This window comes from Tachypleus tridentatus, chromosome 8 (genome assembly GCF_004210375.1).
Source record: "Tachypleus tridentatus isolate NWPU-2018 chromosome 8, ASM421037v1, whole genome shotgun sequence".
NCBI classification, from domain to species: Eukaryota; Metazoa; Arthropoda; class Merostomata; order Xiphosura; family Limulidae; genus Tachypleus; species Tachypleus tridentatus.
In genome coordinates, this window is record NC_134832.1 from 140,755,587 (window position 1) to 140,827,675 (window position 72,089).

The 72,089-nt window shown below is 34.4% G+C and overlaps 1 protein-coding gene across 3 annotated transcripts; it reads right to left on the minus strand.

The window, feature by feature from the left end:
• Nucleotides 1–7,073: 7,073 nt before the first annotated feature.
• LOC143223622 (uncharacterized) lies at nucleotides 7,074–54,556 on the minus strand. Of its 3 annotated transcripts, XR_013012986.1 has the most exons (5): nucleotides 54,368–54,556; nucleotides 42,031–42,236; nucleotides 23,313–23,448; nucleotides 23,033–23,108; nucleotides 22,135–22,330 (listed from the first exon to the last, which is right to left on the minus strand). XR_013012986.1 is itself a non-coding variant. In XM_076451790.1 (4 exons), exons 1-4 carry the CDS (start codon nucleotides 54,414–54,416, stop codon nucleotides 8,568–8,570), a joined length of 489 nt encoding a protein of 162 aa, XP_076307905.1. In that variant the 5' UTR covers nucleotides 54,417–54,555; the 3' UTR covers nucleotides 7,074–8,567. The 3 variants fall into 3 exon arrangements, 2 of the variants coding, with proteins under 2 accessions (XP_076307905.1, XP_076307906.1); XM_076451790.1 differs by lacking the exons at nucleotides 22,135–22,330; nucleotides 23,033–23,108 and adding an exon at nucleotides 7,074–8,665 and having other exon boundaries at nucleotides 54,368–54,555; XM_076451791.1 differs by lacking the exon at nucleotides 23,033–23,108.
• Between the last annotated feature and the right edge of the window lie 17,533 nt (nucleotides 54,557–72,089).

Below are 72,089 nucleotides of genomic sequence, written 5' to 3' on the forward strand. Positions count from 1 at the left end.
ACAGAGAAGAAACAAACGAAAATGCTAACCCTAATTACGAGACTAATTCAGTTTTACTGTGTGATTAGATTTTTAGGGTGGTCAACGTATCAGATGCTAAAAAAGATGCGAGTATAAGCGAATTAATCAAAACAGAAAGATAGGTTAAAGCCTCCCCACCGATGCAGCGGTAAGCCTACAGACTTATACCACTAGAAACTGGATATCGATATCAGTGGTGAGCACGGCACAGATAGTCCATTGTGTAGCTTTGTATTTAACTGTAAACAAAAACAAAGGTTAAGGATTTTTAATGACCAATAGATGGCACCCAGGGGCTTGCGGTGATCTGGCCTGATGGGGAAACAAAAACATAAAAAGGTGGATTACAAGACAAAAAAAATATGTACACGATGGCCAATAAAGATAAAATTAATTACTCCTAATATTTAATCGTATTTAAGATCACGTTCTTCCAATTAAAGATAAAAACAAGAGATATTCGGCTACTTACTTTATTTGTATGTTACTTACATTCTCCCTTCTTTTTGATTGGATAAATTTATTACATCTACATAGAAACCATCAAGCTGTATTTCTTCAGGAAGCTTTTTCTCAATTACGATTAACGCTAAACATGCAAGTCTTTCTTGTCGTTATGCATTTCTGGTGTAGCTGTGTAGTCTTTTTAAACGAGAGAAGGAATGCTCAGCTGTGGCACTGGTGGCTGGAAGAGCCATGGTTAATAAACACGCTAAAACTTTTCATATAATATATTCATAAATTATTATATTTTTTCTATTATATTAGGTTTGTTTATTGTACGAAACGCTAACTTATTTATAAATTATTATATTTTTTTCTATATATTAGGTTTGTTTATTGTACGAAACGCTAACTTATTTATAAATTATTATATATTTTCTATATATTAGGTTTGTTTATTGTACGAAACGCTAACTTATTTATAAATTATTTATTTTGCATAATTTTTTTAGTGATTTAAATAATTTAATATATAAACTATAAATTGTCAATAAGTTCCAGTTTTGCGTGTATTTTGAAGTAAGATAAACTGGTAATTGCTTCCTTTATGCCACAGAAGAAGCCAATATAACATTCAATATATATTGTTTTCTTTTTAAATAATTACGAATGTGAAAGTTTTTATTCAGAAAATTATTTATGTAAGAAATATTTTATAGCTCGAAGAATATATTATGTAATAAAATGTTTTTAGTTAGAAATAAAGCCTTTTATAGTAAGAAAAAAAGCGAAAATTAATTCGAAAAATGAAGCATTTTACGAGTTGTTATCCAGATTCTTCCCAACAGTGCCTTTTCCCATATAAGGTAATAACTGATTACGTACAGTATAGTGAAGTGCTTACGTATGAATTAATTACAAGTTCATAACGTCCTATTTTCCTGATACTTAATAATTAATTCTTTTTTAAGCTTATTTTGGTGAAGCACTGTTTTACTTGCTTCCATGGACCACACGCCTTTGATGGCACTAAAAGCCACAGTGAAACAAAATGGCCGACCAGAAAAAAATCAACACGAAGCAAGATAACTCAAGAATATAGCTAGATATTACTAGATGCTCAATTTACCAATCCGAATAACAGAAGACTCTAATAATCACCTTGAAACTTAGAGCGACGCCCGGCATGGACAAGTGTGTTAAGGCGTTCGACGCGTAATCCGAGGGTAGCGGGTTCGAATCCCGGTCGCACCCAACATGCTCGCCCTTTCAGCGGTGGGAACGTTATAATGTAACGGTCAATCCCACTATTCTTTGGTAAAAGAGTAGCCCAAGAGTTGGCGGTGGGTGGTGATGACTAGCTGCCTTCCCTCTAGTCTTACACTACTAAATTAGGGACGGCTAGCGTAGATAGCCCTAGTGTAGCTTTGCGCGAAATTCAAAAACAAAACAGATACTTTGAATATTTCTGTTGTAACTGAGCGTGGCTTAAAAGACATGCTGTGTTATTGCTATGTTTCATCTACCCTTGTACCTTAAAAAGGTGGGGTTTGTGTAGCTCTGAATATCATCGAAAGTGGTATGTCGTATAATGCTCTAATAAATAGCTTTTCCACTGAGGTGTTGGTGTTGTAAACCCGGCTGTTTTATACGATATTGCATTCTGAGGAGCTACCCAATTTAATCGATTTGTTCCGAGTCAGGTGATGTTTCCGATAAGAAACGAAGCATAGCTTTATGGTCGAAAGACGAACGTTTTTAACAGAAATACACTTAGAAGTATTAACGTACCGAAAGTCATTTTCAGTAACAGTTAGACATCGTGTGATACGTATGTACTATAACTAGGAACGTAAAGAAAAAACTCGTGATTTGCAACATTGTCTCATAGCTCTCATATCTTTCTCTGTTTTTTTATAAGCAGTGATGATTTTGTGATAAGAGCAAGTGCCTGTGTTAAGTTATTTCTATTCATAGAGATCCAACCATACTATGACATACCAGAGGGACATCAAGTACTGTTGTTGTGGTTAATGTTACATGTTACGCGCACAACGAGGCCCGGCATGGCCAGGTGGGTTAAGGCATTCGACTCGTATTCCGAGGGTCGCGGGTTCGAATCCCGGTTGCACCAAACATGCTCGCCATTTCAGCCGTGGGGGCGTTATAATGTTACGGTCAATCCCACTATTCGTTGGTAATAGAGTAGCCCAAGAGTTGGCGGTGGGTGGTGATGACTAACTGCTTTCCCTATAGTCTTATACTGCTAAATTAGGGACGGCTAGCGCAGATAGCCCTCGAGTAGCTTTGCGCAAAATTAAAAAAAAAATACACGCACAAGGTACGTCACATGCTAGCTCAAGTATACAGAGTGACAAGTGGCTATTTTTGTTGTCAGATAACCACGGATTCAATTAAAAACACACAGGAAACAAACTGTGACAACATTAAGAAACGTTGGAAGATCAGTTATTTTCAAGCACAAACCCGCATAATGAACTATTTGTGCTGTACCCACGATATGGATCGAACATCAAAATAAGTTTTCAAACTTACCGCTGAACCCCAGGTGTACATGGGAACAAATACTTTGGAAGTGTAGAGGGGGCGGGGACTGAGTAACCATAATGCTCTCAAATTTTTATTAAATTAAAACTTAATAACTACAGGTGTGAGATAATTGGTCATCTCTCAGCATGCAAAGTATCCTATTGCTCGGGGGGACATGTCCCCTAGAAAAAAAAGTGTATCGAAAGTGTTATTAAAAACATAGCTTCTGTATAAATTTAAAAATGGAAATAACCTTGGGGAGCAAAACATCCCTTGATCCCTCATATTTGCCCTTGTGTTGAGCCCCTGAGAATAAGAAGTGATCAGAGTCAAATACAAGATAACCTTAGAAATGAAACTGGTAAAAGAGAAATGATTAAAGTTTAACGGTAAAACAAATATTTGTCAGGAAAATATTGAAAAAATTGAAACAAAACTTACAGTGAGTAATTTGGTGTGCAAAATTGTCTGTAGAGATCGATATAGTGGAATTGACTATTACATTATAACGCTAATTTCCACGACTAAAAGTGCGAACATGTTTGGTGGCGGGATTCGACCCTGCGGCCTGCAGACTGCAAGTCAAGCACGACAACCACAAGGCCAAATAATAAAATAAATTTAATGTGTGTTTTTTTACAGCAAAGCCACATCAGGTTATCTGCTGAGCCCACCGAGGGGAATCGAACCCCTGATTTTAGCGTTGTAAATCCGAAGACGTACGGCTGTACTAGCGGGAAACGATAGAAAGTTAAAAGTTCGTACATATATAAATTAATGTCAAAAAAATCATTGAGACTGAATCATTGTAGATAAAAAAATATGAACGGTTACAAAAAAGAACTCGCTCTTTCAGCCGTAGGGGCGTTAAAATGTGATGGTCAATCTCACTATTCGTTGGTAAACAGAGTAGCCCAAGAGTTGGCGGTGGGTAGTGATGATCAGCTGCCTTCCCTCTAGTCTTACACTACTAAATTAGGGACGGTTAGCGCAGAGAGCCCTCGTGTAGCTTTGCGCGAAATTAAAAACAAACAAACAAACCAAATATAAAATCGAGGTAGAAGATGATCAGAAATGTTATTTACTTGACGGACAACCTTCCTAAAAATCTATCGTCAGTGGAGATTACATTCGATTACAACATTCTTCAAAATCAATCGAACAATACTGCTATGAAAACGTGTGATGCGTATGTGAGAGGTAAATACGTCATAGGCAAAAACAAACAAACAAAAATTTAGCATTTTCTTTTTTTCAATAATTCTTATTCAACCATAAGAATTTTGAAATAACGACACGTTTTTGTAATAAGTGCACTCTATTCGTGATGGCGAGAAACGAGTGCACTTTATGATAATCAATCGGGCGACAGTGGCGAAACAAGTTCTCAGAAACCTCGTGGTATGCTGTTCACGCCGTGCCTGGGCAGTTCGCTCCAGTTATTGACAATTGCCAACCCCTCCCCCCTTCCCTAGTGGCACAGAAGCACGAAGAACCTGCAAGGCTTCTCCATTCGATATAAATGTTGTTTACTGGTATTGGTAACACGAATTTTGGGTTTTTTAAAGATATCAATAAACTATGTAATGATCGTATAACTGAAACGCACTATAAATATTATGACATGGTGTTTCATCTAATGTGGGAATGTGCTTTGGTTATATCCACAGTTATGGATTTTTCGGTAAAGTCGTGACTGTATCACGGTAAATCGGATATTTAGGAATTGTACCACGATAACTGAAACACTGACAAAGTTGTTCTGGTTAAGAATTGTATCATGATAACTAGGACAGTGATGAATTGGTTCTGGTTAGGAATTATGATAACTAGAAAAACCGATTAATTGGTTCTGGTTAAGAACTGTGACACAATAACTAGAACACTGATGAATTGGTTCTGGTTCGGAATTGTATCACGATAACTAGGACAGTGATGAATTGGTTTTGGTTAGGAATTGTATCACGATAACTAGGACAGTGATGAATTGTTTGTGGTTAGGAATTGTGACACGATAACTAGGACACTGATCAATTGGTACTGGTTAGGAAGGACAGTGGTGAATTGGTTCTGGTTAGGAATTGTATCACGATAACTAGGACAGTGATGAATTGTTTGTGGTTAGGAATTGTGACACGATAACTAGGACACTGATCAATTGGTACTGGTTAGGAATTGTATCACGATAACTAGGACAGTGGTGAATTCGTTCTGGTTAGGAATTGTATCACGATAACTAAGACAGTGATGAATTGGTTGTGGTTAAGAATCGTATTGACAACAAACATATCAGGTCTCGTTGAAAAAATACATCAATGACAACATTGTGAGTGAAAATTCTAGTTTTGTTTAGGAACTGTACATGTAAAGCCAACAGTTGTAAAAGTCCTGAAACAAACCGAGAGACACTGCACGGTCCAGTTTGTCATAGGCGAAATGTTTAATCATAAATAAAAAGGTTGAATAACATTGTACATTATCACTGTGTTAATGACCTTTATAAATAGATAACAGATCATATAATATTTCCGAAAACTGACGCTGAACTTTAGAACTGAAATAAGACATCACATTCTAATTATTTATCTTCTTTTCTTATTCGGTTTTTCGATTTTAAGTTTGTTTTCTAAGTCGTGGGATAAATCATTTTAGAAATTAACATAACCATCATTATTATTAAGCAAAGTTATGTTGTAGATGTAGAGTTCTATTACTTATACATTTCTCTACCTTTCTCTATTGAGGGGCGACACTTTACTTGTAACCTAAAATTCAAACTTAGTTTAAACGTTTCTCTTCAAAGGGTTTGTTTGTTTGACTTGAATTTCGCACACAGCTACACAAGACCTATCTGCGCTAGTTGTCTCTAATTTAGCAGTGTAAGACTAGAGGGAAGACAGCTCGCCAACACCATCCACCACCGACTCTTTAGCTACCCTTTTAGCAACGAAAAGTGGGATTTATCGGAACATTATAACGCTCCCAAGGCTGAAAAGTTGAGCACGTTTGGCGTGACTGAAATTAGAACCCGCAACCCTTAGATTACGAGTCGAACGCCCTAACCGCCTGGCTAGCCGGGTCTTCCCTCTACAAATGGTTTTACTATGAACGGTTTGATTTCTACTTAGTTTAACTGTTTCCCTGCAAGATGTTTTGCTGCAGAGGGTTTTCCTGTTGATTTAGAAATAGCGGCTGATGATTGTTTGTTTGGCGAAATACCATTTTCTTGAAATGTACGTTAAACGCGGCCTTTTTTTTTATAAAAATAGTTTGTAAATTACTCCAAACAAGAAAAGCTAGCTTAGATGGTTTACAAAACTTGGTGTATTATGACCGTTTTTCATGCCTGTCTTTATAAATGTAAATATATGATTTTTAATTTAACTTTACAATTGTGATTTCTATATCGGACTCCTGCCGAATTTTTAGTTTTTCATGAATGCACTTCAACTGTTTTGGAACAAACCCCCACAGAATCCCAGTATATTAACAGGCCATTTGAAGGTGTAGTGGTTTGGGGAAAATTAATGTAAGTGTTGAAATATTGAAACACAGTCATAATTAGACAAATTTTAACCAGATTAACCGGCAACTGCTTTCAACTTTCTATTTTTATTATATAGCTACTTCCACTTGCATTTGATTACGAAATACTCGTAAAAGTGTGCGTGCGTGCGCGCACGCGCGTGCGTGTTTACTTATAGTAAAGCCACATCGGGCTCTCTGCTGAGTCTACCGAGGGGAATCGAACTTCTAACTTTAGCGTTGTAAGTCCGTGAATTTACTGCTGTACTAGCGGGGGACGCTCGTTAAAGTAAACAAGCACAGAGGACAGATTTGAGGGCGACTCTGTCGACGAAACTGCTTCTTAAACGTTTCTGGTAAGTTGTAGATTATGTAACTGGAGTTCAATCTGCCCATTTCCATTACGTGATCCCAGATTTAATGCGACGTGTCTTCTATATCGGTATCGTGGGTAATTTAAAATCCTTTTATAAAATATATCATGTTTACTGGATAGTATCGTGTAAAAACAATATGAAAAAATAATCCATTTGTAATAAACAGTTGATCACAGGAACCTTTAATGTTCAAAACTGCAGGTTTTCTTTTGAGAAAACTGTATTACATACACACTCACGAGAAGACAAAGATGCATTATTGATAAAGATAACCATGCTTTTAAACGCAATTGACAAATTGGGCTGCACTGTAATATATATATATATACATGTATCTTTAGTCTGATGTAGATTCTTGTATTTACGTTGACGAGACACAACAAATGTAACCATTATATTACTTTTATTTATTTTCTACGCTTTCTCATTTTTGTTTTCTCTTTTGAAATATAGAGTTTAGATTTAATCGTGGCCGTTAGGAAAAGCGGTAAAATGTTTGAAGAAGAAAACGCCCTCTCAGAAACAGGTAATTAAAACCCCATTATTAATTCAAACTCTCTCTCAAAAAAAGAAAAGACAACAATGTTATCATTCAGTTTTTTTTGTATTCATTATTGTAAACTTATTCCTATTTCGAAGTCTTAGAGGATGAAAATATTTTCGGCATTTGAAAATTGTCTTTGTTAAGATTCACGTTTTTATTTTTTTAAAGTTCCTTATGCTTTGCATTAACATCAAATCACCAGTAAAAATTAAAAAAATTCTTTCGTGAGAAGGAATAGTCGTTCGAATTGAAAATTATATCAGAAATGAGAAATTTTCCATTAGAATGAAAGCACATTTAAAAAAAAAAAAAGACCTTTGTTCAGACATTCACCGGTTAAACATGAAGGTCAAAGTTGCTTTGTTCCAGTTATATTCTCTTTAGCCTGAATATACAGGACTTAAACAAACCAAAGTTCGCTACTCACAATCTGATAGCTAGTCATTCAGTGTTCAGATGATAAAATAAATAAATGTTAGTCATCATTTTTGTGTTGTTTATATAAAGGAAAGATTGTAAATGCTTAAGGACAATATCTTAAGGTCATTCTGTTGTATACCTCTCATGTTCTCATGTTCCACCAGGAGAAAGTGACCAATCTAGACGTTACATTTTTTTATGTATGTAGCATTGAGAAGGAAAGTCCGCCATTTCAAAATAATTTATAAAACAATTCTAGACAGTCTTTATAAAGACAGGGGGCACCACTTTCAACTTGCAAACAGGGTTCTATCCTAATGGGGGAAAAAAAACTACACAAAGCGCGAGCATATATACATGTGACATAAACCACAGAAATTTTAAACATCGTATATAGTAGATAAATACTTCAAAAGCTATATTATTACTTTCGTACTGAGTTTTGTTTTTCTTGTTTCTTTCAAGTCTGATTCTCAACACAGGTTAAACCTCAGTGTACAGTTTGAAGGTTACATGTGCCACGTGAGGGTCATGCTGGGTCATCTTCCAAATAAGGAAGAAGCTTTTATTATTCATGGTATAGATTCATTATCAACTTCTTTTCTTCTCCTTTTCAGCTCTCTATAGCCTGTTTTCACACATACATACAAAAGTTCATCCTAATTTTTGTCCTTATACAGTTTTCGTTAGCGAATTTCAAGCAACCTTCTCCCTAAGAGGAACAGGATAATCGCGCCCGCAGCTCCTCCTGGTGTCCTGTAGTTCAGCGCCGTCGCCGAATTCACTATACAAACAGAAATAAATAAGTGATTTTTCAGAATGAAAAAAACATGAAATATTTTAGTTAGGAGTTAATAATAATCAATAATTACGACATGAAAATAAATGTAAGAAATCTGTAACTTGAGAAAATTAAGAAACATAATTACGAAAGTTGCACGTTAAACAATACGAGTACATTAATTATCAGTGAAATTATTAAAATCCTATTACAGGAAAGGAATAGAAATATGATATTTGAACTGATTTCCTTTAAAATAAGGGTTACGTTTAGGACTGTTTTCCTTATGGGAGATTTTAATTGACTTTGTCAATTTGTATGAATCTTCTGAAAACGATACTAAGAAATTCTAATATGACGTAAGCTGAGTGTGACCTAGTTAATAGCATGCCGGACTGAAAATTAGAGGTCCGTAGGTGCAAAAAAAAAAAAAAAATCGCGTTAAGTACTTTAGAGCTGGAGTGCGTTATAATAGTGTCAGTCAAAACCACTTATTCGATTAAGTAGTCGAGGAACTGAAAATTAGGAACGTATAGTGCAGATAGCTCCTGCGAAGGTTTGCAAAAGTATCCGAAACAAAGTAAATCTAAATGCTGCCCTCAAACAAGCTCCAAACTATTTTTTTTTTATTTTGCGCAAAGCTACACGAGGGATATCTGCGCTAGCCGTCCCTAATATAGGACTGTAAGACTAGAGGGAAGGCAGTTAGTCATCATCACCCACAGCCAACTTTTTGACTACTCTTTTACCAACGAATAGTGGAATTGACCGTCACATTATAACGCATGCACAACTGCAAGGTGGCAAGCATGTTTGGTGTGACGGAAATTTGAACCTTCGATCTTCAGATTACAAGTGTATTAAATCCATTAAAACCTGTCAGATCAACTTAACATATTTTTAATATGTTAGAAAGAAAATAGGGTTATAATAATTAAAATTATAAATTTCTCCATTGAAACCTGTAAATGCATGATCATAAATATTATAAAGGTGTTGATTCCATCGTAAAAAAAATAAAAAAATTGGGATTTCTCCAAATTTCTCTCAGCTTTTCGTCAGGGTAATTCAGCATTTAATACTTTAGAAAACAGAGTTAAGAAATAAACTTTAAATATTTATAACACAACTGTTTTAATGTATGAAACATAATATTTAGTTTAAAATGCCTAAAACATGAAATGTGAAATTTAGTTAGAAAAATTATCTATAGGTGGCCTAACTGAGGTAAAATTAAAATGTTTGTATTTTTAAAGCAAAGTTACACAATAGTCTCTGTATCAAAGCGGCACGTTTGTGGACTTACAATGCTGACGGGAAAAGCACATCTTGCCCATTGTGTAGCCTTATGCTTAATTTCAAACAAACAGAAGGCACACAATAACATATCATCGTTTTATCCATTATAGGAAATCGAATCTTCTGATATTAACGTTGTAAGATTGTAAAGTTATTCCTAACTCATTGCAGAACGTAAAAGAAAAGTGAAATGAAATGCGGAAAAAACTAACATTCTAGAATTCAAGTTTCAGTGCGTATTTTGATTTCACATACTTTTACGACGTACATTACTATAAGCGGCATAATATTGTTAATAAACTTGATATTTTAAATAACGTAAAATATTTTACTTTATTTTGCTAAGTTTATCTGTATTAATATTTCTGTTTTACTGTTAATTTATCTGTTTTTTTCTGCCTATCTATCTGCTGCATCCTTCGGATAAACAGTGGAGCAAAATTTACATAAGATCTGTTTTAGACTACAAGGAACGTTCAGGGGTAACATTCAATTTGGGTTTGAATCCCCGTCGCACCAAACATGTTCGCCCTTTTAGCCGTAGGGGCGTTATAAAGTGACGATCAATCCCACTATTCGTTGGTAAAAGAGCAGCCCAATAGTTTGCGGTGGGTGGTGATGACTAGCTGTTTTCCCTCTAGTCTTACACTGCTAAATCAGGGACGGCTAGGGCTAAAAGCCCTAGTGTAGCTTTGCGAAAATTTTAAAAACAAAGAAACAAACATTCAATTTCTAACCGACAAGTTTAAAACTGTGTGTTTCATCCAATTCATGATCGTATGTTTGCTTTATTAACCTTAATATCCAGAATCGATCGTACAAAAACTAATACTTATTTTGGTCATTACAATATCCTAAAACCAACGAAACGCGCAAAAACTGCCAAATATACCTTAGCATTATAACTTTAAAACAATAAAACTTCTGTGTTCATCTGCTTACCTAATGCAGAGAAGTGGAGTTCATTGGAAGATTCAATGTTTTTACATCCATCGGTATCAAAGCCAGTGAAAACCTGTTTTCAGCGTTAAACTAGCCAATGTGTATTGCAAAATATCTGAAAGTCACGTTTACCCTAATATCACTTGCAAGTACAAATTTACAACGTGTGATGTTTACATGAAACGCAATAGCTGTAGATGCAGTCATAATGAGATTCCTATTACAGTCTATGAACTTTAAACACTAAAAATAGGGTTTCGATACCCGTGGTAGGCAGATCACAGATAGCTCATTGTGTAGCTTTGTGACTGAATTCGGTTAAACAAAAAATCTGTTCCAGCTATAGCGACCAGGAAGAGAGTTGGTCAAAAACATTGTGGTCCAATCAAAAGAGGACAAGGACGCTGCGATTCTCATTATACCGACATCATGAGAAGTAGTTATTAAAAATGTATCACCTTTAATAATCCTCTTATCGTGTTTATTAAACGCATAGTTTGTCCTAATTGACGAAAATGTTGAAAAGTAACATTTCTATGCTAGAAATAAAGGCTAAAATAGAATGACCACGAACAAAAATCGTATTTCTTCGGCAATAATTTTCGAAAATACTAAAACATTTTGAATTGTTATTATTATTGTATGTTTTAAAGCAAAAGATGGAACGTCAAACTTATGTAAATGTTATGTAAGAAAGTGAACTAACATACTTCCTCACGTTAAAATTTTTTTCCACAAAAATTAAGACAATTTTTGTACTATGAACTCTCGATTCCAGGGATTCAAAGAATAGAAACAACCAATAACACGCTTTTATACGGAGTAGGTTTCGGTTATGTCAGAAAGCAACAACGTAAACATACCCACACACAGCAATTTAAACGATTAACTATAACCTGCTGAATTAAGTTAGAAATTATTTAATGGTTTAAAGTAAGGGTGTGTCAATAGGGGCCTAATATGCCCCATATGAGGAATATTTAAGCATTTCCACAAATATATTGGTAGTTGTAACAGATCACTTATGACGTCTTGGATAATAATTTTCAAGATGGTGACCCCTGACGTGTACAGACGTCCACGTCAACCACTTTTCATTTTTTTGTGTTAATTACTTTTTAGTTTTCACTGAAAAATATCATTACTTATTAACTAATTAGTAAAATATTAGCTCATGTGTTAAAGTACACTGAGTACAAAATATGTTTATGGTAATGACTTGTACTGTATATAGAATGTGCAAATATTAATAATATCTGGATATACATTTTGAACAAACCTTAACTTTAAAAACATTACAAACGAGCATGCAACATGTAATTATTAAAACGGGGCGCGGTCCTAAAAGTCTCTTCATTTTTGGGTGAATTTTTATGCAGTCATCATCATAAGTGAACGTTAAAGTCAGATACTAACTTATATGAATTTACGTCATTTTCAGTTTACATAGTCTTACTTTAAACTGTTAGCACCATCTTCGCCATGCATGGCCAGGTGGTTAGAGCACTCGACTCGCAGTCTGAGGGTCGCGGGTTCGAATCCCGATCGCACCAAACATGCTCACCCTTTCAACCGTGGTGGCGTTATAATTTTACGGTCAATCCCACTATTCGTAGATAGAAGAGTAGCCCAAGAATTGGCGGTGGGTGGTGATGACTAGCTGTGTTTCCTCTAGCCTTACACTATTGAATTAGGGACGGCTAGCGCAGATAGACCTCGTGTAGCTTCGCGCGAAATTCAAAACACAATAAACAAACAAACAGCGCCATCTTGACTTCGAACACAACCCTTCCTGAAGAGCTTACACAACTAATTTCAAATATTTCATTTCGTCCAAACTTCCTTATTTGAAAATACTTTTGTTTTTCTCACACTTTTACCGATTCTCTATTATTTAGTTCTCACTTAAATTCAACCTTATTCAAAAGTCTATAACATGAGATGTATTTTCCACATGTTCTGCTGAAGGCAATTCATTCACTCTTGCATCTGTCTACTGCATTTTTACGTTCCTTAATTTCAAATTTCAGGTTTTCTCGCCGAACAGGTTCACTCTTTCAGCCCTGGAAGCGTTGTAATATGACTACTAATCCCATTTTTTGTTGGCAGAAGATTAGCCCGAAAGTTGGCGGTGGATGGTGATAAATAGCTGCCTTCTAGTTTTACACTGCTAAATTAGGGACGACAAGCTTTGAACAAAATTTAAATGAGAATAGAATTTCAAGTTTCTACACTCTTAACCCGTATAGACTTGACAACGGACATAAGGAATTTTATAACTGCTAATCCATCAACTTGTCTTATTTTATCTTTTACGCCCTTGAGATAATTATTTAATTTTCAACGTGGGAAGAAAGTTCTGTTGTAATCTGTATCTCTTTTCATTATGGTACCAACACTCGATAAAATACTCTTGTTGTTAACTTCCTTGTTGTTAACATGGCCAGGTCGTGAGGGAGCTTCACGCGTAATTCCAGGGTCACGGGTTCAAATCCCCGTCGCACCAAACATACTCACCCTTTCAGCCGCGGGAACATTATAATGTTACAGTCAATCCCACTATTCGTTAGTAAAAAAGTAGCCCAAGAGCTGGTGGTGGGTGGTGATGACAAGCTGCATTCCCTCTAGTCTTACACTGCTAAATTAGGGACGATTAGCGCAGATAGCCCTCGAGTAGCTTTGCGCGAAATTCACAAACAAGCAAACGTCAATTCTACCATTTATTTTTTCTAATTTGTGGTTATCTTTCTTTTTTATAACTTATTAATACTCTCGGAACCATAATCTCCCCCTAGCTACGTGTTTTAAGAACACTTAACTTGTGTTCATACACAATTACAATTGCAAATTTTAAAGCTTTTCAAATACAAACGTTAGGAAGATGGTCAGGAGAAGAAACGATCTATAATGTGGCGGAATGACAAAGAAAAACGATTTTCTATAATGTTACTGGGCCTGGCGTGGCCAGATGGTTAGGCGCTTTACTCTTAATCTGTGGGTCCTGGGTTCGAATCCCTGTCACACCAAACATACTCGCCTTTTCAACCGTGGGGGCGTTATAATGTAACGGTCAATCCCACTATTTTTTGGCAAAAGAATAGCCCAAGAGTTGGCGGTGGGTTGTGATGACTAACTGCCTTCCCTCTAACCTTGTACTGTTAAATTAGAGACGTGTATCTTTGCGCGAAATTAAAAAAAAATCAAACAAACCAAACCTTCTAGTCTTACAATGCTAAATTAGGGACAGCTAGCGCACATAACAGACGTTATTAGAAATCCATCATCGAGGTCATTTATTAGATTTTCTTTTTCCATTTCCAAATCAAACTTGATAGTAGGACTAACAGAACTGAATGGTCATTCGAAGTACCTTAATGTATCGTTGCCTTTCTGCCAAACAAAGAACGTATCATCTGTACACATTAATCACACCAAACTCTGGAACTATTTAATGCACTCATTCCAAATTATAAAAGCAAAAGAGCAATAAGAGAGGTTACATACTCTCGTTCTACTGCTAATTTGCGAGACTGCATGCGTTTATATTGGATAACATCAAATTTCCACCTTCGAAAACTCAGAAAATCCTTCTCAGATCCAAAAATGATAAACGATTCAGATCATGTTTAGTAGTGTGTTGAAGAGTCACAACCTTAATCTGTCCATGAAATTTGAAACAAATCCAATCACACTTTATATATGGAGTTTTTAACAAAATTTCCTATCTCCTCAGTATAAAAAATGAACAAAGTGATCCAGAATCCTTTACCGGCTTTGGATATGGACATACTGAAATCCCATGTACACTATTCGTTCGCCGTCTTCGTATTTGTCGGGATTCAGCATATGTTTTGGACCAGGAAGGGTGAGGTTCAGTGTAGAACTTATCCTTTCTCTCTCTGCTGAAACAATGGTAAAATCTGGGGTTTGATCCCCCGAAGTGGATACACTAGATATCCCACTGTGGCTTTCCTCTAAAAAACAACCGACTAGTCATACTTTCTTGCTCCTCCTGTGGCTCAGCGATATGCCTGGGATTTACAACGCTAAAAACCGGGTTTCGATACCCGTGGTAGAGAGAGAACAGATATCTCATTGTGTAGCTCTGTGCTTAATTCAAAACAACAACTCTCTCCTAGAAATTGTTATTTTATTTGCAGTTACTGAATCCCAGGTAATAACCCATTTTACTTTACTGCATTACTCTTCCCGTCGCGCCAAACATGCTCGCCTTCTCAGCCGTGGGGGCATTATAATGTGACGGTCAATCCCACTATTCGTTGTAAAAAGAGTAGCCCAAGAGTTGGCGGTGGGTGGTGATGATTAGCTGCCTTCTCTCTAGTCTTACACTGTTAAATTAGGGACGGCTAGCGCAGATAACCCTTGTGTAGCTTTGCGTGAAATTCAAAACAAACAAACAATACCGCATCACTCACAGTGTCTTACATTTTGTCCATTGTCCGTGTTATGTCCAATTCTTGGCGTAATATTAACTCGCATATTTTTACTAACTTCATTTACATATGATCATACTATTTTTACATACAAAATCCTTATAAAATAGGCCTACGTTTGTGTCTATGATTCAGTTAACCTGGTACTGTTTGATCTGTAAGATTCTAATTTATAATGTTCAGAGGGAAGAGGTACTTAGGACTTGATTCTTCATGTTTTATGTAACTCTGTAGTTTGTTCATTAATTCATTTTATCATTGTTTTTTTTTCTTTTTCTAATTTTGAAGGGAGTTAGCCAGGAGTCTGTCTGGTAGTGCTGGCATGTTTGAATTGTTGTGTACAATTGTTGAGTTTGTTTGTTGATCATGGAACTCCATAAGTTTTCGTTAAAATGCAATTTTGTATTTGCAGTAGTTTGGTGATGTGTGTTTTTGATATATTTATCTATGTTTTGCAGGCATATTCTACGACTGGTGTTATCTCTGTTCTGTACATTTTTAATGTGTTTTCTGGCTAAGTTCCTTGTTTGTTGTCAGTCAGACTCCTAAAGTAACTCGCTCTTTTCAAATTCTGGTTTTTATTAGTATGTGGTATCCAGTTTCATTTTAAGCCTAATGTAATTCCTAAGAATTTTGCTGATGTCGTTTCCTGTTAGCGAGTCACGTCTAGACATAACATTAATTTATTTGTTTTGTACGATTTTGCAGAAAACATGACGTGTTCTATACGTATTAATTTTAGTTCTCTACTTACTGTAATACAATTCTACCTCGTTTAGTAGTGATTGTATATCGTGTGTTGTTGTTGTTGGGTTTCAGACACACTTCCAGGTTGTTACATCACCTGCAAACTGTGAGCTAAAAGTGTGGTCAGAGTCGTCGAGAGGCATGTCGTTAAGATACATGATAAACAGTGTAGGGCCAAGTACTCTTCCTTGAGGGACACTCACCGCCGGAGTGCACCACTTAGAGGAAGTGCCCTCAACATTTACTCTGATGTCCCTATCCTCCAGGGAGTTAGAAACCCAGGGAATCATTTCTGTGGGAAGTCCCAATTTGGATAGTTTGTATCTGAGTTCGTTGTGCCTTACTTTAAAGAATGCCTTTTTCAACATCCAGGAATCATGTTTTTTTTTTTTTTTTTTATGAAAATCATGTATTATTCCTTCCGTTAATCTTATAAAATGATCTGTTGTTGGTCTTGCTTTTCGAAACCCATTTTGTATTTCCATGAGTACTGAGAGAGCTTCTGGGTAATTTATCAGTCTATTATTTATAATTTGTTTTCAAGTAGTTTTCCTAGATTGCTTGTTACACTTATAGGCCTATAGTTTTCAGGGTAGTTCTGATTTTTCTTTTCTTCTGGAACATAAAAATATCGACTTGTTTCCAAGCAGTTGGGTATATCCTATATTTAGAGATAACTTCTATAAAGATGTCAGATGCTCTAGTTCCCCGCTGGTACAGCGGTAATTCTGCTGATTTACAACGCTAAAATCAAGAATTCGATTCCCATCGGTGGACTCAGCAGATAGCCCGATGTGGCTTTGTTATAAGAAAACACACACAGATGCTCTGATAATCTCAGAGGGTCTTTCTTGAGTAACATAGTTTGAACGTTATCTTGTCCTGATATTTCATTTTTCAAACAATTTACTTCTGTTACAGTCTTGGGTCTGATAAGTTGTTTTGTTGTGTTGAGTGTCCTCAGTGAAGTGTTGCGCATACATACGTTATTAATTATTTATTATGATCATTAAGTGATTGTTCATGTTTAAGTCGTTTGGTGTTTTGAACGTTTTCTGGAGTCGTTCCTCGAACACTTGTACTTTCTATTTATTCATGTTTGTTAGTTTATTATCATATTTAAGTGTAGATAGGTGGCGATAGTTGTTTTGATTGACCTTGTAGTTTTATTTATATACGGTGAGAAATGTTTGGGTTCTATTTTTCAGTTTACTTGGGTGCAGAAGGTGACCCATTTTTGTGATTTTTAGTAGCTTATTTTGTTTATTATTTTGTTTCTGAGCGCGTTCATTTACGTTTTTATTTGTGGAGGTCTCCGGTTGTTATATATTATTTCTTTACTGTTCTTCTCTCCTTTATTTGGTTGATTAAGTCAATATTTGGTTGCCACTTGGTTAGGGTATTGTTTATTGATACTTTTGGTATACATTTGGCTACTGTTTTTATTAGGATTTCTGATATTCCTGTACAGTACCTGTGGTTGTTGTGATGGGTTCATGTTGGAGAATCTCTGTTAATATATCCTTATATTTCTTTGATTTTTTTTGCAGCCAATTTTTTTGTTGTTTTATTAATTCTGGTATGGTAAGAGATCAAAGACACTCTATATCCGTAAATGGTCGCTTGTGTTTGTTTTGTTTTTGAAATTCGCGCAAAGCTACTCGAGGGCCATCTGCGCTAGCCGTCCCTAATTTTGCAGTGTAAGACAAGAGGGAAGGCAGCTAGTCATCACCACCCACCGCCAACTCTTGGGCTACTCTTTTACCAACAAATAGTGGGATTGACCGTGACATTATAACGCCCCCACGGCTGAAATGGCGAGCATGTTTGGCGCGACGGGGATGTGAACCTGCGACCCTCAGATTACGACTCGCACGCCTTAACCCACTTGACCATGCCGGGCCAGTCGCTTATGTCTGAATCTTCTCTTACGTTGAATGTTAGAAACTTGCATATTAATGTTGATAACACATACTGACGTCTAGTATATCACTGGAGTGATATATGTTGTGTTATATCATTTAGTAGGTACGTATCTAAATCTTATTAACGTTGGTGAACACCTACACAGGTTTAGTATACTACTGGAGTGATATGTGTCACTGGTAGGGGCTGTGTTATATCACTTCGTAGGTAGGCATCTAAATCTCACTAACGTTGGTTGACACATACATAAGTTTAGTATATCTCTGGAGTGATATATGTCACTATAGGTGTTATATCGTTTAGTATGTAGGTGTGTGAACATTATTAATGTTGGTGAGCACATACACAGACCTAGTATATCTCTATTGTGACATGTATCACTGGTAGGTGTTGGTGTTGTATCGTTTGATTGCTATGTATATGAATCTTAAATAAATGATAGTAGATGTATTCTATGGCATCTCTGGTTCTACAACCAAACAATTGTGTTTTTGCTATTGGGGTCGCTTATAACAACATATTTGTTGTTGTTTAGTAGTGTAGTATCTTACTTGTTTTTGGTGAGCAGTTCATACCTGCTGTTGTGATTGTTTGGTCATTCATTAGAACCATCTATTGTAGTACTTTTATTGTTTGACGGTAAAGGTCTCTATCTATAGATAGATCTGTTTCTGTATAGGACTAATGAGTCCTGATTTGAGGATTCCTTGTTTGGTTTGTCTCTTCTTTCTACTTGACATTCCTAACATTTCGATGGTTGTTAAACACAAAGAGCAATCTGTCTGTGCTCTGCCCACCATGGGCATCAAAACCCGGTTTCTAGCAGCATAAGTCCGCTGACATACTGATATGTCTCTTGTGGGGGGGGGGAGGCACATTTTGAAAAAAAAAATGTTAGTGGTAGTACATTGTTTCGGTGATAAATATAATACTTGCCTACGTGCTTGTGGCAACGTGTTATGCTGCTTAGAAGTATTCGTTTGGTTTGTTTTGAATTTTCGCGTTAGCTGACCCTAATTTAGCAGTGTAAGACTAGAGGGAAGGCAGCTAGTAATCACCACCCACCGCCAACTCTTGGGCTACTCTTTTATCAACGAATAGTGGGATTGACCGTCACATTATAATGCCTTCACGGTTGAAAAGGCGAGCATATTTAGTGTAACGGGGATTCGAACCCTCGACCCTCGGATTACGAGTCGAATGGCTTAACCACCTAGCCATCCTGGGCCTCTTGGAGATAAGGCCGCCTTGGATTATATGTAATACACTGAGAGTATTCATTGCGATATGAAACTAATTATAAGCTTGTGTATTACAAGTGGTATTACGAGGTCTGTTCAAAAAATATGCAAACTGTTTGAATTGCGCGGCTCCAGTTGGTTCCAGGGGAATCCGCTTGGTGTCTTAAGGTTCGCACAGATCAGCTGATTACGACGCCATTTCCCGATTGCAAATATCTTCATTTGTGTATTAGCTACGCGGTTTTAAGTGAAGTGCGATTTTTTCGTTTGGCGGATTTCAGAATGAATGACCTGAAGGAGTAACGACTTGCTGTGAAATTTTGTGTTAAACTTGGAAAACCTGCGACTGAAACTTTTGCTATGCTTAACACGGCTTACGGTGATGTTGCTATGAAGCGTACGGCATGTTTCAAGTGGCATGAACGTTTTAAGGATGGTCGACAGTCCATTGAAGATGATGAGCGTCCTGGACGTCCTTCCACGTCAACTGACGACACACACGTCGACAAAATCAACACCCTGGTGCGGGCAAATCGACGTCTGACTGTCAAGGAGCTTGCTGAAGACTGTGGGATATCAGTTGGATCTTGTTACGAGATTTTGACAGAAAAATTGAAGATGCACCGCGTTGCTGCGAAATTTGTGCCTCAGAACTCGTGCGTTTTTGGCCAACACTAAATCACTGTTCTTCCCCACCCCCCCTACTCACCTGACCTTGCTCCTTGCGATTTTTTCTTGTTCCCCAAACTCAAAAGACCCTTGAAAGGGAGAAGATTTGAGACGATTCCCGAGATTAAGGCAAATGAAACGAAGGAGCTGGAGGACATTACAAAAGAAGCGTACCAGGACTGTTTCAACAAGTGGAAACACCGTTGGGATAAGTGTGTGCGTTGGGGAGGAGAGTACTTTGAAGGGGTCCCAGACCTGTAACTTCTAAATAAAGTACATTTTGTTTTATGACGTCAGTTCGCGTATTTTTTGAACAGCCCTCGTATATGTTGTAGGTATTTTATGAAGACATTGGTAATCAGTGATATAATGTCCGTGTAGGTAATTGGTTTACTATTTATAATGTGGAATAAATTCGGTGATTGTGTTTGTAATTATTGTTGCTATTTCTCTGTTACCTTCATTTTTAGTGTTTGTAATTTGTGCGTCGGGGTTATTTGTTGGTTGCTGGTGTTCTTTTCTGATTGTGTTTGTTTATTTTGTCTTTCTTGTCGTGTTACCACTGAGTGTTTTCTGCTTTATGTTGTAATTGCGTTGGTTTTCTGTGTTGGTGGTGTTTATGGTAGTGGAGTTTGTTGTTGGGTGTTGTGATTTGTTTGTAGTCTTTGTTCTGTTGTTGTCATGTTTGTAATGTTTATATATAATAGTCTTTGTTTTATGACTTATGCCTCTTACATTCTTTATAACTGACAATTACAGTTGCAGCATTTTGCTATTTCATGTGGAACATTCAGATGAACTATGGTTTACACCACATCTAACACATTGTATGGTATATTTAAAGGTAGCTGTCATATGTCCATATCTTCGTCAGTTAAAACACTACATTACTACAAGTGCTGGTACTTTAGGGTTTTTATTTTTCCACTATGTGTATTTGAAACCACATTATTAATCCGTTTTGGATGTATTCTCGTATATTTTTTGTGTTATCTGTTGTTACTTTTATTAAATTTCTGGGTATTTTTTGCTCAGATTGTTCTTTAAATTTTCATGTGGTTTATTTTTCAAGTCTGATATTTCCTCTTTGAGTTCTTTTAGACCTATTGACGCGTGAATGCTTCTTACAACAAAGACCTTTTGCTGTAGGGTAGGCCTCTTTATTGTATATTAATATTCATTCTTCCATACTGAAAGGCGTGTTGAGATCATTCTTTTGGTAGTGCGTTCAGGTTACGAGGCTCTTGACCTCTTACAATGATTTAGGCTTTGGCTAGTGTTTTTTATTTGTAAGATTTTTGTCCGTGATTTGCATCTTTTTTACCTCTGCTGCAAGTTTGGGGTTCTTTGTTTTGTTTTGTATTTGAATTTCGCGCAAAGCTACACGAGGGCTATCTGCGCTAGCTGTCCCTACTTTAGCAAAGACTAGAGGGAAGGCAGCTAGTCATCATCACCCACCGTCAACTCTTGGGCTATTCTTTTACCAAAGACGGCTATTCTTTTACCAAAGAATAGTCACATCATAAAGCCACCACGGTTGAAATGGCGAGCATGCTTGGTGCGACCGGGATTCGAACCCGTGACCCTCAGATGACGAGTCGAACGCCTTAACCTACCTGGCCATGCCGAGCCTCTCTGTTTTGTGTTGCTATGCCTTCAATGATGATGGTTAGGGCGCTCGACTCGCATCCTGAGAGCCGCGGGTTCGAATTCCCGTCACTCTAAACGTGCTCGCCTATTCAGCCGTGGGAGCGTTATAATTCTACGTTTAAACCTACTATTGAAACACTTCTATCTATTTGTTTGTTACTGTTTAATTATGTTAATTTACACTCGCAAATCAGCACCATAAATTCTCTCGCTTCTAACAGGAGAAATTTCTTGCTCACTAGTAATCATTTTCAAGACGATCAAACACCTCTTCTAGCTATACATTCGTGAACGGACACAGTATTTAAGGAGTCAAGTTTATTAAGAGATTTCAAATTTATATCATTAGTTTATTAAAAAAAATCAGATGATATTTTTTTTACTCTGAACTTAAAAGCACTTCCCTTAATGTGAATATGTTGAATCTCGCACCATATCATCCGTTTCCAAATTCGCTTACAACGCTAGAAACCGCGTTTTGATTATTTTGAGGGTCAGAGCACAAACAAGCACATTTTGTAGTTTTCAAGCAAATGAAACCAGGTCTTTTAAAACATTTTTATTGGATAATATAAGTAGCTTATTCGCAAGTTCCACGTACATCCGTCATGGTAAGTTTAACTCAAGAGACATTTACTTTGCCACTCGCTAGTACAGCGGTATGTCTACGGATTTACAACGCTAAAATGAGGGGGTCGATTCCCCTCGGTGGGCTCAGCAGATAGCCCGATGTGGCTTTGCTATAAGAAAAAACAAAAACAAGTTTAACTTTACATTTTTTTTTTTTTTTTACATTTATAAATGTCTAAACTGTCAGGCCTGGCTGGTCTGTCACTTCAAAATTTGGGATAATTGGCGCAGATAGCATTCAAGTAGCTTTGCGAGAAATCCAATTAATGAACTAAACTCTCAAGGTTAATCATTTTATGTCAGAATATATGAGGAAGTAAGTACTAGCGTGATAATATTACAATATATCTTTTATATATTTGTTGTTATTTTAGCACAAAGCTACATAATGGTCTATTTGCTCTCTGACCCATAGAAGGATATTTTAAATATAAATAATTAAACATTTTGCTCTAACGTATTTTTTTGTGAACAGAATGTAGTTGAATATTTTGTATTTTGGTTCTAATGTCACAATGTATTTAAACTTTAGGGTCTAAAAGTGTAAATACTATTTATATCTTTTAGTGTGAAAGAGTTAAACACTACTTTACGTATCTTAACTCTCACGGAAAAGAATCAGGAACTTCTTAATGGTGAGTTTAACTTATGATGTTTGACGTTGAATTTGCACTTCTTGCATTCTCGACCATTCTTATCGAGAGAGTAACTTTAAAGTGTTAAATATATTTCCCACAACAGAACTACAACATCCAATAACAGAATATTTCGTTATTTAAATAGTTTTCTACATTAACTTTTGCTGTCGTTACCTTTACTGTTATGATAGGTTGTTGATAGATTTCCATTTCAATGCGCATTTACACATCATCGAAACATATCCCTACGCTAAAAAAAAAGAAAGTTAGATGAATAGCTCAATATATGAAATTATTGTTTAAAATTAATTTTCATTAAAAGTTATAAACACAAAATCTGATTTAACCCTAAGTTAATAACGGTAAATTTTGAGATACAAACTCTAGGAGCCGTCGAACGTTTTTATCGCTTGAAAACTTAGGTAAATAAAGCCCTAACATAATATTAACTTACCGTGTATGATCATTGCCTTCTGAGCAGAGACGGTCTGGAAAGAAGGGGCGTCAGCGGACACTTCACAGCGAAATATTCCTTCAGTAATCGGAGTCACTTTGGTGAGAACAACGACGTCTTTGTTGGATCGTTCAATCTACAGAATGGGTTTAATTTCTTAGAATACATTCCTTTTGCAAGCAAAGGCGCTTTGGTAAAGGTTAAGTAACTTCGCTATACTTTTGTTCTGTTAATAACACTGGTGGCGCCGAGACGTATTTAGCGAGCGACGTCTTTATTAGACCAGTCAACTTGCGTATGTTTTACTGTTATTGGTAATACAGTTTACGTGCAAAGTCACCTAAGTGGGTTCTTCATTGTGAAAAATGTAGTGTTAAGCCTTTATACGCCATTCGTACTAGTCTTTAACACCACAGACACGTTTCTGTGATGTCACTGCCCTTGCTGAAATTTCACGAATGTATGTATGTATCTAATTCATAATTTTATTATAACGATTATGGAAAAAAAACAAAACAGAAGTAAAATACTGTGTCACCTTCTGCCAGTAAAGTTTATCCACTGATCCTTCTGTGCCCCCCGCTAGCACAGCGGTATGTCTCCGGATTTACAACGCTAAAATCAGGGGTTCGATTCCCCTCGGTGGGCTGAGCAGATAGCCCTTTGTGGCTTTGCTATAAGAAAACACACATGATCCTTCTGTGATACTGAATCCAATGGTTATCTTCAGCGCACTCAGGACAGTATTATACAATACGCATACGAGTATTTCCAAACGTCGAACTCTCTATATTGGTTAGTTAAACTTGATAATAGATTCAACAGTAACTTTTTATTTGACGAGTAAAATCACTGAATGGCAGTTGCTGAGTCTGTTTATTTTTAGTATAAAAATGATTATGCGCAAAAAATGTGACAATTGTTTTTGTTTGAATTTCGCACAAAGCTTGTTTTTTGGAATTTTGCACAAAGCTACTCGAGGGCTATCTGTGCTAGCCGTCCCTAATTTAGCAGTGTAAGACTAGAGGGAAGGCAGCTAGTCATCACCACCCACCGCCAACTCTTGGGCTACTCTTTTACCAACGAATAGTGGGATTGACCGTCACATTATAACGCCACCACGGCTGAAAGGGCGAGCATGTTTGGCGCGACGGGGATGCGAACCCGCGACCCTCGGATTACGAGTCGCACGCCTTACGCGCTAGGCCATGCCGGGCCTATGTGACAATTAAAAACATCATTTGAATTTATGTTGTATGTTTATGGTAAAGTTGTTCCCAATTTGTAACAACTAACCAGAGGGAAGATAACCAATTAGCAGCAGTTTACTACCCGCCATTCGCTCTAAGGAAATGACTGTTACTCTTTAAATGAATCCATAGCTTAAAATGCAGAGATTTTGAGTAAGTTTAAATATAGCTCCTTAGTTACGAAGTACCACAAATGGCAAAAAAAAAAGACCCGATCAGTTTCGACGTACCAGATAAGTCATTATAAAGGGGAAACCTGTGTTCGAACTACGACTACACGATTATTTATTCCTTAGGCCTAAAACTTGGTCAACTGTGACGCTAAAAAAATGTTTTACATAATGTATTAAACTGGAGAACTCTATCACTGCTTAAAAGTTTGTGTTCATTTTTTATACATTTAAATGGATTGTTCTAAAATCTACTTGGCTAAAACATTTTGGTTTCACAATGAGATTAGTTTTTTTGGAATTAATTTTATTATCTGTATGGTAAACACGAGCAACAATAGTTGTTGTTTTTTCCTACTTCGCAACAAAGACAGTGGCCTTCATGTTCGTATATTCATACATAAAAGGATCGTTATGTTTGCCCTATGAATATCTTGTTACCCGAACAGTTGATCGAAAACATTTCTTGTTTCTGGAACGTCTCTACAATATATTTTCTTTATTCAGTTTACTTAAAAGTTTTCCAAAAAATCTACAGATACAAGTAGTTACTGTTAAACTTGGTCCAGTTCCTAAATACCGGGTCCAAACCTTTCGGTTTGTGTCCCCAGTAGCACAGCGGTAATTTGTTTGTTTGTTTTTGAATTTCGCACAAAGCTACTCGAGGGCTATCTGTACTAGCTGTCCCTAATTTAGCAGTGTAAGACTAGAGGGAAGGCAGCTAGTCACTACCACCCACCGCCAACTCTTGGGCAACTCTTTTACCAACGAATAGTGGGATTGATCGTAACATTATAACGCCCCCACGGCTGGGAGGGCAAGCACGTTTAGTGCAAGGGGGATTCGAACCTGTGACCCTAGGATTACGAGTCGCACGCCTTAACACGCTTGACCATTCCGGGCCCAGAGGTAAGTTTACTTTGTCATAACTCTCGCGAATGACACAGCAGATAGCCCAATGTGGATTTGCTCTGAAACGGACGAACAAAAACCAACTGAATTCATTGTTTAGATTTTTAAATGGGAAGAGGTTGGCGCTACTTCTGGGCAAATATGAATAAAAAGCACTAAATTCTTTATGAGAAACGAACATTTTGCAATAAAAAATAAGTAAAAAGGAGAAAAATTGGTATTCTTAACAAAAAAAGAGATAGAAAAGGAAACATAATATAGAATGAACTGCACAACAGATCAAAGCTGAATTAAAGTAAATAAATGTTTATCTAAAAAACAAGAGCAACAAGAAATGGTAAACCTACTACTGTTATTCCTCTAAAGGTTTATTGTTCACATAGTACACAATGTGCTTTCTGTGATACATTTACTGGTGCAGGAGTTCCCAAACTTTTTAGAACTGCGGAGCTTCACATCAGAAACAAAAAACATTCCGGAGTCTTAATAGGAAAAATACACTAAAATTAGAAACAATCGGTCACTAGCACCAGATAAAGTTTACTTCGTGCTTTTATAATATAAATTTATTAAAAATATAAATATTTAAAGAAAAATTTTTAGCTTGACAATGACCGAAGAAGGTCGAAACGCTGTTCGCTCCTCTAATAGTGCTTTCTCTACCCATACCAGCCGTTTTTAAATATATAAAAATTTTTACTTCTACTCACTTGTTCAAAAATTTCTGCTTACAAAATTTAAATCAGTAAAAGTACAATGTACTTATTTATTAGTGACTCTGATGGACTTGCTTTTGTTCACTAAGTAGTTCAATATCTGGAGTTATGGTTGATACCTGTAAGCGCAAGTCATCTTCAATATTTAGCCTGTTTCTAAATTTGGTCTCTGTAGCTGTTTTCAGTGAAAATGTTTGCTCACAAAGATATGTTGTTGGAAAACACATCAAAATTTTCAAAGCTCTGTTACTTATTTCAGGGTATTCCATGGTCATTTGAATCCAAAATTGTGTAATTTCTTCCTGCTGAAATTTTGTTTTTAGGGTGTAATTAGTTGAAGTTTCTATAAACTGTTCTTTCTTTTTCAAAGGCAAATCGTTGATGTTTGCAGAGTCAACAAAGGGATTTTGAATCCACAGTAATGTTTCTAAATAAGGAGTGAAATACTTCACAGTAGTTGTATACAAATCAGTTATGTGCTGCAAGACTGAAACTTTTCCATCTTGACTTAAGGAAATTTTATTCATAAGTAGAAAAAAAAAATACACTGAGATTTTCGAAGCAGTCAAGTTCTTCCATAAGTATACATTCACCACAAAGTTTTAGCTTACGTTGAAGCGCTTCCATTTTACTCTGAGCTTCGAATTACGTTACCCTGGTACCCTGCATTGTAGCATTCACTTCATTTAGATAGGCAAACACGTCCGAAAGGTAAATCACTTTCTGTATCCGGCATTTGTCCCTTAATTTATATGCAAGTTCAAAATGGCATTCAGATAAAAAAAAAACTATCTTCTCACGCAGTTAGTAAAATTGGCCTAGCACTTTTCCCCGAGAAAATCATTGGACTTCAGTATGAAGCAGCAAATGTTTATGCAAACTTTCCATATCCTCACAGAGTAAACTGAAGATCCTCACATTGAGTGGTTTTGATTTTATAAAATTAACTATTTTTATGACATCACCCAATACCTCTTTTAAGTCTTCTGGCATTTGTTTCACTGCAAGTGCATGACGATGAAGACAGGAGTGGATACTCTCGAGTCCGAGTTTGTTTGTTTTTTGAGCGTGCCACTACTGAAAATTTTTCCAATCATAGTTGCAGCCTCATTATTGGATCTCATGTTTTTCCACAAATAAATCGATTAATTCAAATATTTATTCGCCTGTTGTTTTAGTAGGCAAAGGTATGCAAATTAGCGCGTCTTCTTCAAAACTAGCTTCGTCAATATAACGAACGAACACAAGTAACATCGCATAACCTGCGACATCTGTTGATTCATCCATCTGAAGCGAAAAAGTTGGACTCACTTTTACTCGCCTTATTAAGTCCGTTAAGCAATTTGCTGACATATCCTTGATTCTTCGAGAAACCGAGTTGTCAGAAAGGGGCACAGAGTTAATGTTTTTAAGAAATTTCTCATCAGTTTACCAAATCTTTTGCGCATAATTTTATCAAATCTTCTGCAACTGTATGAGCTTCATCTGCTTTTGCAATACGGTAACTAAGACGATATGAAGCAATAAGAGCACCTTTATTGTCCTGACGGACAAACGAAAGAAATCTAGCTTTTATTGTATTTAATTGCAAACACTTTCTTTTGAAATACTCGGAAGATGGATTTTTTTAATTAGGAGTGTTTGGTTTCTAGATGCCGTTTTAACTTTGCTGGATGCAAACTACCGTTACTCAACACTGTTCCACATTCAACACACAACACACTGGGTTCATCTTCATTACCTGTCCATGTAAAACCATATTTAATAAAACTTTCATTTCTTTCTTGTTTTGGTACTTCTTGCATCATTCTATGTTGAAGTGCTTGCACACGACGGTAATATCGATGAATTAGTATTAGGCCTAGGACTAGGAAGATTTTTTACTCGTATCAGATTTATTACCGATATTGAGCCACTTATCCATTATAAGGATAACAACTAATTATTAATTTATCTAAAAACATATTCTTATATCTTTCGCACTTCAGAAGTATTTTCACGGCTTCTTAATGAAAACTCGTTCAAGCACTTGAGTTTTATCATCATAAAATTATGTGCTGACCTAAGATCAGTGTTGGCATAACGAAGTCAGAAATAAAGATTTGTGGAAAATAGGTTAGGCCACTAGAATAACGTATTTTTCTAAAGGAAAAGAGTAACTTATTATTTTTACATTTCTTTTAACCTTTTAACAAAAATAATTCTTAAGCCAAATATCAAAATATTAAGCCACATCTGACGTACGTCTAAATCTCTAACGAAATGGAACAAAATGACACATGACGTCATGCGGGGGGTATGACGTCATACAGCTCATGGGCACCAAGTTTGTATCTCAGAACAGCTGGTATGGGTATGAACACTCTTACTGACAAGGAGAGAACAAATTTCGACCTTCGTTGACCATCTTCAGATTAAGAAGCTTGGTACAAGTGTGTCTAATTAAACTACAACGAATCTAACCTAACCTAACAATTATCTGATACTGTATCTAATTGTAGCACAATGTTTCAAATTTGGACAAGTTTCAGTTTTGACGTCATGTTTCATTTCGTTCGAGATTTAGCTGCTAATCCAGATCTGGCTTTTTAAAAGACAGTTGGCACTACTATCTAGGGTTGACTGTTGTTTCATACAAAAATTACTAGGCTATCGTGCATCTGCAATGACGTATATGATCTTGAGATGGTTCCATATTTACTCGCAACCTGTGGTGCCACTGTCAAAGTTAATTGAGATTGTATTAACACTTTCACCGCGAGAACTTCCCCTAAACTAAATGAAATCGTCTAGGGTTAGGCAGAATAAAATATTAAAAGGCCCAATACGCGACAAACGTGTTATATTAAAGATATATTTTACTTTTTTGTACAGCGTATTCTGATTCAATTTTATAGTTTTAGGAAAAAATATTAATATTCTAAAATTTTCTCGCGGAGCCCCAGATAGCTATGGCGGAGCCCAAGGACTCCGCGGAGCATAGTTTGAAAAATCATGTTCTGGAGGTGTCATCAGGATCAGGTTTACATCATTATAACCCTTCAGACACCCACTGCTGAGGCACTGTGGCTCATAAAGAATTGAGACATATTCAATCTAGTTTCATGTAATAACGGATCGGCTTATATCTTAGCCTAATATTTAACCAAAATGTTATCTTTCCACTATATTTCAAAACACACACAATGAAAAAACTCGTATCGAAGATAGTACACATCAAAGTAAGTAATAAACTTATGGAACCATTTGATGTCAAAAGTCTATTTGCAGAAGTTACGGTTAAAGGTATAATAAATGTTATTTGTAGAAAATCCGGTAAAGTTCTCAGTTTGAAAAGGATTAAATATTAATCTTACTATATTCATATCTTACAAACCTCTGTTTTAGTTTAACGATATATATTTTTCAAAATGAGAAATTTCATATCCTCTCTTCTCTTCGTGAGCGGCTTTAAAAATAAATTATTTATTAAACTGTAAGGACATCCACAGTTATCTAGGTACGGATGGTACTTTTACGGTTATATTCAAACCAGAAGTTTCTTAGAAAAGTATTCGTGAAAAATTAAATTGCATCGACCCTTCTACACGGTTTGCTTTAGAAGTCGAAAAAATACAATAGTCAGCTTTCTTTTTTTTTCATCACACTAAATCCAGATGGCGCTATACAGATAGAAGTTCATCGAAAACTAAGTATTGTTAGGACTCTCCCCACCAAATCAAACAATGTCTGATAATCGGTGTTTACATAATATTGACTTTGTTCAAATTAAAGTATCGCTCGCAGATGAACTATTTACAAACTATAATTGTATCAAAAAAAGATGTGAAAATTTTCTAATTTTCAAGTTGTTTCATGAAATTAAAAAAAAACACGAAACAACCCAAAGATATGAGAATGAAATCGAAACAGAATTCAACTTAATGATTAGACTACGCTATATTCAAACTACCTCATGTAAATTAGACAAATTAAACCATCCGACGGGCTTACTGGAAAGCTCTCGAGTAAACTCAGTACAGGAACAAGATCTCGATTAAAAACTACCAGAATCAAGAAATGTATTCGATCAAATGTTCGTGTGGCAAGGTATGCATGGAACAGATAACGATTCTTTAGTGTACGAAGAAAGGAATATGAGAACAATTTTCGTTGTTGTGAAGTAGAAAAAAAAACTACATCTGTTGTTGCTTATGTCTCCTATACATAACATAAAATCAATTTCAAAGAAACTAAGTTCATTGCAGAATCATCACGTTTCAGAGAATCGATTTAAATATATATAAAAATTTATATAGATCTTTTAAACAATGATATTGCTTTTCATCTTCGTGAAATATGAAGGATATATTTTGCAACAAAATTGACGAGTTAGGGTTAAGGCATAAATACACATGAAGTTGTGGTTCAGACAGTCGTTCCTTGATAATAATTTACTTGGTTTGTGGAAACTAGTCAGGTTATCTTTTTATATAGTTATATATATTTTTTTAGTTGTCATGTTTCATTTGAGCGTAAAAAGATGTCATTTTTGACACTATAATCGTAAGCGCAACAAAGACATTTCAGAAATGTTTTGGATATGTATTGCTCTTTCTCATAACTTACTACACCGCAATTTAAAACAAAACAAAACAAGAACGCTCAACTGACAACAACTACGTTATAAATCAATATCCCACAATAATAAAAAGGACAATATTGTTGTAAGATATGTTGGTTCGTTATTAATCATCTTCTGGTGGGGAAAAAGTTATATAGAATTAATCTGTAAAATACACATTTCTTTGAAACCGGTTTATAGTCAGAGTAGAGGGCTCCAATAAAAAACAAATATTTATCAAACTTTTGACAGAAACTGTTCGAAGTTTACGATAAATTTAAGAGAATTCATAAAGTTCATTTATTTAAGATCTAAGTTATGAAATTCTACGAATCAGTTTGTGGTTTTTTCTTAACACATTTCCAATACCATAAGGCAGCACACTTTTTCTAATTATACAAAAGTCGGGAATAGAAGGCCAACAACAGTAACACACTTATCCTTTCGAAAACTGTTCAACTCTAATGGAATATAACTTAATGATGATTCATTGGTTTGGGTCGAAACTTTATTACTTAAATATTTGACCATGACATTTTTACTTATCTTTATGTAAATAAACAAGTGTTGAATGTAATTTCTGTTCGGTATGTTACTAGACGACTGCTGCAATTTGTGAGTCGTTTGACAGAAGTTTACGATTTACTTAGTGATGTCCTCTTTTTATTGATAAGCAGTTGATAAAGGAAGAACAAACCTAGCGGTTAGCTTGTCCGGATTGTAAATTTAAAATTTATCTGCAAAAACGCACCTCATATTTCGATTTCGCGGATGCATTATGATATTTTCGGTGAAATCGCACTAATCGGTCAGGAAAAAAAAAAGTAGCTCAAAAGTCGGTGATGGGTGCTGCGGTCTCCTTCGTCTATCAATTCAAATTTAGGAACGGCTATGCGAGTATAACCTTTGTGTACCTTCAGGCGAAAATTCTAGACAAAATAAAGCCGCAGAAAGTTAAATGTTTCTTTGTTTTTTGAATTTCATGCAAAGCTACACGAGGTCTATCTGCGCTAGCCGTCACTAATTTAGCAGTGTAAGACTAGAGAATAGGCAGCTAGTCATCACCACCCACCACCAACTCTTGGGCTACTCTTTTACCAACGAATAGTGCGATTGACCGTCAAATTATAAAATCCCCACGGCTGAAAGAGCGAGCATGTTTGGTGTGACGGGGTTTCGAACCTGTGACCATCAGATTACGAGTCGAACGCCTTAACCCACTCGACCATGTCGGGCCCAATGTTAAATAAAAGCATTAACTACAAAATGATTTATACGTGGTGTACCAAACCAACGGAGACAGTTATGGAAATATTATGACGCACAGTTTGAGACCACACAAACATAGGTAGGCCCGGCATGGCCAGGGGGTTAGGGCGCTCAATTCGTAATATTAGGGTTGCGAGTTCGAATCCCCCTTACACCAAACATGCTTGCCCTTTCAGTCTTGGGAGCGTTATAATGCGACAGTCAATCTCACTATTCGTTTGCGGTGGGTGGTGATGACTAGCTGCCTTCTCTCTGGTTTTAAACTGCTAAATTAGGGACGGCTAGGGAAGATAGCCCTCGCGTAGCTTTGCAAAGATAGTAACAAATGCATTATTAACACAGCGGTTGTTGTTTCAAGCCGCTTAGGGGCGTGTTTAATATAGGTCAAGTTGATATTTCACTCATAAAATCCTTTTAGTCGTTTACTGCTAATTATGAAGCAGCTTGCAATGCACGTTACGACTTGTTCCGTGAACGTATTCATTCATAAAATATCTGTTTTCATTATTATAGTTTCACATTATACAAACTCAAATATAAAAACTTATTTTCGTAAGTGTCATTTTCACTATCCAGATTTGTTTATCCATTGTTTATTCTTATGACTATTGTTGTCTATTATCCAGATGTTTTATATGAGAACATCTTGTGTAGAATTTTATAACTTATTTTCAGTATACTATATTTTTTTGTATGTGTTCTCTTCTTAATTAAAATACAATAGAAGATTGCATTTACAGATTATTTGAAAGTATTAACCTTTGAGCCACTTCACAATGTTTCCTTTTTGTCCACTGCTGCGGACTTAGCTACCACTCTACGTTGATACCAGCGAATTTCCAATAACAATATTTAAAAACATTCATGTAGCAAATTGCTTGTATTGTTTAGAGCCAGTCAGTTAATCAGTCACAGAGTTTTTAATAAAGTATTTACCACACAGAAAAACAGTAACTAAAAGCATTGACAATGTTGTAATTAGTCTTACTAATTACATCTGGGTCCCTCTTTGTATTAATAATAATAATAATAATAATAAATTTATTAAGCAATAAATTAGACACAAAAAATCAAATATCAATATAAAACCATCAACAAAGAGTTAACTCGTCCTGTGATGGTTAAACACATAATAATGTAAAATCAAAACTTACAAAATCAATATAAAGTTCCCAGAATATTATCATCAGTATTTAAGATCCATTGTTTTAAGTATTTCTTTTGATTAACACGATTAATAGAAGATCTTATACTATAAGGAATAAAATTATGAATACGAGGTGCCAAATAAAGATATTGATGAAGTGTAACTGTTTTACGTGGTGTGGGTACATTAATTGGAAAAAAAGATTGAAGTCGTGTAAAATATGAAGTGACTTTAAAAGGCCTATTAAAAGAAACATGCAATGTAGATAAAGCTAAAAAATATAAATAAAGTTTATCATATGAAAGAGGGGAGTTAAATTTACTGAAATCGGTATCAAGCCTATGAGTAAAATAAGAGAGAAAACACTTTTTTTGCAACTTGTGAATAGGAATTAAAAAGTCTTATATGTGCCACCCCAAATTGAAATACAATATTGTAAGAAAGATTGAAAGAGAGCATAATATACACTTAACAAAATATGATAAGGAGCACAATGACTAAGTTCAAAAATTAGCATAGAACTATATTTTAATTTATTAACTAAAGAATTAATATGAAATTGCCAATTTAATTTTCGATCTAAAATAATTCCTAAATATTTAACAGAGGAAACTTGAGTCAATTTGGGACACTTACAATTAGGGTAAGTATAACAATCACTAGAATGATAAAAAATAGAAGGAAAAGCTGGAATGACACCATAAAGGTTAAACTGAAGAAGAAAAGATTTAGATATATTTAAGGATAAGTCATTACAGAAAAGCCAATTTTAATTTTATTAAGATCACTAGAAATAATGGCTTCATTAATTAGATTTGGCTTACTATAAACAACAGCAATATCATCGGCATAGGCTTGGATATCTCCAAAAAACTGTTGGTAAAGAATATCATTTATATAAATGAGAAATAATAAAGGGCCCAGAACAGAACCTTGTGGTACTCCAACATTAATTGTAAGCCAATCACTATAATTATTATGGATACAAACTGATTGCTTTCTATTGTGAAAGTAAGAAAAAAACCAATCAAAAACAATGCCTCTAAAACCATAATAAGATAATTTATTTAACAATATTTTATGATTAACAGAATCAAAAGTATTGTATGCATAAAATGAATAATTTAACCCAAGATTTTGGCCATGTTTTTACAGTGGACCTCGTTGTGATCGAAAACATAAAAACAATTAAAATGGTACAATAAGTGAACCCACGGGCATTGAACGGGTTAAAAAGAAGTCAGTAACTCAGATCTCAAACTCTTATTTCACGTAGCTTGTTTTATTAGTTACTAGAATTTGCCTTGGACAAGTTTATTTGTTTGTTTTAGAATTTCGCACAAAGTTACACGAGAGCTATCTGTGCTAGCCGTTTCTAATTTAACAGTGTAAGACCAGAGGAAAGGCAGCTAGTCATTACCACCCTCCGCTAACTCTTGGGCTACTCTTTTACCAACGAATAGTGGGATTGACCGTCACATTATAACGCCCCCACGGTTGAAAGGGCGAGCAAGCATGTTTGGTGCGACGTGGATTCGAACCCGCGATTTTCGGATTACGAATCGAACGCCTTAACCAACCTGGTCATGCCGGACTTGCTTTGGATAAGCCAATAATTTGTTCTTAAACACGCTGTTTACGAGTTGAAGTTAGTGGAAAAAAAAAAATAGGTCGAAATCCCTTCTTCGTGAAACCAGCAATGTAAAACTGAACTTATCTAATCCTATTTTTGTAAAACTTGGTAACAAACGTGGCCCAGCATGGCGACGTGGTTAGGATGCTTGAGATGCAATCTGAGGGGCGCAGGCTGGAATCCCCGACCCACAGAAGGTGCTCGTCCTTTTAGCCTTGAGGGCGTTATATATTGGCTAATCCTACTATTCTTTAATGAAAGAGTAACCCCAATATTTACGGTGGGTGGTGTTGACAAGCTTTCCTTCCCCTAGTCTATCACTGATAACTTAGGGACGGCTAGTGCACGTAATCATTGCGTAAGTTTGCGCAAAGTTCGTACCAAACCAATTATTAACTACCTAAGCCCCCATTGGCTGAGCGATAAATCTGTAGGCGTTCGATAATAAAAATTAGGCTTCGATACTTGAGCAGAGTCCATGAGGTGGCTTTAGCCTTGACAACCAAGCGAGTTACCAAAGTTTGGCCTATTATCTTGTTTATGCTAAGGCACTTTCATAACACTATATACTTCACAATTAAAAAAAAACAACTTTCATTTTGAATTATAGTTGGTTTAACCATTTCCGCTTGTCTTCACGTGCAGAAACAAATGGCTTACTGTATTTTATATCCAGTCTGTTATTTATTAACTGACTGCTGTAATTTGTAGGTTATTTGTTTAACGTTTACTGACTTGTATTACAATTCATAGCATTATAACAAGACAAGCAATGAACTTAGAGTTCGTATTTTGTTTATATTTATTGGCTTTATAATTCAGAGTGGGGATATTCTACTTGTATTGACTAGTTTTATAGTTCATAACGAGACTATTTAAATTGTATTGACCGGTTTTATAATTCACCAAAGGCTTGTTCAACTTGTACTGACTGCTTTTATGGTATGGAACAAATATTTTAGTTGTTGGCATTTACGGCTGGCGACACCTGAAGCAGGTCGAAGACCAAGCATGGCCGTTACAGATTTACCACTACAGACCAGAAGCTGATTTTGCAATTACCAAAGCTTCTCGAGGGCTAGGACTAACCTGCATTAATCACCCCCACAGGGAATGCAGTTAGTTAGTACCGCCCACTTACAACTCTTAGTTCACTCTATTCGAAGAGAGGGTTTGACGTCACATCATAAGGCCTCCACAGCTGAGAGGGCAAGCACGTTCCATGAGGAGGTGGGGATTCGAACCCTCGACCCGTAGTTTGTGAGCCGAGAGTTCAAACCATCAGGCTATGCACAGTTATAATGATTACACTAATGTTTCAGAATGTTCTAAGAAGTGAAACATTCAAAGGCTCTGTTGAATATTTGATAATGAATACGTCGTGGATAAAGATTCGGATAACATAATCTTTGTTAAAGATATTTTCCAACAACTGATGTTTTTCACACCTAATCTTAAACTGTTTGTTTTAATTTCGCGCAAAGCTACAAGAGGGCTATCTTTTTTCAGTGTAAAGCTAGCGGGAAGGCACCTAGTCATTACCATCTACCACCACCTATTGGGTTACTCTTTTACCAACGAATACTGAGATTGACTGTCATATAATAACGCACCCACGACTAATAGGGCGAGCATGTATGTTGTGACGGGGATTTGAACCCGCGACTAATAATTAACTTGTTTTCCCGCTTTTCCCTATCAAATAAAAGACGTATGTAAAAAAAGTATGCATTTAAAGAAACACTTGTTTAGTGAGATAGCATTACCTTCGCAGACTCCAGGCTAAGAACCACGTCCCTAAACGTAAAACCATAAGTGACATGTTTTTATATCTGTCACTGTTTGATTCTCAGTTTATAAAATTATAATTAACAATAGTTCGAAGTAATTCGATAATTCAAACTTTTCTACTAATCTGTTTTTGCATTTTTGGTCAATGAAAACAAAACTAAAGAACTCAATGCACTCAAAACACTTACAAGATAATCAAACTTATTTCAAAATAACCAAAACTCTTACAAGCTTCTCACAACTCTTTCATAATAATAAAAATTCTTACAAGATAATCAAAACTTTTTCACAATAATCAAAACTCTTACAAGATAATAAGTACTATTTCAAAATAATCAAAACTCTTTAAAAGTAATGAAAACAATTACAAGATACTCATATTAGAACTTTTTTGCCTCAAATTTTGATAACTAATAAAATTGATAATTATCATTCATGCATCATTATATTCAAGCATTTATTTTGTGTCACATCGTGGAGATAATTATAAGGAAAAGTAAATGGAAGTAATAAAGATAAACATGTGGTGAGGGAAAAAAACGCAGGCTGTTTTAAAATCAGTTTTTTTTCCGTACTTCATACATTTTGCAACTAATCAACTAAAATAAAAAAAAAATAGGATCATTTTTTTGAATTAAGCACAAAGTTACACAATGGGCTATCTGTGCTCTGCCCACCACGGGTATCGAAACCCGGTTTCTAGCGTTGTAAGTCCGCAGACATACCGCTGAGCCACTGGGGCAAATAGGATCCAAAAATACTCTAAGATTTTACAATAAGATGGAAACAAACATAGCTTAACACGTGGTACCTTCTTGATGTTTTAGGAAATATTTGATGTGATCAAGACCACTGTCTCATTTAGCATGACCTCGAAACTGAACACAACGGGGCTAGACTTTATTTCTCTTCAAAACAGGCGTGGATCCCCATGAGGTGGAAGAAAAATAACAGTGTTAAGACTTCTGGCATTTAATTTACCTACTTGAATTTACTTCTAGTCAGCATATTTGTTCTCGGATCAGTTAGAATTACTAAGTTACTTACCAACCTATTTGTTTTATTTTCCCAGAAACACGCAGGCTGCAGTAAAAAAAAAAAAAGAAAAAGAATTACCTTAATTTTGAAGACATCAGATTATCAGTGAAACCAGATAACTTTCTCCAGTTACCTATACGATAGGAGTTTACCTTAACTCCTTAGGGATTTCTCTACCAATGCTGCGAGAGCTTTGGTGCTCAACAAAATAAAGAATTCTTAAACCAAAATATATTCGTGTTTGTTGCTTTTTTACAAACACACTGATTGTATCTCCGACACTACTTAGGGTGTTGATTATAAAAGCAAAAACAACAATAACATTTTATGGGATTCTGACACCAACTGACTGTCGTTTAGAATTGTGCTGACCCTCCATCAGCACAGCGGTACGTCTTTGGACTTGTAATGCTATAAACTTAGTTTTGATACTAGTGGTACACAGAACATAGACAGTTCATTGTGTAGCTTTGTGCTGCATTACAAACAAAGAAATGTGCTATGTACATAATTATGCCACGTTAAAAGTGGCGAAATGTTGCTTTTATATGATATATTTTTATTCCATTTCAGCTGTTTAAGAATTTAAAAAATGGCATTAATATATCACTGTTCTTACATTGGCGTGCTCTTTTAAATTATTCGGTGACAGTAATACAAAGTTCAGCCCACAAAAACTATAACGAGCTGGATTATTTCCTCCTTTCAGGTTTCTATAACCTGCAACACTTATGCACTGTCGTAAATTGTTGCAGGCCTACGTTAGAAATGACGTTAACTAACGTAAAACAAATTTGTTCAAAGTAGTTCGTTAAGCGCTATAACAAATATTGATTCAGATTATTTTCTAAAACACACTGACTTATTCAAACATGGATATTAAAATAGTTTTCTACAAACTCCGCACTTTCTTAAATATCTTTAAATGTATTGAAATTCACTATCTAATTTATTTCTATGCTTTACCAATGTCGTATTAATATTTTACACTTATTTTAAATATTTTTAGGACTTCTTTGATCTTAACGTCATGCTAATATCTAGATTAAACAAAGTACAACGAAATAAATATCAACACACACAGTAGTGTCGTATGTATTGACAACAAGTTGTGATACATAATCAAAAACACCTGAGGTGTGATGAAAAGGTGCAGTTGAAAATGGATTAAGCATGAGACTTAAGTGAATGAAATCAAAATTAGCGACCAAACTGATAGCTACACTTATAAGAGATTTACAGCAAATATTCATTCATTATTTAGCTAGGCCTAGTTTTTGTTTTACCCACCATATTGCCCCATGTTGAACAAAAACTGGACATAGGTAAATAATGAATGAATATTTGCTGTAAATCTCTTATAAGTAGTACAAGTGTAGGTACCAGTTTGATTGCTAATTTTGATTTCATTCATTTAAGTTCACACTGCACCCTTTTGTGACCGCACATTTTTTTTTTTACCTAATGTGTTTCATTAGTTAGTTTATAACAGTATTGTTGTTATTGATTCGATAGTTTATAACAGTATTGTTGGTTTTGATTAGGTAGTTTAGAACAGTATTGTTGGTTTTGATTAGGTAGTTTAGAACAGTATTGTTGGTTTTGATTAAGTAGTTTAGAACAGTATTGTTGGTTTTGATTAAGTAGTTTAGAACAGTATTGTTCTTTTTGATTAGGTAGTTTAGAACAGTATTGTTCTTTTTGATTAGGTAGTTTAGAACAGTATTGTTGGTTTTGATTAAGTAGTTTAGAACAGTATTGTTGGTTTTGATTAGGTAGTTTATAACAGTATTGTTCTTTTTGATTAAGTAGCTTAGAACAGTATTGTTGTTTTTGATTAGGTAGTTTATAACAGTATTGTTGGTTTTGATTAGGTAGCTTAGAACAGTATTGTTGGTTTTGATTAGGTAGTTTATAACAGTATTGTTGTTGTGAACTTAATAATTTAAAAGTTATAAAGTTTCAACGTTACGGTAACTCGTGTCTCTTGCACAACATTGTCTTCTCAATGTTCGCCATAGTATTAATAATAGCTGCTGTTTACAATTCTATTTTTGTTTGTTTGGTATTAGACACGAAGCTAGAGAATGGACTCTTTGTGCTGTACCCACCACTGTGTTTAAAACCCAGCTAACATAAATTACCATGCTGACGATATGATCTGTTATTGTTTTGCGTGGTTTCAATGTTGCAATAATTAAAATATTTTAAAGAAAAACGTAATAGAAGATTTTTACACATTTAATATTTTTGACGAATTCAAGAGGCTAAAAGCTAAAAACACAAAATGGAACATTTTTTCGGATTATACAATAAGTAAGTATTCCATGAAGGTACATCTCTTTTTTTAAAAAATTATAATTCTTATAAAACACACAGTATAGCACAAAAAAGATAAAAAATAATTAAAGAAAGAAGATAATTCGAACGTACTCAGAACGTAAAAACATTACTTAATAAAGTATATCTCCTCCTAGTGACTCAGCGGTAACTCATGTGGCTTATAATTCTAAAAACTTGGTTCCGATCCCCGGTGTGAGCAAAGCATTAATAGCCCATTTTGTAGTTTTGTTCTTTACAACAAACGCTAATGTATACCGTTTCTCCGTTTCAACACTAAAGAAAAAATTAGGGTAGTGTGTTTTCGGTCAGTCAGTCAGTAGAGATTAAAATTACGTCATATAGGGACATTTAAAGTTTCAACTTGTATTGTCGTGGCGTCAGTAAAACGTGCACATACATATGAATCACAAGAGAAATTACACACTTTGTAAGCTACGACACATTACGACATACCAACTACAAAATTAGAAAATAAAAATATTTGTTACTCTTAATTTTGCTTTTATTTATTATTGAGAAAGACAATTTCGAGGGATACTGTGAAAATACATCTAGTATATTTGCAATAACTTGTACCATTAAGCTCTCAAGTTTTAGTTACTTTTTAACAGTTATTCACTGAAAGTTAGATGCATTTATGACAGCACTCTATCTACTTAAACTGTCGTTCGGCCTAGGTAGAAACTGTGTGATATGATTTCATCAACTCTGTAAACTTTCACCTTATAAATTACAAACACTAACGTTAATGTTCGTTAAAATGAAAATAATTTATTTTTCAGGATGAGCAGAACCACCACAGTCAAACTACGAAACTAGATTAATCGTTAGTTTTAGTGTATTGCATGCAGATTTGTATAAATATATCAGGTTGAGAAAACTTCTTATTTAGAAGCTTTTAAGATAACTCAATATAAACTTTACGTCCTAAAGTTCATCTCTTCTTTTTCTTGATAGTTACGAGCTTCTTACAAGTTTATTGACTGTAGAATTTTCGCGCAAAACTACTAGAAGGATTATTTTTATACGCTTAGCTTTACTAATTTTGAATTGATATGCTGGAGGGAAGGAAGCAGTATCACCCACCTCTAACTCTTTGGATACTCTTTTCTTACCACATAGTGGGAGTTGACTGTCAGTCTTATTACGCACCAACGGCTCCTTAAATTGCGGGCCCGGCATGGCCAGGTGGATAAGGCACTCGCCTTGTGATCTGGGGTTGAGGGTTTAAATTCCCTGTCACACCAAACGTGCTCGCCCTTTAAGTCGTGGGGGCGTTATAATTTTCGGTCAACCCCACTATTCGTTGGTAAAAGAGTAACTCAAGAATTGGCGGTGAGTGTTGATGACCAGTTGCCTTACACTGTCAAATTAAGAATGGCTAACATAAATGGCCCTCGTGTTGCTTTGCGCGAAATTTAAAAGAAACCAAAACCTTAAATTGCGGCGTGCTTTTTTCTTTTCAGCAACGTACCGCGAATAATGAACCTTCCGATCTACAGACCGAACACGCTGACCATTAAACAACGAACAACAACAGTACAGTTTATCAATTTTATTTAAATACGAATATTTTCACCTTTATTTTAAAAAAATACCAAAGCAACTAACTCTAAGGAGATTTGTTTCCTGCAACACATAATAATAATAATAATACAACTTTGAAGTTTTTGGAATGAATCTAACTCATAAAACAGGATCGTAAAGAATGTTAACGTGTCGTAAAAATCACGAGAAGAAATTAAAAGAAAAGAGAGAAAAATGAAATGAAAGAAGCCCGCCATTAAACTCAGCACTTAACGCAAGATGTGTTTAAGATGCGGAAAGTAAAGAAACCGCTACTTACGTCAACTTGAATTCCATCCAAAGAGAAGTACTGTTTCACGGGGTTATCCATGGGTACGTAGCGGAAAAATTCCATGTCGTCTCGGTACCACTTGACGGAGTAAAGATTCTCACCCTCTAAATTATAGTCACACCGCAGTTGAAGATCTTGACCAGATTGAATCTCATCCGGAAAATACAGCGAGACGGTATGTATTGCTGACACCGCTGAGGCGAAACAAACACTTTTAAAAAGTTTAGGTTTAAGTGCAATTTACCCACAGTTTTGTAAATGGTGATACATTAGAACAACAACAAATATATCTTACGCGATGAACTCTCTGAGAAGCAAACAATCGCAAAGTGACGGTGGAATAACAGTTACCGTTCAGAGCTGACAAAGACAAATGAAGACTTGCACAGACTGCAAAACATTGAAAACCAGAGAAACGTTCAATAAAATAACGAGATGTAAGACAAGTGAAAGATAACCCTGGGAAGAAAGTTAAATGTAAGATAAGATATAAACAGGCATATTACCGAAAGCACAAGTAACATATATGATAGACAAGAGATGGACAGTCATACAAAGAAAGTAAAATGTAACACAAATGAAAGACAGGTATACAAAGAAAGTAAAATGTGACACAAGTGATAAATAGGTATACAAAAAAAAAGTAAAATGTAACACAAATAAAAGACAGTCATACAATAAAGTAAAATATAACACAAGTGATAAATAGGTATACAACGGAAGCATAAGTAACATACGTGATGGACAATCATGCAAAGAAAGCGAAGTGTAAGACAAGAGATAATTGTTGTTTTTGAATTAAGCACAAAACTACACGAGGGGCTATCTGCCCACCACGAATATCGAAACCCGGTTCTAAGTCCGCAGACATACCGCTGCGTTACTGCGGGGCGACAAGAGGTAAGTATATAAAGTAAATGTAACACAAGTAATAGGTAGGCATATAAAGTAAATGTAACACAAGTAATAGGCAGGTATATAAAGTAAATGTAACACAAGTAATAGGCAAGTATATAAAGTAAATGTAACACATGTAATAGGTAGGTATATAAAGTAAATGTAACACAAGTAATAGGTAGGCATATAAAGTAAATGTAACACAATAGGCAGGTATATAAAGTAAATGTAACACAAGTAATAGGTAAGCATTATATAAAAGTAAATGTAACACATGTAATAGGTAGGTATATATAAATGCAAATGTAACACAAGTAACGTAACGGCGGCATTGCGCACAGGCAGGTATATAAAGTAAATGTAACACAACCACCGCTTAACATTATGCCAAAACGCATCATACAGGCATTATATGTTTTCAAACGCAACCACCGCTAAAGGCAGGTAAAGCCAAACAATGCATTAACAGGCGCTAATATTATGTAATAGGTAGGTATAAAAGTAAATGTAACACAAGTAATAGGTAGGCATATAAAGTAAATGTAACACAAGCCGCAAACAAAGCGCTATTATTGCCAAACGTAACCATCACATTAAAAGCAAACGCGTAATTATTAGGCAGGTATATAAAACGTAAATGTAAATGTAACAGGCAAGTAAAGTAAATGTAACACATGTAAAGGTATATAAAAGTAAATGTAACACATGTAATATAAAGGTAACACAAACGTAATAGGTATATAAAGTAAATGTAACACACAGTAATAGGTAGGCATATAAAGTAAAACAGGCATATAAAGTAAATGTAACACAAGTAATAGGCAGGTATATAAAGTAAATGTAACACAAGTAAGGTAGGTAACACATATAATAGGTGGGTATATAAAGTAAACGTAACACAGGCATTATATAAAAGTAAATGTAACACAAGGTAATATTGCGCCAAACGTAAATGTAACACAAGTAATAGGTGCAACCAGTATACAAAGTAAATGTAACACATTAAGGCATATAAAAGTAAATGTAACACACGTAATAGGTGGGTATATATAGGCAGGCATATATATACAAAGTAAATGTAACACAGGTGGGTATATACATTAAATGCAAGTAATGGGTAGGCATATAAACGTAAATGTAACATATAGGCAGGTATATAAAGTAAATGTAACACCGCTAACAGGTAATATTATATATAAACGTAAACACCGCTAAATGTAAACAGGTAATACCAAGCTAAGAGGTTAAATGTAATAGGTAATATATAAAGTAAACGTAACACCACAGGCATAAAAGTAAATGGTAATAGGCAGGTATATAGTAAAGTAAAACGTAACATATAAAGTAAATGTAACACAAGTAATAGGCGTATATAAAGTAAAAACAGGGCATAAAGGTAAATGTAACACATTAAAAAGTAAATGTAACACACGTAACAGGCAGGTAACGTAAACATAAGCTAATAGGCAAGCATTATAAAAGTAAACAAGTAATAGGTGGGTATATAAAGCAAACGTAAACGTAATAGGTAGGCATATAAAGTGCGTAACACATGTATAAGTAAAAAGTAAACGGTAGTTATATAAAGTAAATGTAACACAAGTAATAGGTAGGGTATATAAGTATATAAATGTAACACAAACATATAAAGTAAATGTAACCACGTAAATAGGCAGGTGTAACACATATATAAAAGTAAATGTAACACATGTAATAGGTAGGTATATAAAGTAAAATGTAACACATAAGGTATATAAATAAAAGGTAGGTAGGTATATAAAGTAAATGTAACACATGTAATAGGTAGGTATATAAAGTAAATGTAACACAAGTAATAGGTAGGTATATAAAGTAAATGTAACACAAGTGTAGGTAGGGATATAAAGTAAATGTAACACAAGTGTAGGTAGGCGTATAAAGTAAAATGATATACAAGCAGTAAAGTAAAGTGATATACAAGCATACAAATAAAGCTTTTTTTTAGCCACAGGATATGAAAGACCCAACAGGAAGAAAATATGATGCAATCAGAAGTAAAATTCTTAAAAGTTTGTTTGTAGATATAAGCCACATTGAACTATTTACTCTGTCTACCAAGGTGAATCGAATCCAGGTTTTAAGCCATGTAAGTCCATGGACCCGCAGTTTGTTTTCTACCTGGGGACAGGCAATAAGAGTCTTGCAAACAGAAGAATATTCGTGTTTACACGTCAGAATAAAAAAAAAAAAAATTGAAACCGATAAACAGAAAGTAAATTTGGACTAACTTGTATTTGAGTGAAAAAGAAAAAAAAGAATTGCTCGTTTGGAATTAGTAACAGAATAAAAATTTTTACAAAGAAAATGGAATATAACTACTCAGTTAAGGAAATGAAAACAAGAAAAAAAATAACTGAACGAGACAAAAAGCAAAATTAACATTTCAAAATAATATGGGAGTAAATTATTTATTGAAAAGTTAAGTAAACAGAAATTCCGAGATAAGGAATAAATAACAGACAATAAGAGCCCGGCATGGCCAAGCTTGTTAAGGAGTTCGACTCGTAATCCGAGGGTCGCGAGTTCGAATCCCGATCGCACCAAACATGCTCGCCCTTTCAGCTGTGGGGGCGTTATAATGTGACGGTCAATCCCACTATTCATTGGTAAAAGAGTAGCCCAAGAGTTGGCGGTGGGTGGTGATGACTAGCTGCTTACTCTCTAGTCTTACACTGCTAAATTAGGGACGGTTAGCGCAGATAGCCCTCGAGTAGCTTTGCGCGAAATTCAAAAGAAAAAAAACAGACTAAAATAAACTGTTAGACTGAGAAATTAAAATAAGAAAACGCAAGGAAATTAAAATGAAAATTGAGAACAATACAGACTGAGAGAAGCAGAACAGAACTTGAGATTTTGTAATAAAATATAGAGGGCTAAAAATACTTGAAAGTGTTTGATAAGAAAACTAAAATGTATGAGAGACTATCAGGGAAGAAATAACTATGTGTATGTACGTAAACATATGTATAACACACATATAAAGATAAAACTTCAGAATGGATGGATTAAAAAGTGACTTTACTTCACAAAAATTGATGGATTAAAAAGTGACTTTACCTCACAAAAATTGATGGGTTAAAAAGTGACTTTACCTCACAAAAATTGATGGATTATAAAGTGACTTTACTTCACAAAAATTGATGGATTAAAAAGTGACTTTGCATCAGAAAAATTTATGGATTAAAAAGTGACTTTGCATTAGAAAAATTGATGGATTAGAAAGTGACTTTACCTCACAAAAATTGATGGATTAAAAAGTGACTTTGCATCAGAAAAATTTATGGATTAAAAAGTGAGTTTACCTCAGCAAAATTGATGGATTAAAAAGTGAGTTTACCTCAGCAAAATTGATGGATTAAAAATTGACTTTACCTCACAAAAATTGATGGATTAAAAAGTGAATTTGCATTAGAAAAATTTATGGATTAAAAAGTGAGTTTACCTCAGCAAAATTGATGGATTAAAAAGTAACTTTACTTCACAAAAATTGCAGTTTGTTTTGTCTGAATTACGATATTTAGAGCCAGTATGGAAACATTTTGTTTAAAGATATAAATATAACTTATTTGTTTGTTTTTCTACCAGGGAGTAATTTTATAAAGATAAGTTTAGCGGTAAGTTCACAGATTTATAACCCTAAAATTTTGGATTAGATTTCCCCAAAATAGGCAGAGTGCAAATGGTCCATTGTGTGTAGCGTTGTACTAAAAACAGAAAATATGGTATATACGGTTGAATTTTTTAAAATCTAAAATGTCTGTATTTTTTAAATCGATAAAAATGTATTCGTTTCATTTTCGCTAGTTGAGCCTAATTTAGCAATGAAAGACTAGAGAGAAGGCAGTTAGTTATCACCACCCACCGCTAACTCTTGGGTTACTCTTTAACTAACGAACAGTGGGATTGACTATAACTTATAACGCCCTGAAAGGGCGAGAGTGTTTGGTGGGTCAAAAATTCGAGCATGCGCCCCTCAGTATGCGACTCAAGCATCATAACTGCCTGACCATGCCGGGCCACCTTGGTTACTAGGTTTCATAAAAATAGGGCTAGATGTAGTGTAGTTTTACATTGCTAGTTTCACGAAGTAATTTGGGCTCAGTCTCTGTGTTTTTAACCATAAACTTTAACCTTTGAACAGCACGTGGCGTTATTCATGTTTAACAAATTATTGTTAATTATTATATTATAAAGTATTGTTACATTATTATTTAAACGTTTAACATTGACAAGATGGCTACAAGTTTATTTTTGAAGTCTGACTAGAATTTTTTCTTGCTGTGTTTCCTAGATGTGAAACTTCAGGAGGTTAGTTATAAACGTCACAAAAAATACTACATAGATTGTTAAGCAAAGCGAGAGGATATCTAAATTCTGTAACATATAATGTTGAGAGAAACTTTCAACTGTTATTTATATCTAAATATCAAACATCAAAATAGTAATATTTATAACTCGTAAAAAGTGCAAATGAAGAAAATCAAAATTTAATAAGAAACATGTCTTCGCGGAAAAACTTATGGAAACCTTGACATATCATTTACAGACGTATAATCCTTGTTTTAAATGAAGCAAGAAGAAAAAAAAGCGAAAGAAAATAAATTTATTAAATCAACTTCAGTGCAGTAGTAGGGCTAAAAAAAGGTCTGAAAGCGCCATCTGTTTTAATAAAAAGTGATAGTACCTAAAAGTGTTGTCAAATGGCTAATTTTGTAGAATATTTAAACACTGTGCATATGAGACAAGATATTGTATCGAAAACGTCTTGTGAACTAAAGATTAAAGAAAACCAGAAACGACTTTTTTTTTGTTACATACAAAGCTACTCCATGTTGTGTTTACAGCAGGGATCAAACCCTGATTTTAGCATCGCAACCCTCTGGTTTACCCGCTGAGCTATCGAGGGTATTGGTGATAAAGTAAGACCAAATTTACAAAATATAAGTTAGTTAATAAACGGAATAAATGACAAAGTTAAAGCGAGAAAATCAAACAAATTTAATAAACCAAACCAGCAACACCAAATTTAAAATTAAAAGAAAATAATAGAAAAGTGACACGAAAACGGAGAAGTTAATTGACGACCATTTTTAACAAGATTTTTATCGAGACCAACAAAACGTAGTTTGAATATAACTTAGATCAACGATTAGAATATTTACTACATTGGTATCTATCTATATATTTTATACATAAACCCGAAAAAAAACAAACTTGAACGGAGCTTATAAGAGTATAGAGAATAGATTAACAGCGATGATAAAAACACAGGCAAAAAATAAAAAGAGTTTAATGGGATTTATGGGCTGGTTAAACATATAAAACAACATGGAAGAGACAATGATGATTATGAGGGGATTTAGAGTGATATAAACTGGAAAGTGTTCACTTCGCGACTAGGTTAATGGAGAAAGAACTAAGCATTAAATTCATAAAGTAAATGGAGGTTACGGACTGACATATCATAAATAAAATATTGGGAGAAATTAAAAGGTTTATGCACTCACAAGGATACAAGAAATACACTAGAATAAATAAAAGTGCTCAAGTGTTAATAATAACCTAATGACTTAGTCACTAATATGTAAGCGATTATTGGTAACGGTACTTATAATTTAATAATAATTTAGTGATCCAGTCAACAATACGTAAGCAATTTCCGGTGCTTACAAGTTAATAATAATTTAGTGACTTCGTCAATAAGATGTGAACGATTACCGGTACCAATACTTTTGAGTTAGCAATTCTGTAGTGACTATGCAAGCTATTAATGAAGTCTATAGACTTTCATATTCATGCATAAATATCTCAGAAATAATAATAAGGATTTATGGACGATAACAATAAATACAAAACAAACAAATATTAAGATTATTGTGCACTAATATTAACAGTAGTAATAACCTAAGAAAGTGAACGAAATCATTACGATTTTAGATATAACTAACAAAAATAGATTTAATAGACATCTTTGTGAAACTTTTCGCTCAAAGCTAAAATTGCTTAAAATTAGTCACCTAATAACCCTGCTGCTCAGTCAATCTTCGATCTTCAATAAAAGAGAAATAGAAATTAATAAATTACCTAATAGTTTGTATGTTATTGTACCTATCTACAAGATTAAACAATATTTACATTATTTTAAAGAATTATAATCATAATTGTAACCTATTTAAAAGAATAACTTTATTTCGGCATTAGTTCACCTCAGTTTGTTTTTTTTTTTTTGAAAAAAATAAATATTTTTATTATGATCATCATAACCAAATATATCGTAACTACCATGAATGAGATGTCGCTGTTGTATTTCGTTTGTTTGTATTTTTAAAACAACGATAACAATGGATTATTTGCATTCTGTTCACCGCAAGGAATTCAACCCTGGATTTTAGAACTGTAAGTTTCCCACTGATCAATCAGTGGATCGTATGAAATAGAAATATAATTATTATTTGAAAATATCGTTAATTTTGTTTCAGTAGGCCTCGTCACTAAGATTTTAGTGTTCTAAATTTTGTTTATCTAGGCCTAACCGATAAAAAGCTGGAAAATTATATGGAAGTAAATTCGCTTAGAACGTTTGTCATATCATGGTTAAGGCTAAATATTTTTACCACTAGCTGTTGAATTTTAGGTTTGTTGAAGTGTTTTTAAATATATTGAAGAAACAGTTGCATAAAATCATTTTATAAAAGTTTAATTAGTTGATATATATTTGTCTGTAGTCCGTACCGAGATACTATTCTGTAATAGTTTTTCTTCACTGTGGTACCAGAATGACATCTAATCAATGCTTTTTATTATATTCATAAAAAACAAACCTTTCTTAAGACCAACTCTTTACATTTCTACTAGTGTGTAAGAAGGTTGTTTGAAAAAAAAAATCTTAGGCGAGTTCTCTTAATCCTGCAAATTTAATAGTTTCGGTTTAACATATTACAAATAAAATCAAAGCAAATGACGTTGGACCTATAACATAATTTAGTCGCCCTAATCTCTGTGTTAGTCACGTGATGTTCATATTCTGCTTTTGTTCGTTTAAATCTTTCGTAATTCATTCCTCATACAGTTGATGAGATTTAAAATTCTGGTATTTTTTTAAAATTCAACTCATTTCTTTTTCCGGCGTTTCTTTTTCTTTGTTATTTTAAAGCATTATTAACAGAAAACAGGAACAGGAAAAATTTCCTCCCGTAACCAACACCTGATTAATTATTTAACGAAGGCTAGACAGTTAAGATAAATTTAAGCTTGAAAGATAAATTATAATGAGGTTTTTGAGGTGTTTCCTTACTACGAAACGAAATCTTGATTTTAAGGAATAATTTTATATATTTTTCCTATTCATTAAAATAGAATTACGCACTCTTGTTTTTACTACTTACAACTTATGTCATGATTAAGGCAAAAATTATCTAGATTACAATGCCATAAATTTTAAACTATGACGTCTTGAAAGAGACTCTCTACAAAAAAGAACGTTAACTATAGGTGGCGGTGATAATGTTGAAATAAAATTATTATTTCTTCAATAAGAATTTGGAGCAGAATCTTACATGTTTAAATAAGATACTGCATTCAGTCCACAAGATTGCATATTGTTAATACTGTTAAACAGTAATATATTGTTCCATATGTTAGGGGGTTTTCACATGTTTTAGTTTGAGTCCTCTAAGACTAGAGACACCCTGACTGAAATAACAACTTTTCTGAGCGACCTTAACTTCATTGTAATTTATTCTTTGAAAAATATCTCAAGCATGTTCACTGCAGTAAATAAAATTCCTTCTGAACATGTTAATTTGTCCCATGAGAAGGAAGTTTTAAAGGTAATATTTCTACACATACCATAACGATCAACCTCCGAGGTCGTACCGTGTACTCCAGTTGGAAAACTGAAAAAATCTATTAATAAGAGTTGATGATAATATTGACTGACTTGTCTTTACAATTATATGATCAAAGTATTGTTTGTTTGTAGTTAAGCGCAAAGCTAAACAATGGGTTATTTGTGCTCTGCCCACCACGGGTATCGAAACAGCGATTTTAGCGTTGTAACTCCGTACACATGCCGCTGTGCCGCTAGGGGGCCTGATCAACGTATGCTATCTATTTAGATCAAATCTAAAAATCAATCTGGTAATGAGTATAGCTAGGGTAATTAAGTAATTTTTTCTACGTTCTTTTATTAGAAAGCACTGACTAGCCTCGCTTTTAACAACGTTTTTGACTGTAAATTCATTAATATCTAAGTTATAGTTGCAGTGAAAAGAGATTTAAAACTTGAAATTATGGTACTCTCAACAAAATAATGTTAATTTCCTAAATCAAATTATACGCAAGATTATACATTACAACTAATTACAACTACGATGCTCTGTGACAATATAACTATAAATCTAGTGTTTTATACGTTGAACTCAAACATTGCATTGAACTTCCTTAGTGTAATCTAAGCCTAAATTATTTTATTGAAAGTCAACTGACTTGGCTTCATGAAAGTTATTTTGAACAATATTACTAGCATATGTTTAGACTTTTGTTAAAGTGCAGTAAAAATACTTAGGACAATTAAAAATTATCGTGTATCAAAGTTACTTTAAGAAACTTAATTTTTTGGCCATATTTTTCAACAAAGAATAAACTCGCGCGGGAAGAAGTTTTGATCGGTTCACGAAGACAGAATTCAGCAGTTTCTCTTTACCTGTGCTCGACATTTGATTTTTTGTTTTACAATTTTTTTGTTCTATCAGGTCATCCCATAAGTAATGCCCGAAAAATTAATACAGAAAGTGCGTTATCATTTCTCTCTTTGTAGAAGTCTTTAATGACTAAAATATGTAGTAGGACGTGTATAAAAATGTTAAGACAAATAAGATACTAACCCAACTCCATTATATCAGATCATTAATCAGATAAACCCTTATGAAGATGGATGTGTCTGAGGAGCACATTAGACATATAATGCTTTATGAATTTAAAAAAGGCAAAAATGCAGCAGAAACTACATGAAACATTCAAGGTGTTTATGATGCGGAGTCTCTCAATTACAAAATGTCGAAGGTAGTTTCAGAAATTCAAATCAGGTGACTACGGCTTAAGTGATGCGCCACGTTCAAGTCGTCCTGTTGAGTTTAATGATGACTTGCTGCTGGTTGCACTTGATGAATATTGCGCTGTAACAGTTGAAGAACTAGCACAGAAGCTTAATTCAACCCATTCAACAGTTCGTCGTCATCTGCAAATGCTTGGAAAGGTGTCAAATCATGGGGACCCATTTTCCAAGTTTTGACATCTTTCCAATCTGTTTCAACCTTAGAGCAAAAGTGGACATTTGCACTGCTTTGCACTCTCGTGAACATAACTCACCGTTTTTGGACAGGTTAGTGAGAGGTGAAAAACGGATATATTATAAAAATGTTAATCGCACACAGACAATGGCTCAGTGCAGGTAAACTGGCTAAAGCACAACCAAAAATGGATCTCCACCCCAGGAAATTCTTGTTAAGCGTTTGGTGGGATATTTTTGATGTGATCCACTTTGAGTTGCTGCCACTCAATGTAACGACTATATTAGACTTCTATTATCAACAGTTAGAGCGCTTGAATGTTGCACTGAAAGAAAAGAGGCCTGCTTTGATCAATCGCATAGGTGTTGTATTACACCAGGATAATGCACGGCCCCATACAGCAAGGATCACATCTGCAAAGATTGAAGAGCTAGACTGGGAAAAACTTCCACATCCTCCTTATTCTCCAGACTTTGCCCCACCTGATTTTCATCTCTTCCGAAGTTTGCAAAACTATCTTGATGGAAAAGATCTTGGAACACGTGAAGATGTCAAAACTACCCTCTCTATATTTTTTTCCTCCAAACCCCAAGAATTTTATAGAAGTAGCATTTAGAAGCTTGTGAATCCTTAGCAGGAAGTAATTAATAACAGTGGAACATACATTATTGATTAAATAACATTAAAAGTATTTGAAATCCTTTTTCCTTTTCTGAACCTAAAATCGGACATTACTTAATGTATGACCTGATAAATACTGATTTTAAGTTATTTAAATATTTCGATGATGGCACACTTTTATGTAAAATAATTTATTTTTTTAATTCTATTTTCATTTCATCCTTCATCCCCCCTACTTCAGCGGCACAGCAGCATGTATGCGAACTTCCAACGCTAGAAACCTATTTATTCTTTCTCAAAACAAAATATATGTTTAACTTCATATTACCATTAAAGTATCTTTACTTTCGAACCGAGTCTTCACATATTGTCAATACCTTTATATGTAATCAATTTATTTTAGTTTTTCTGCTGGTGAATCAACAGTAAGTTTACGGACGTACAATTCTCTACTCCGAGGTTCGATTTCTCGTGGTGGACAGAATAAGAATAGCCCAGTGTGAAGCTTTTCATTACAACTGAGGTATCAAAAATATGACATTTGTTAGTACGAAATAATCCAGCGTTAAATTATTGTAAACTTTGTTGTTTTTTTTAAATTAATTTTATACGAACCATTTTATATATTATACCGTCAACCTGTTTCTTGGTTTATAAACTTATGTTGAAATTCAAATCCGTTGAAAATATTTTTAGCATAATCACATTATGTACGTAAGTGTCGTAATCTATTTATATCTCGTAAGACTGAAACAATATAACAAAGGAACATTATGTAAATTACTGAGTATTTAATTGTAAGTTCATTCAAGTGCTTTACAATTAAGTTTATAATTTACGTTGCATAATAGCAAGTCCTACGTATATATCATTAGATATATTAAATATATATATTATTCGATTGTGTTTAGTTGGTTAGACTTCAAGTGGAAGTGGATCGGGCCCAAGATAAATCTTTGGCTTTTGGAAGGCAAGTGGGTGCAGTTTGGGCTCGATGTAGAACTCCGGCTTTTATTGTAAAGTGGGTGCGGTTTCATATCCTTGCAATACCCCAAACTATTCCACGAACTTTACGATATGAGTATATTAGCTTAGAAATGAGTTAGTAGGGTGTCTTCTTTCTGGTCAGTTTCTCAAAATTAGGCTCGGCTGTTGTTAGCCTAGCTTTGCCCTAAATGAAGACTTTACGTTTTGACAGTTTTTGGCTGCAGTTTTAGCCTATGATGCTTTCTATAGAATTTTATATGTTTCTAAGTTAAGTTATTGTAATTGTTATAGACCATTTTTATTCATGTAAACGTTTGTGACAAGTCTGTTTTATTAGTGGTAACTCCCTATTCTCTCCACTTAGCACATTTTATACAGAAGTTTAATACGTCGCCATAAAAAATCAAACGACTTTTTAATTGTGAAAGCATGCAGAAATACTTATTTATTCAATAAGTTCTTAATTTATTATTTAAAAAATTACAACTTACCAAATACAAGGACAAATCCCGAAACCGCGTAGAGAATGATCTTACACATAATTAGTTTGTACCAGTTATTAAAGTATTAAATTACCCATTAATCAAACCAACGTAGTGTGGAAATTAGTTTGAAACGCTGAGACTACACCAGAATGTTTCTGTTTCTAACCTCACGAGAGTTTAACCTTTTCTGAGTAGCAGATTTAGGCAGATAGAGAACCAAATGAATAGATTCTCTGTCAGCGCCACCTGTGTCAGACGCGTGAAGTTAAACGTGCGCTGAACGAAAAACGTCACTTACCTGATCGGCTGATTAGGATCGTATGGTTTTGAATTACAAGCTAGCGTTTCCCATAAGCTAAACACAGCATAAAATAATGGAGTCAAGATAGAAATGAGAAATGAGTGAGAAACGTATTGCAACTTTTTTATTTATTTATTTATTGAGGAACAAAATTAACTTCGATAAATTCAAGGAAAACGATTTTGTTTAAATAATTTTTGAAGACAAAAATACGAAATGGCAGGAAATGAATTATTTTTTAGAATGCACGTGGAGAAAAATATAATACAGAGTAGACGTTAAATAAGATTGAACAAAATGTATTTAACACACATATATATATATAAATGTCTCATTTTATAAATTGATTTTCCGTTACTATAGTTATTTTCCAGTACATCCACGTACTGTATACTTTACTTTTGTTTTATTCAATATATATATACAAACCACAGATAGAAAAATATATTGAACTCACTTTAAAAGCACTAGCCAACGGATATATTATGGGATACACACTACATAAATATTAAGATTGGAAAATTGTCTACATATATGTGTGTGTGTGTGTTTTAATATGAAGTAAAATACTACGTTACAACGAATTTTGTTATTTTTTTGTATAAAAAACACTCAGGAGTTTTATAAACGAACCCATGGAACCAGCAGACGTTTCATATTTCTTCAGAAAATAGCGAATCTAGAGCAAACATTTAACACCGAGCCTAGGGAAAACGAGCAGATAAAATTAAAAGGCACACAAAATACGCGCAACCCAAGTACGGACATCACTAAGAATTCTACAAATTGAACACAAGAATACAAAAACTGTTTTTTATTGGCTCCTTTGGATGTGAAGTATCAGATTTTTTTTATCTCCAAATGATATGTCGCTTCTTCTTTTGTCTTGGTTCTCAAATGAAACCAGTAGTTTGATCACACCAGGCCAAGAAGCTGTTTTATATATATAACTAATAAACGAGAAACCTCTGTAGATTACTTCCTCAAATAATCGTCTCATCTGAAGTAACGGAAACCTTCTTATCAAAGTCAACTCCAAGAGTAAAATAAAAGTTTCTTTGTTTTTAGCATTAATTTTGGATTCTATCTCAGAAATGTCGGATGAATTTACTGTCCGTCCGATACGGCTTTTCAATTTATTTATTTATTTGTTATCTAGAAAATCCTTAGCTGGATTGTTTCTTTGTTGTAATATTTTATTGGTCTGTAGTATCAACTTTGTCGAGCCACGCGCATGGCTCTCTCTCTCTCTCTTTAGAACAAAATACTACCAATAAGATACATTGCTGTTTTAAGTAACTTCGTCGTGGACTTCCACATTGTTTACTGTATTACGTGGCTCAATCGGAGGCAGTCTTGAAAGGAACGTGGTGACGGTTCTATACGGGTGTGTCTTCTCGCACAAAAGGTAAACAATGGTTTTATAAGGATCTACTTTTAAGTTGATATGCTATAGGGAAGGCAGTTAATCAACAGAGCCCACAGCGAACTATTAGGCTATTCCTGTCTAACCCAAAGGGTGGAGTGCATTTTATTTTTATTTTTTTAGTAACGGGACCTTAAACATGAATCGCAGTATTTTCTGCGTACAATAACCAGGCCATGCCAGGTCCACAACACTTTTAGCGTTTATGTGTGATGCTAGTATATCATAAGAATCAAATATAATTACTAATATCATACAATAAAATAGTGATTCTCTCAAGTGGATTAGCGGCAAGTCAGTCGGCTTACAACGCTAAAATCGGGATTCGATACCCGCAGAGGACAGAACTCCGTCCTTTATAACAAACAAACAAGAAAATAGCATTAAGATAAAAGCTATTAATTAGTGTAAATCATTTAGTGCTAGTGAGGAACGTCAACTAATTACAACTGACTAAAAATATTATTATTGGCAACAGAAGTAAAGGAGTGAAATTCTGCTATGTTATTATTCTTGTTAACAGAAGTATAATTATTGTATGTTACTGTTATTGGAAACACGAATGTAATTCTTGTATGCTACTATTGTTGGGAATGCATGAATAATTCTTGTACGTTACTATTATTGGGAATATATGTAAAGGAGAGAAACTCTGGTATGTTAGTATTTTTGTTAACAGAAGTGTAATTATTCCATATTACTATTGGCATTATAAGTGTTTTCTTGTATGCTACTATTTTTGATAATAGAAGAGTAATATTTGTATGTTACTATTTATATATTACTGGTAACAGAAGTGTAATTCTAGTGTGTTACTATTCAAGACAACATAAGTGTAATTTTTGTATGTTACTGTTCGAAGCAACAAAATGGTAATTACACTATGTAACAGAAATTTTGTTCCTGGATAGTATGTGTTATTTCTTAACTGCTTATGTTGTAAAAGTACAGAAAATGGCCATTATTCCCTCAAACTTTGCTTTTGTGACCTGGATAATGAAATTTAGAAATTAATCTATTTTTCTATGTAAAAACGGGCAAATTTGTACATTTTCATTTACATAAGGTCTGAATAAAACAACATATGAATCAAGATTTACGTGTATTTATACTAAAGTTATTCAAAAATGTTTAGAAGTGAGTAGTTTTTCGAGATTTGCGACTGTAATGCAAATCACTTTCACGTATCAGCCCCCAAATATAGTCTCCCATCATGTTTTCGTTATATGCTCCCAGGTCACAAAAGCAAAGTTTGAAGAGAAAAATATGTATTTTCCATTTACTTTGGGCAAAAGCAATTGGGAAATAACACTCTCTGCCCAGGAACAAGAAAAAAGTAAAAATGTTGTTACAGAGTGTTATTGGCAACAGAAGTAGAGCAGTGAAATTCTGGTATCTTACTCTTTGGATAGCTGAAGTATAATTCTCGTATGCTACAATTCTTGGTAACAGAAGATTAATTGTTATATGTTACCATTTTTCGTAACAGAAGTGTAATTCATGTATGTTACTAATTTTGGTAACAGAAGTGTAATTCTAGGATGTTTATATTCTTCGTAGCATAAGTGTTATTATTACTATTCTTGGAAACAAGTATAATTCTTGTACGTTGCAATTTTTTGCATCAGAAGCGTATTTCTCTACGTTGTTATTCTTGGTAACAGAAATGTAATTCTTGTATGATACTATTTTTGGCAACAGAATTGTAATTCTTGTTTGTTATTATCATTAGTAACAGTATGTGTGTGTGTGTGTTATATTTTTATATCAAAGCTACATTGGGTTATCTGCTGTGTCTATAATGGGGAATCTAACGCCTGATTTTAGCGTTGTAAATCCGTAGACTTACCGCTGTCCCAGTGGGGGACTATTGATAATAGAAGTTTAATTTGTGGTTTGTTTCGTTTTGAATCTCACGCAAGCGTCACGAGGGCTATCTGCGCTAGCCGTTTTTAATTTGGCAGTGTAAGACGAGAGGGAAGAGAGCGAGTCATCACCACCCACCGCCAACTCTCGGGCTACTCATTAACAACGAATAATGGGATTGATAGTCACATTATAACGCCCCCACGGCTGAAAGGATGAGCATATTTGGTGTGACGGGGATTCGAACCCGCGACCCTCAGATTACGAGTCGAGTGCCTTAACCATCTGACCATGCCGGGCCTTTAATTCGTGTATGTTAATATTGTTGGCAACTTAAATGCAATTCCTGTGCCTTATTATTCTCGAGAAAAGTAGTCTAATTCTGCTATGTTACTGATATTGGCAACAGAAGTAAAATAATGTAAGTTTTGTACATTAGTGTACTTCCAGATACTTCCTTCCGCATATTTCCGATTGTAATATTACAAATTCCTCTTTCAGATTTTTCGTACACTGAAGAATTAATATGAAATGGGTTTATTTTTTTCTGGCCACTGAATGATTAATCAGAGCTTATAAATTGAACATTTTATTGAATAAAGCGAGACATAAACGTATTATGAGGTGCGAATTCAGAGCGACATGAACTACATGTAAAGTTTCAGAAATATTATAGACATATTACTCAAAATATAGGAATTAGTAAGGTTACGTTTATATCAACAGTTTGTACTTGACAAAATGCATCTGTCAAAGCAAACACGTTTTAAGTTGGTTTTATTTTGTTACGTTTTCTGTTTTATTCCAGATGGGTTTCTACTTTGTTATGTTACACATTATAAATTGAAATAGCCTAAAACTTTAATTTTAATTTAGAAGATATTTGAATGTCGATACGTATTAAATTTATGATGTTTGCTAAGAAGACTGATACACAGTTTTCTTTCTTAACAAAAGTATATTTTAATATACAAACAATAATACAATTTATAATGCCAGTTATTACATATAATGGTTTATATACAAAACTATTACAAACTTAGATACAATACTGAGCCTTCTATTTGGCCTGGATCTGAATAATTTATCGACGGTTTACGATGAGCGAACGAATTTCGAATTCACTTAACGGCTAGCTAGCTAGATGTTTCACTTGGCATACATGAGTTAATCATCGACGAAAATATCCAATGACCTCAAAAAATACTAAAGTCCAAAGTTAATTCTCTGAGGTTAAACTGTTTATAATGTTCGAATTCTATAAATATTCTTGGCCATATATCTGTAGTTTTCCGATTGATAAGCGTTTATCACAGTTGTAGTTTTCCAGACTTATAGTATAGCAAACCAAGAACATACAACTGTCTCTTGGCGCGTCCATTTATAAACGTTAAGACGACGTTCTTGGAAGTTCAGTTGCCAGCAACACTGGCAATCTCTAGTGTCTTACACACACACACACACACATAGTACTTTGTTGATTCTTACGCTCGAGAATCTTCTACAAATTTAATGAATAGGCTAGGATTTCGCAATGCACATTTAACAGTATGAGTTACACGCGTTTCTAAATATATATTTAAATAAAGCAAACATCAATATTAAAAGAGATATACAGTAGTAAACCCGTTATAGTTTGATTTTGCTGTGTAATATTTTTAGTATTGTATATATCTTTACGTCCTAAATTATTCATTTTTGATCCTTTCAAGGTGTTACACTTTTACTTGCAGAGTATTGATTACTGTAACTGATTATAATTATTTTTACATTTGATTTCGATATTCAGATTCTATACAAGCCAGAGAGATGTTCCTTCAATTGTTTTTATGTGAAGAGCAGTCGCGTGTAAGAAGAGTTTCACTCGAGTATAGGCCTATTCAGTAAACAATCAACTGTAATAAATGTGTTTAGATTAAAGTAGGTTAGTGCAGGATTATGTATATATTAACAGGATTTTTCAAATGTCAAACGTTCCTAGTTTTACGGCGCTTTTAGCAATGAAACATTTGCAGCAAACTCTGTTTTAACTCATAGTAACAATAAATACGATTACTACGAAACAAATGTTTAATAGCGACTATAGTAATACATCCACTACTCTGTACTAAGTTAACCTTATCAACATAAACTAATGAATACCAGTGATATATTGCGTTACCATCCATTTTTAAAATTTTCCCACTCCAGCACAAAATGGTCACGTGAGCTATTGGTCTAACATTTTTACTACAGCTTCTCATAAAAGTAAAAGTGGACCGTTTTTAACCATTTGTCAGTCGGATTAAAAACGGCTGATTTAGAACAGCAAAATTATAGGTGGGTGAAAGGAGTTGCAGACTGTATTTGTTAGGCCAAGCAAACCAGATTATTTTAAAGAATCTGGTTGGTTCTGTAAAGTAAAAGACTGTTTCGAGCTCAAAGCTAATATTGGGGACAATCGAGTGTCACTTTCTTACTTGCTCTGATTTGTTGGTGTGAAATAACAAAACGTCACGCTATCTAATCAAAAAAAATTTCGGTGTCAAAAAATAAAAGGTAAAGTAAAAAAAAAGGATTGACTGTGTGACTCAAAAGAATGAAATCAAAATTGGCAGCCAAACAGAGAGCTGTACTCAATGCAACGTGACTGTGTGACTCAAAAGAATGAAATCAAAATTGGCAGCCAAACAGAGAGCTGTACTCAATGCAACGTGACTGTGTGACTCAAAAGAATGAAATCAAAATTGGCAGCCAAACAGAGAGCTGTACTCAATGCAACGTGACTGTGTGACTCAAAAGAATGAAATCAAAATTGGCAGCCAAACAGAGAGCTGTACTCAATGCAACGTGACTGTGTGACTCAAAAGAATGAAATCAAAATTGGCAGCCAAACAGAGAGCTGTACTCAATGCAACGTGACTGTGTGACTCAAAAGAATGAAATCAAAATTGGCAACCAAACAGAGAGCTGTACTCAATGCAACGTGACTGTGTGACTCAAAAGAATGAAATCAAAATTGGCAGCCAAACAGAGAGCTGTACTCAATGTAACGTGACTGTGTGACTCAAAAGAATGAAATCAAAATTGGCAGCCAAACAGAGAGCTGTACTCAATGCAACGTGACTGTGTGACTCAAAAGAATGAAATCAAAATTGGCAGCCAAACAGAGAGCTGTACTCAATGCAACGTGACTGTGTGACTCAAAAGAATGAAATCAAAATTGGCAGCCAAACAGAGAGCTGTACTCAATTCATCGTAGGGTATGATGATGGGTAAAACCAAATACTAGGTGAATTTAAGTATTGTTTGCTATAAACTTCTTAACATTACTACAAGTGTAGCCTACAGTTTGGTCACCAATATTGAATTAATTCATTTAATCAACTTCTAGATGGTACTTTGTAGTCGACGAAGCCCGTTACTTTAACACCAGACCTCATCATTCCGACTGGGAATACAACACACAGATAATCTAGGTCCAAAAGTTATTTATATCAGCAATTTACAAAACGTGATCTAGGTGCTATTTCGTTCGTCTTAGTTAAAACTTTTATTATAGGGATTTTTAAGAAAGATTTATAATACAAATATCAGTTTTATTATGGTGCAACGCCATAGAACCACTGATCAATGTATCACGTTTCGCCAGCATAAAGCGTTGTATATAATATTAATAGTTCTGTGCAGTGGAAATGGAAAAATATTAGTTCTCACAAATAAATACAGCGTGTATCAAAACTACAGGAACTAACAGTGTCACTAGATCGACATCTTTACCTGCTATGCTATCCATTTAGGAACTTGAGTTTCTATATCGTAGGTTGATAACTGAAGCTGATGAACCATAACTCTGGCAGATATCTTGAATTGTTATTGTATCAGTTACCTGGATAACTTGTACTATTATTAACTGTTATACAACCTATTCGATTAGTTTGAACTGCTATACTCATAGTTATATTGATAATTTGAGGTTCTTTATCTTTCATGAGCAAAGCATGATATACTTAGCTGAGTTAAGTAATTTCTTCTGATGTTTCACCATTAAAACAGTTTATCTTTATCGGAGAAAACTGATTATAACTGTTTCAATTTCATTAACCTGCTTTTTTTTTTTTTTTAAAGCTAAACAAAGATACAAAACGTAACATCTGTCAACGTTTATGAATCAGTTAAATGAGAGAGAATGATAGCAAAGGAATAACAGATCAGATTCTTGGTCCCCTTTTCGATCTGGAAAGTTATAATTAGAATCTTGACAAACAAATGTAAGCCACCTTGAAACTTTACTTTAATCATTGTCAAGCTATGTAGAGCACAATACAATCATATGTGTTTTATACTTATTAGCTTCAGACTTTTGTTTTCAATATTACATCACAAATAATTCATTATCAAAGTTTAACAATGGGTGCACGTGCTATCTAAGATTATCTGATTGTGAGGCCCCCCAGTGACTCAGCGGTATGTCTGGGGACTTACAATGCTAAAAACCGGGTTTCGATACCCGTGGTGGGCAGAGCACAGATAGCCCATTGTGTTGCTTTTACTTAATTCAAAACAACAACTGATTGTGAGTCTTTGAGTCCTTCCCTTTAAGAATGACCGGATAACTGACTGCACTAAATATTTTAACCGACATCTTTTGATATAACCCTATTATATTTGGCTGATTACTCTAGGAGTTTGAATGAAATAAAAGTAGTCTAAATTTAATACATTTTACCAAATTACCAATGTTCCTGCCACCTACCGACCAAGGAGTTCGGATCAAAGGTTGGCTTATCAAGGATTAGGAGAATGGAAGTAAGGATTAGAGAGAGATTAGGCAAGATGAAAAACAACAACACGAAGTTAATTAAAGGATGGAAAAGAAAACGAATGGTTAAGTAGAAATGAAAAATAAATTATTAAAGAAACAGGCTACGTATGAACTAATAAGACTGAGTGTGTAGGACATGCTGTTTTTGTATTCTTCATTGAATTTTCTGTAACATTTGAAAAGAAGTAAGTATATACCATATATATTGCTCACTTCCTTCGTACATTATTTATTCAAATGTCATAATGAATGCTTTTGCTCTAGTTCGCGTTTAAAACTTTTTTAACTAGTTTCCTTTTGCTTGGCTGGGATGGAACACTAGATTAATGACATGTTCAACTCACACGAGACTCTACAAAGGATGGAATGAACGACAACTTATAATGTACTTGTTCCAGTTCGTCTCGATTTCATTTTAAGGGCTAACCCATGGGACGTAAATATCTCTTTACTAATTCTAAGCGTTTCGTTACAAATGAATGTAATATTTTTTTATAGACAGCATTACACTTTCGTTGTTGAATCTGACTGTCGTGTTCTCATTAAATTCAACTTTTTTATTACTGAACAAACTGATTTAATTTAAATATTCTGTGAGAATGATTCTTCCATTATAGATCAAGTTGTTAGTCTTGTTGTAACAGTAACACTATAAATATGATAAAAATATTAATATATCTTAATTTTATCTATAAGCCTTGTTTATGACATTTTTGAGACGCGTTAAACTGTCCAAAGAAAATTGTTGACAAGGTCAAAGGATTTGACACTCGAAAGTGATAAATACATGAAAAAGGTTTTCGATAGCTCGTGCTCGCAAGTATAAAATGTTCCGCCAAATTGAAACGAATTCTCAAAAATTCATATCGCACGACCTCAAATTCAGCAGGTTTTTATTTTACGTGCACAAGAAATGTGGATCTAATAGTACAAATATAAAACGAGAAAGAACAAAGAAACGGACACCTGTGAACTCTGAAGTTTTTTTTTTTTCAAATCATGTGGTAGGTGTGGATAAAGAACAACAATAAAAATAGTTATGAAAAAAAACTAGTTGCGGTGAGTAATATGTCCATTTTACAGTAAGGAATATTTCAATTGTGAATTCCATTGGTTAAGCAGACGATGGAAATCCGTTAAAGTGCTGTAAACGGGTCATTTTCGCGATCGTAAAACGTGATAGGAAGAACAAAATGACCACCAGAATACGGCGAGGTAAAAGTGAAGAGCATAACATGGTTTTATAGAGCACTTGTTTTATCCAATGGCTTGATGATCAGCGGTAGAAAGTCAGCTCACGTGGCAAGGCAAGTTCTTTCTACTGCGACCAAGTCTTAAAATCAATTACCCATTCCTCAATTTGTCAAATCAACTTTCTCCCAACTTCCACGTTAATTCTATACGCCACTCTTCTGCAAGTAAGCGGCTAGTACGTAGTCTGACTTAGAAAGATAAGACGTCGACTAAAAAAATACAAAGCAAATAATTTGCAATTCGACGGCTTTTTATTTTGTTTCGAGTAGGCGGTTAAAAATTTTCATCCATTTCTAAATTAAAAAAAAAAAGGCTTAGGATATATATACGTAGACACACTGTTAAAAAATTCCGTAATTTATTTTTATAGTTAAATACACCAAAATATACTTTATAACTATCCAATTGTTTGTTTAATTTTGAATTTCGCGCAAAACTACACGAGGGCTATTAGCGCTAGCCGTCCCTAATTTAGCAGTGTAATACTAGAGGGAAGGCAGCTTGTCATCACCACTCTTGGGTTACTCTTTTATCAACGAATAGTGGGATTGACTGTCACATTATAACGCCCCCACGGCTGAAAGGGCGAGCATGTTTGGTGCGACGGGGATTCGAACCCCGTAACCCTCAGATTACGAGTCGACCGCCTTAACCCAACTGGCCATGCCGGGCCTAACTATTCGACGTAATTGAACAATATTCCGTTGACTTAGAAAGTTATGAACCACAACTAAGTACGTATATATTTGAACACTGTTGGCTTAAAGTTAACGGATTTTGTTTATACGTATTTGAAGGGAATTAAAATAACATTGATTTGATTTGTTTTCGCGCATAGTTACACGAGGTTTTCTGCAGTAGATTGGGGTAATTTTCCTAAATGTAGATTTAAAAATGTATATTTTCTATTTTCTAGGCTCTGAATCAAAACCTTTCAGAGTGGTTATGGATAATGTTCTTACTAGAAAAGAAAAAAATAATAATTATAAGAAGCTTTGTTTGTTTGAGGTTAAGCAAAAACCTAAACATTGAAGTATGTGTTCTCTGCCCACCACAGGTATTGAAACCCTGTTTTTAGCCAGCAGGCATACCGCTGTGCCACTGGAAGGCTTATAAGGGGCAAGAACGTTTTATTTATGTGATAGTTTATTTAAGTAGTAAAGTTTTTTTATATGATAGTTTATTTAAGTAGTAAAGTTTTGTTTATATGATAGTTTATTTAAGTAGTGGAGTTTTGTTTATGTGATAGTTTATTTAAGTAGTGGAGTTTCGTTTTTGTGATAGTTTACTTGAGTAGTAAAGTTTTGTTTATGTGATAATTTATTCAAATCTTAATTTCCTTTATTATCTTGATGGTTTAAATGATATACATTCTCGTATGCTGCGAAAAACAGTGGTCAAGATGGCGTCAACTGTTTGTGGTACATTTTTCTTAAAGACCAAACATTATTTCTGCCAGCTGAACTTGAAATATTAAAGGGTAATTGTTTTTTAATAGTTTTGTTTACCTTATATAAGAGAAGAAACTTAGATACCTAATAAGAGTTAAAAGAAAAAGGCGTAAGAAAGGATCATATTTGAGGTGTAGGTCAACTGAATTACCCTGAATGTGTTTAACGTATATTAGTTATTCTATTCACTTGTGTATCTGTATATTGATTTAACGATTTCAACTTATTCAGTTTACATGGTCAGTTCATGAATGTTATTCATTGTGGGATACACTGAACATTCTTCAGTCAAAGCTCTGGATTAAAAAGTCTAAAAACCTGACAGTTGCTTCAGTTGGACACAGAGAATGAAGGATTCATCACAAAACAAAAATATCCACAATATTTGGTCTCTAAGATCAGGTTAACATAGACAACTTTTGAAATAAAAAGTTTTTAATGTCATTAGCTAAAACTGCTCCTTCCACCTCAAATAAAGTTACATCAATTTCACTGTTCAAGAAACTGCCAATCGGTGAGGAAATGGTTTTCTACATGGTTCCCTTGTAGATGTGTTTCTACATTTCCCCGAAAGGAAGGTAACAAGTAGCGCCATCAGCGCCACCGTTAATCGTTATTCCTCTGTACAAGAATACATGTATGACATAAAATGTAATTGAAATCAAAATGGAATAAATATATTTTCATACGCATTGAGCGTTAGGACGTGATTTTCTTTTTAAAGCCAGGAACTTATCAGATTTCCACCATGCATAACTCTAATTTATGAAACTACGCTTTAAGATAATATGGTACCTAGAGGAATGTCTTGGGTAGTTATATTTATAGACCAGTATTATTCAAAGACATCTGTATAAGTTACTCAAAGGAACTCAAACATTCAAATTTACCTTTATGCATTATTTGGATATTAGAATAAACATTTATTGTTAATAATTCATCATTTGTTATTCTATTCTTTTCTAGCGCCCACCTATAGCACACAGACATGTCTGCGGAATTATAATGTTAGAAACCATGTTTAGATACCCGTGATGTGCAGATCACAGATAGCCAATTATGTACCTTTGTCCTCAGCTACAAACAAACAAATCATTTGTCATAAGATAAAAAAAATATATATAACTTTCAGAGTTTAGGATTAGTAGCAACAAAATCTGATAACCGGCGAGAAACTACAAAACGTAATCTATAACTTATAGTTTTCCATTTATCATAAGATAAATCGTTTGTATTGGGGAAATCCTTCAATCCTCTTGGAAGAGAGGGAATGTTATCACTAACACTCTGTGGTATAATGGTGTCCTCAAGTGAAAACTTATACTGATTTAAGTATTAGATTTTGTTGTTGTACTTTTTACACTCGAACCGAAATTATTTTCGACCACATTAGGTAATCACTTCCCCTATAATCATAACAATTTCTAAAGTGTATTTTATTAAATGATTGCCTCCTTGTAAGCCATCCATATTTATCCCAAAACAACATAAGAACAGAAATGGGAGCAGTGAATCTTTCACACACACACAACGTGAAAAAATCGTAAAAATGAAGACTCAATTCTTTATGGAAATAACTTAAAAACAAAATCGTCATTCTTTTATACTAACTACGTATAAAATCATAAAAAATTAAATAGTAGATTTTTTCAGACGAACAATGTAAGACAAGGGAATGAATCTTTCCTACGTAAAAACTAAAATGTGTATCGTTTGCAGACAATGTTAAAACGTTCAGGTGAGTAATTATGAGTTCAAGAAAACACCAAGAAGGTATAACAAGAAAGCATCAAAAAGGTGTAACAAGAAAACATCAAAAAAGGTGTAACAAGAAAACATCAAAAGGTGTAACAAGAAAACATCAAAAGATGTAACAAGAAAACACCAAGAAGTTGTAACAAGAAAACATCAAAAAGGTGTAACAAAAAACATCAAAAGATGTAAAAGAAAACACAAAAAGTGTAACAAAAAACACCAAAAAAGATGTAACAAGAAAACATCAAAAAGGTGTAACAAAAAAACACAAAAAGTGTAACAAAAAACACCAAAAAAGATGTAACAAGAAAACATCAAAAAGGTGTAACAAGAAAACATAAAAAGTGTAACAAGAAAACACCAAGAAGGTGTAACAAAAAACATCAAGAAGGTGTAACAAAAAACATCAGAAAGGTGTAACAAGAAAACACCAAGAAAATGTAACAATATAAAATTAGAAAGGTGTAAAAGTGAGCTAATGAGTCACAGTATACAAAACACAGAAGCATCTAATCTCAAAGTTCGAATGTTTTCCTCGAATCATATCTTAAAGGAGGAACCATCCATCTAGGGTTCTCTTAACGGAGGAAACACCCATAAACCACCCATCTAAGGTTCTTTTGTTTTATTTCTTCATAATTTTGTTCTTATTCACGATTAAATCCCAGTTCCAAACAAGCGAGGCTGTGAATCTTTATTTCAAGTGTCACCATCTATATAGATTGTGTAGTGGATCTGCCGAACACAGATCGACATAAAAATGTGGAAGCTATGAGTGTGAAATTTGGCTGAGGCCATTTATTTAGCAATATGTTACTTCAAGTGCTAAGTGGTGAGCTAATTACTCACTTTTTGTACATGTTTTTGGAATTTGTAATGTTTTTTTTGTTTTTATGGAGCATATGAAATACAGTGCCGAGTGAAAGTTAACCCTAAGAGTCCAGGAAGGATGAGCCTGCAAAATAAACGAAGCAGATAATTAATAACGGAATAACTCACAGTGTCGAATAAAATTATAGGACTATGGCGACACCACGTGATTAAATAATAGGTATTATTTTACTTGAAACCGAACACGCCCGCTCAAGAAATGGATCTATAGCCGAATACGAAACCTTATTAGGTAGACTTGCTTGTGCACGTACATACGCAACCAATAAATTGTTAAGTGTGTCGTATAACTAGGTTTTGATAAACATTTTGTTACATAACTATATTCTGCAGAACTCTAGCTTAAGACAAAAAATCTTGTATTGACAGACAAAAATAAAGTATACGACGTGGATTAAACATGGAGAGAAACAACTGTACTAGAAATCAAAATAGTGTATAAACTGCAAGTAAAAAATGCATATCGTGGACAACTCTTGTAATCTTCTGTTATCTGTATTGGTTAAAACGTGACTTATCTATTCCTCCAGACACGTTAATACCTTCTAAATGTTTAATTCTGTTTCCAGTAATTCTATGTATGTATATACTACATCCATACACATAATTACACTCATACATCTGTATATATATATATATATAAACGTATATTAAAATGGATATACTCATATGTGTATGTTGTTTTTATACACCCAAAGTTTATTCGTATTGATAAACATCAGATGTACAATAAACTATGAAATGCGTGTCTTTTCTTTAAGCAAAGATTGTCGATAAAGATAGTTCAATATACGAACAGAGACGGATAGTAAGATGAAAGATAAACGATGGGCCAACAATTAATGAATATATCTGCAATGAATGAATATATATATCTATGAATATATAATTTCAAGAGATTGAAAAATAGAACTGTAATAAGTTGAAGAGACGTAATATGTCTGAATACGAAGACATGTAAATATAAAGAATGTTGGGAGATGGATGGCGAAATAAAGATAAATTTGTTAAAGGCCAATCGATAAACAGTAAAAGAACAGACATAGAACAAACTAGGTAAATGGATTAACTTTGTGGTGGATAGGCAAAATCACAGACAGACAAATAGTTAAATAGAGCAGCGGGCAGAAGAAAAAGAATCGAAAGTGACTGTGACGTAAGTGTTCGTTTCCAGGGCATCAAGTTTTACGTGACGAATTTTATTAATTTCTAAGTGTCCCATTAAGAACGGTGAAGAGGTCTGACTTCAGCAACGGTTGGAAGGAAGTCCTCTCTGTGAAATATGACAACAAGCATACTGAAAAAGATCTTTGTAAAGACTCAACCTACTTGCAGGAAAAGAAATTTTTGTTTCTGTCCAAAGTTTGAAAAGCAAATCTAATTAAAGAAATACAGGTTTAATGTAACTGCGTTTTTTTAGAAAAATAAAACGTTTAAAATGTAAAAGATAAACGAAAATAAGTTGATAGATGAATATGGTAAATCTTTAACAGATACGACATGGAGAAATATAAATACAAAACATAGCTGATAAAATAGCGAAAATAAAAATGTTTATTAGCGCAGAAAAACTACTTATTTTAAAGAAAATAATTTACTATAAGATCTACGAAAAAATGTTCTTGAGATTAAGACATTTTTATCAATATTTGCCTCAATGGACTAAACATATTAGCCTAACATTGTAGGAGGCTTAAAATATAGGCTTAGAAAAGCTTTGTTATCGCTAAAATAAATATAAAACATCGTGCTCCGATATAACCAAAGATTATTTGTCAGTGAGTGATACTGATAGTTGACATTCCTTTTGTCTATAACTTTAATGTGACGGTCAATCCCACTTTTCGTTAGTAAAAGAGTAGCCCAAGAGTTGGCGGTGGGTGGTGATGACTAGCTGCCTTCCCTCTAGTCTTACACTGCTAAATTAGGGACGGCTAGCACAGATAGCCCTCGAGTAGCTTTGTGCGAATTTCCAAAACAAACAAACAAACAAACAAACTATAACTTTAATATTAATGACGGTTAAAGTAGACAGTTTTACGTGAAATTCACCAAACGTATTCGAAAATAATATATTTATAATCCATATCAAAGACCACATCAAACTGCTTAGAGAGTAGGCCTAACCTCACATTTTCTCAAAACAAAAGGTTATTTACTTAAAAATAAGTCCAACAGATATAGCAGTATGTGAAACATACAGAAAAGCATTTGAAAGTATTTCGAAGGGAAATAAAATATATCTTAAGCACTTAATCATTTAGAGTTATAGAAAGTTTTAAAAACCTGTGTAAGGTGAAAATATCGTATTTATTTACTAAACTCACACTCGCAAAAACGTGTTTCAAAACCACATAGTTAAGTATTTCAAGTTACACTTTTTAGTGTATTTTTTTAAATAGCTCTTCCCCTCCCATTGGGAGGCTTACGACATTAAAAGTTTGGTTTCGATACCCGTGGTGGACAGGATACACATATCCAATTGTTTTTTGTCTTTGTAAAAACGGCTCGTTTGGGTTGAGAAATTTTTTTATACGTAGAGGAGTGAACAACGTTTCGACCTTCTTCGGTCATCGTCTGGTTCAGAAATAGTAAAGGCGTATAGAAATGGAAGAGAAAATAGCAAGGATGGAGAGAATATATGGTACATATGGTCAAAACTTATATTTCAGGTTACTTTCAAAGAACAATTGAAGGTAAATCACAGGATACATCAACATATTATTAATCTTTATGTTTAGTACAACAGAAACTCAGTGGAAGTGTTTTGAGTTCAGCAAACAATTAATATTTTCTGGGTCCTACTTTTACTTTAATAACAGTAGACAGTCTTTAAGGCATTGTTGTAACATTTAATCACAGCGTCCTTTGGGATTTTATTTTACATGTCTTTAATACACCCCCATAAAATTTCTTTGGTAGCAGCGTTTGATTTGTCACGTTTTTGATCCATCAAATTCCAGATCTGCTCACTGTCTTGAGATCAGGGCTCTGTGATAGCCATTGTATCATTTGAATAATTACAGCAGTTTCTTTCTTTTGCTAAGAAATTTTTGCGTAGGTTGAACGAGTGCTTGGAGGGTCATTATCCTCTTGGTAACTGAATCTTTAACCAATAATATGCAAACCACTGGATATACCATGATGATTAGTAACTGATGTTGCTTGCACTGGTCCATTATTCCATCTATTTTGCAAATATCTCCTGTCATATCAGCAGAAAAACACTTTCAAACTATCACACTGTCTTCCCCATAATTCGTGGCAGGTGCCATGCATTGAAGCAGTTATTGGTACAGAGGACATGTAGGAACGGATAAAAATTGAACAAGGATGGATAGGATAGGGAAGGAGGGGTGGAAGAAGTTTATGGATAGAAAGAAAGTATAAATAAGAGAAAGAATGATGAAACAAAGGTATAGAGATTAGGGATAAGATCTTGCTGAGATGACTGTGCATAAGATGGGAGAGTAAGAGAAAATGAGAGGAACATATAAGAATGAAAAAGGAAGACAAGAAGAGATTATATGAATGAGATAAGTAAATATAACGATGAGAAGAAAGGATCCAAAGAGAAAGAGCAGCATAACGAGGAGAATGCAGGGATGTGTGGAAAGGAAGAGCACGACCATGAGAACACTTAGAACAGAAAGAGAATTTGTATTTATAACGAAATTACTGATGCTACCTCTCCCCAGTTTGGAACTAATGAGCAGAACAGCCACCTTGCAGCAGCCACTATCCACGATAAGTGATTGAGTATCACTACTGTAACGAACCCACAGCTTAAAGGATGAACAATATTTGGGATTATATTCTGGCTCGTCAACTATAAAATCCACAGCTTTTTGATTTTTCCATATCAAAGGTTTGGCCTATTCCATAACAAAAACAATAAGGGTCAGAATAAGGGGAATGGGTGAATGGAAACAGAAACAACGTCATGTAGGCGATGACTAAGAAAGAATAGAAGAATATGT

Bases quoted from the DNA above. Each gene is read 5' to 3' on its own strand.
- LOC143223622 (XM_076451790.1), bottom strand. From the start codon at position 54,416: ATGTGTAAGATCATTCTCTACGCGGTTTCGGGATTTGTCCTTGTATTT. The intron at 42,237-54,367 runs GTAAGTTGTAAT...GTTTCGCCTCAG, and splicing joins GGGATTTGTCCTTGTATTTG to CGGTGTCAGCAATACATACC. The intron at 23,449-42,030 runs GTAAGTAGCGGT...CCCATTCTGTAG, and splicing joins TGGATGGAATTCAAGTTGAC to ATTGAACGATCCAACAAAGA.